Genomic DNA, 71,359 nt, shown 5'->3' on the forward strand with positions numbered 1-71,359 from the left:
AGTATTTCATAAACTCACCACGGGACTGAATTTCAGGAGACACTCCAGATTTATTTATATTTGACCCCTTTTACAAAGCCTGGTGAACATCAGCCTCAGTCCCAATTCCTCCATAGCAGGTACCTACAAGGAGAACATTTGGGTTTACATCTCAAATTCTTGTACAGTTTTGCTTTGTGTGTAAATCCGTGTGTGTGTGGCACTGAGCAGTGAGAACGGGTAAGTGCCTGCCTGGCCTTCCCCTGGCCACAGGCAGGCGATGGAGGGGCTGATGCCCAGGAAGTACACTGGGGTCCATAAAAATCCATCTGGGCCTCCAGCGCTTTGTCCCTGCCCTCTTACTTCACTCCTTCCACGGCAAAAGGATTTTGGGTACTGAGAATTTGCTTTTCTAAGATTTCATACCAAAGGGCGGAATTATTTACCTCAGGATTTGCAGACACAAGCCTCTGCCCCCAGAGACCCAAGTCATGTAGGAGTCTGACCTTGGGCTAGCAGTAACACCACGGACACTTCACACAGTTAGAATCATAGAATCATTTAGGTTGGAAAAGACCCTTGGGATCATCGAGTCCAACCGTCCACTCTACAAAGTTCTCCCCTACACCATATCCCCTAACGCCACATCTGAACAAGTCTTAAACACATTCAGGGATGGTGACTCCACCACCTCCCTGGGCGGCCTATTCCAGTGTCTGACCACTCTTTCTGTGAAGAATTTTTTCCTAATGTCCAGCCTAAACCTACCCTGCTGCAGCTTGAACCCACTCCCTCTTGTTCTATCACTAATTACCTGTGAGAAGAGACCAGCAACAACCTCTCTACAGTGTCCTTTCAAGTAGTTGTAGAGAGTCATGAGGTCTCCCCTCAGCCTCCTCTTCCTCAAACTAAACAGTCCCAGCTCCTTCAATCGCTCCTCATAAGATTTATTCTCCAGGCCCTTCACCAGCTTCATTGCCCTCCTCTGCACTCGCTCCAGCACCTCAATATCTCTCTTGTATTGAGGTGCCCAGAACTGGACACAATACTCAAGGTGTGGCCTCACCAGTGCTGAGTACAGGGGGACAATCACCTCCCTCCTTCTGCTGGTCACACTATTTCTAATACAAGCCAGGATGCCATTGGCCCCCTTGGCCACCTGGGCACACTGCTGGCTCATGTTCAGCCGCTTGTCAATTAGAACCCCCAGGTCCTTTTCTGCCAGGCAGCTCTCCAGCCACACTTCCCCAAGCCTGTAGCGATGCATGGGGCTGTTGTGGCCCAAGTGCAGGACCCGGCACTTGGCCTTGTTGAAGCTCATTCTGTTAGCATTGGCCCATCGGTCCAATCTATCCAAGTCTCTCTGTAGAGCCTCCCTACCCTCATGCAGATCAACACTCCTGCTTAGCTTCGTGTCATCTGCAAACTTGCTGATGATACACTCTATGTCCTTATCAAGATCATCAATAAAGATGTTAAACAGAAATGGTCCCAAGACCGAGCCCTGAGGGACGCCACTTGTGACCGGCCGCCAGCTGGATTTAACTCCACTGACCATCACTCTTTGGGACCGCCCATCCAGCCAGTGCTTGATCCAGCAGATCGTATGCTCATCCAGGCCATGAGCCGCCAGTTTTTCCATGAGAATTCTATGGGGGACAGTGTCAAATGCAAAAGTTCTTTCCGAAGAACACCAAACACGCATTTTTCCCCCAGAACCGGCATGCGCTTCCCCAAGCGTGGGTCCGAAGCGGGCCGTGGCTGCCGGCCGCCCTCGGTCTGAGGCGTTCAGCCGTTGTTCCCCTCAGCGCGGCGCCATGACGAGCCGCGGACTACACTTCCCAGCATGCTCCGCGCGGGAGCACCCTCCCGCGGCGGCTCACCGGCGGCGGGTCGAGGCTGTCCCCGCCCCCCTGCAGGGAGCTTTTCTGATTGGCGGACGCGTTCCGAATGCCGCTTCCTCATTCGCGAGCCGGGTCGGACGTTGAAATTTGAAATCCTGTGGCGGTGGTGGAGGGGGCGCTGCCCGGTGGTGGCTGCAGCGGCGGTGGGGAGCTTCGGCCTGCCGGGTCCCGAGCATCGCCTCAGCCGAGCGCTCTGCGGGCTGGCACCCGGGCCCTGCTGGCAGGTAGGGGTCCTTTGGGGGGTGCCGGGGAGGGGGCAGCTCTGATCGTCTATGGAGCTGCGGGCAGCACCGTTCGCTGAGTTTGTGGGGGGGGACTCGGTGACCCCCTCTGTGAGCTCGGAGGTGGTGTAGGGCTGAGGTGGGGACACGACAGGCTTGGGGACTCCCTCTGTGAGTTTGGAGGTGGTGTGGGGCGGGGGGGGTGGGTGGGTCGGACAGGCTCAGCGACCCTGTCTGGGAGCTTGGGGGTTGTGTGGGGCTGGGGGGGGTACAGGACAGGCTCGGAGACTCGTTCTATGAGCTTGGGGGTGATGTGGCGCTGGGGGGAACAGGATAGACACCCCCCCCGTGAGCTTGGCGATGGTGTGGGGCTGGGGGGGGGAGGGGGGGCACAGGACGGGCTCAGGGTCCCCCCTCTCTGAGCTTCGGGTTGGTGTGGGGTTGGGGGAGGGGACGACGACAGGACAGGCTCGGGGGCCCCTTCTGTGAGCTTGGGGGTGTTGTGAGGCTGTGGGAGGAAGGAGAGAACGACACAGGCCCGGGGACCCCCTCTGCGAGCTTGGGGGTGGTGTGGGGCTGGGGGTGTGCACAGGCCCGGGGACCCCCTCTGTGAGTTTGGGGGTGGTGAAGGGCTGTGGACACACAGGACAGGCTCGGGGGCCCCCTTTGTGGATAGTGTGGGGCTGGGGGGGTACAGGACAGGCTTGGGGACCCCCTCTGTGAACGTGGGGCTGGAGGCAGCTTCTGTCGAGTGGAATCAGGGGCACTTTCGTGAGCTTGGGACCAAGACTTGGGGGGAACTTCTGTGAGTTTGGGGATGAAGCCGAGCCAGGAGCCTGGGGATTCCTCCATGAATTCGGGGGTGAGGTGTGGCTCAGGAGGATCTTGGAAGCATCTTTATGCGTTTTGCGGGTGATATGGGGCTAATGGGGACTCGGAGTTGCCTGTGAGTATGGGCGGGACGCACGTACGTGGGCACTTCTGTCTGGGGGCTGTATGGGGCTGAGGGGGGCTCTGGCAGCCTGGGCTGTCCGGGGTTGTTGAGCGCACCCCGCTGCCTTTCGAGGTGGGCAATGCGGGGCCCTTGTGGCTTAGGGTGACTCAGGGGTGTTGGGGGCACCCCGCTGAATTGGCGGCGGGGAGCTGGGGATTTTTGTTTGGGTGTGGTGGCTTTTGGCTTTTTTTTTTTTTTAATTAAAGTATGGCTAGGTGCAATGATAGGCAGGGACGGTGCTTTCCCGCAAAGCCTGCGAAGCCTTCCCCGGCCCGGAGGAGCCCCCCCGGTCGCCGCCTCCCACGTCCGCCGCCGAAGGCCAAGGCCATCTTTTGTTCCCCTGCGACGAGCTGCGGGCCCCGAGCGCCCGCTCCGGGGGTTAACGAGACCGGCTGGGCTGGGGATCGGAGTCTGCTGCCTCCCGGGCTTGGTTTTGGCTAAAACTGCTGCGAATTCTCCTTCCTCAAATGGTCTGCTGGAAGTCGGGTGACTTCTGTAGTCAGGGGAAGGTCGTGATTGTGAAGGAGTCGGTTAACCAGAAGAGTGTTTATTTGTTCTGAATTGGGATGTTTGTGCTAAATATATATATATATCTGTCACCTGTGTCAGTTTGTATAGAAACATTCACAGCAAATCCTAAGTTACTCTGTCCATCAACAAGTGCTCTGCATCTTAGCTGCTGGAGGAGTTCAGAAGGATAACTTAAGTAAAAAAATTCCATCTTTGCCCTGCGTGTTCAATTGCTTTTTTTAGACGTTTGAGACTACATTGGTGTTATGGATGTTGTGCCCCAGTGATTATTAAACAACAGGCAGTTGCTGTGAAGCTCTCAGTTTACAAATTATAGGTACCTGAGGTTTAATTATCTGATGTTATTGAATTTATGTTCAGAATGACAGACTGCTGCTTGTGCTTGGATAAATATTCTAAAACTAAGAGCAGTTTCACTTTTATGAACTTTGATTGACTATAGTGGGAAAATTGCAGCCCTTCACAATACTTGCATGCCTTGGACACTGACCTCTTTAATGAAAAAGAAAGCCTCTCTTCCCCTCTATCTTTAATACAGCTACTAGCTAATGAACTTGTGAAATAGCACTTAGATAAACTCTTGGTCGCAGATATTTTAAATAAATGCTGAATTAGTTTCAATGATTTAATCCTAGAAAGGGATTTGATTTTTTTTTTTAGATTTAATATATAAAATGCTGGATAAATGTGATATATGTATATGGTGTAAATTTATTGGGTATTTTAATGATCTGAATCTGCTTTAGCAATGGTGCACGAGTAGCTCAATGACAAACCCAAGAAAGTCTCCAAATGAACCTCTCCTGCTTATGGGGCTTGTTTTACAAGGTGTTGCCAACTTTTTCATGTCTCAGGCTTTGTTTCTAAAGTAATTGCAATAAACCACTATAGTCTGTAAAGATTCACTTGATCTGTTGTCTCAATTTTAGTTTGGAATGAAAGAAGGCAATGAAGTTCACTTCAAGCTGTATAACTTGTTTAATGTAAAAATACTTTATGTATAAAATAACTTGGGCTAAAGTATGAATATGATGAAGAATAAAGAAGAAATAGCTAATGTAGGCATGCTTTCCTTACCATGCTTCTGTAGCCATTGTTTGTGTTCCATTGCTGGTTAAAAGTGCTGTTGTTGGGTCACAGACAAAGCAGCTGGATTCGGTGGAGAATATGAAATGTGTGCAGAGGCTTAAATACAGAATATGTAAGGGCAATGAGATTGAAAACATGACTTAAAATTTTCAGTGTGGGTGTTCTTGTTACCTCTTTTTGACAATGAAGACAGTCATTTGGAGTCGTCCTCAGCTGATTTTTCTGGATTAATCTTGACTGCATGATGGAGGATGGAGAAACTATCTAAAGGTTAGCTGTCTGGTCAAATCAAGCATTTGAGATCATTTGGAATGGTTATCCATTGCAGAAAGCCAACAGTCTTGTCCACTTGATGATACTAATTGTCTTGCATAGGTGGTACAAGATAACACATCAGTTCTTATGTAAGAAATCGCTTTTAGTGGTTTGACAGTTAACTATGTTTCCCAGGCATCATCCTTCATGGACAGTGGTTATGCCTAGATCTTGCTTAACATGCCTTCTGTGCTCTGGTGCTTTTTTGGGGTTTGTCTGTTTCTGTTTTAAAGAAATATCATACCATCACTGGGTATTAATATTAAATAATTCTTTAAGAACAGCAGAGGCTCCAGTGGGAATAAAAGGTAGATGGAGTTCAAGTACCTACAGTGTTCTGTCTTGCCTGGATATTTGAAATGTGTTCTCTCTCCATTTCTAACTTGCTTTCATCCTTAATCTTAGATGTGATACAAGCTTTAGTTTCAAGTTCTTCATACTTGAAATACTAGTAAGATTAGATCAGCCTATATTGTCTACTAAAGCTTGTGCATGTCCAATGTAAGAACAATATTTAAGAAATACTTCTTTAACTTCAATTTTTTCAGATTTGCATATCAATAATGTCTATGCTGCCAAGGATTTTTAAGTACTATGTGTCTTACAAAAGCAGCACGTGCTCAGACAGTGTGCAAAAAAGCTAAATGATTTTATCCAGGACTCTGATCCCAAACACACCCTAACCAACCAAATTTGGTTTTGCTGTTTGCTGATTACAATGCAGTAATGAGACCATGTGAAGAAAATAGAGAAATGATTGTCATCAGCTCCTTGCAAAAGCTGTAATTTTGCTTAGCTAGATGCCATATTACAAGACACATGACTATATGTCACTACTGGCTTTAAGGGGTTAGTAATGAAGAAGCTTGCAAATAACAGAGCTACCTTTAAAGAAAGGGCAGTTTAATTAGTAAGGTTATAATGTTAACTGTGGAAAGGATAATATCAACAACTAACTTCCTAGACCCCTAACAAAAGCCAAGGGGCCGTGCAGTGCTGCATTTAGATGCTCTCAGAGTCTTTTGAGATCCGACTAATCACATGAAGATTTTCAGTATTTGTAAAACATCTTTTGAAGCTGCTAATCTTTGCTAGCCAGTGCCAGGCTTCCAACTTCTTCCATTATCTGAAAGTGCATCTGGTGGACCACACCCTCTCATTCATGCCGCAATGTTGTATGTGTTGATGTTCTAGAATGAGTCTGCAGATTTTAAACGCAGAAAATGGAGAAAATGGAGGAAATGTCAATGATGATCTAACAGCGGAAGACTGTGGCTTTTTCTTCGCACCACCGGAACCTACAGGGAGACCTTCCATTCTACGCCTGTCCCAGAAAGAAAACTTGCCACCAAAAAGTGTGGCGAAAGCTATGAAGGTAAACTTTTGCTTTTATCTTGATTATATTCTTTTGCCTTCTATGATCTCTGCTACTGAATGCATATGCTATTTGGAGCTTGAAAATATTGTGGTGTTCATATTCTTCCTTTCCCCCCTGCCCCTTTCTTAAAGGTAACCTTTCAAACTCCTCTGAGAGATCCTCAGACTCGAAAAATCTTAAGTCCTACTATGACAGACAAACTTGAGACCACTTTCACTCTTGATGATTCCAGTGCAGCCTTGGCGGATGATCTTTTATCTGCACTCGTCAATGTTGAGTAAGTAATGTATTCAGTGCTAATAGTATTAGCAATATGGGACATACTCAAGTTGATTTTTTTCCCCCCATTATAAACCTGTATAGTTAAAATGTAATTTTGTATTTTATAACAAGACCTAAACTGCACAAAAGGACCAAAATTAATGCGTACTTTGATATACAAACTCTTTTTCAAAGATGAAAGTTTCTTAAAAGTAATGACATTTATCTTGGTTGTAATGTCGAATACTGAACTCTAACTTCTCAGTAACTGATTTCATAGAAATAATTTATATAGATAAATAGTTTGAGAGAAGAGACTCGTTAGGCAGAGAATACAAAACTGTTTCCTACAGTAAGGTTTTGATGTGAGACTACAACTATTCTGAAGCTAATCCTTAAAGCTAAGCCTTAAAATTTCTCTTGTATGTTAACTAAGGTTTTATCTCTTCAGATTTTCTCCTTAAGATACATCTTCTGAAGGGTTAGCTTGAATTGACACCTTGAGTCAATGAGCATTAAGATTAAAGAAAAACTAGCAGCACGAAATGAATATAACATCAATTCCAAGTACGAACAAGTTTGTGCACCTTTAAAGTCTAGCAGCCTTGGTCTCCAAAGTAGCTCATGGTGGCTGTCTGGAGTGTTCCAATTTGGGGTTTTGCAACTCTCCTTTACTAGAAAGGTTGTTATAACAGTTTAATAAAACAGTGTTATGACAATGTGATTTAGTAGGTCTCAATGCATGTATTTTGTTAATGACTTTTTTTAGCTCCCTTTTAAACTTGTATAAACATCTGACATCTATAATTCCCAGTGGCAAGAAGTCTCAGATCTTAGCTTTGTCTTCTGCAAGGAAATGCATCTTTTTGCTTGTTTTTTAACTACCCGGTACTTTCATTTGACCCCTATTCTTGTTTTTGGGAAGGGGAGAAGGGAGGAAGATGGGAATTCTTAAATGTTCTTTAAATGTAATGGTTTGCTTCAGTTGTTAACTTGCATGTATACTCTAGCTTAGAAAAGTACTCAGCTACCCACCGCAATTTTTAAATCGCTTAATTGCATTTATGCCCCAAACTTATTGCTCACGTGAATAACTGAAGATTTAGTACATGTAAGGTTCAAGTGAGTTAAAAGGGCTATCACCAAAATGGTTTTAGTTGGTGAATAATTATGTATCAAGATGTTGCGTTTACTGTACATATCCTTTCTAGTTTTAAAATGTAAGTATCTGTAGCAAATAAACTAAAGGACTGGGTGTTGCTGAAGGGTGTCACTTTCGACTAGTCTCAAGTAATTCAAGTCTCAAGCAGGTGTCTTGCTCTTGGCTGGCATTTATTAGGTTAAACACTGGAGGAGAAAGGGAGGGGCCTGAGTAGTTGAACAAGCCTGGGGCTGAACTATTGCAGGGGAGAGGCACTCAGACCGGGTGAGAAGGACTTCCTGAACTCTTATCTCCCGCTTTTGCTTTCGGGTTTATCAAAGTGGTGTTTTTCGTGAGTGGCTTTTAATCATGTTCTGTTCTACGGCAGATATGGATGGCACAGAGAAATAAATAACTCTATGAACAGACAAAACAATGGGAGGAAATCCTGTTTCAGGAAGTAATGGTTTAACTCTCTGTGGTCTGAGGCTAAGCCTCAAAAGTTGAGTAGAGTTTGGGGAAATAAAGTGGAGAGCAATAACTTGTAGAATACTCAGCAGTAGTGAGTACACAAACTTTTTCTTTATCCTGTTTCATCTGCTAGAGAATCTTACCTTTCTCTTACTGGAGAAGTATTTTCTTATATAGCACTTTGCTCTTCAGATTTGCTGTTGTACAGAGTTTAGAGTGCCTGAAGTCCAGGTTCTGTTTTGATATGTAGGCCCTCATAGATGAAATGTTGGTGCATACTTTCAGGGGAAAAAAATATCTGCCAGAATGACCAGGCAAAGTAACAACTAGAATGGGAGAACCTGAATCATGACTGAGTTTGGTCCTAAACTTGTGAGTCTGTCATGACTCATGGATGAATCTACATGAAGAGGTACTACTAGTTATGCCTGTGTTTGAGCTACTTTCTGTTAATAACTCCCAGGTGATGTATATTTCACTGTCTAGTGAAATAGAAATGTCCACATGCTGTAGTGAGTAAAGCAGTCTCCAGTGATGACTGGCATAAGGTAAAATAGCTGTGTAGAACAGATAGCTTAAGAATACTGACTAGCTTCAAGGACTAATCTCGCTATAGTTCATGTGTACCAGTGCTCATAACTTTTGATTGTTTAGATGGCAACTGAATTCTTGCCATGATGATATTCTTTTGCTGTCAGCTGCTTTATGTCAAAAAAATCAGATTACTCTGAGCGTGGAAAGCTACTTGTGCAAGTATCTTTCTAAAAATGATTTCAAATGATGTCTAAAAAATAGCTATAGCATGTGTCATCTTTTTTTAAATGCAGCACATGTCAACAAAAGACTGAAGCTGAAGCAAACAATACAGTGATAAATACACTAATGCCAGAGAAAGTCAGCGCGGCTCCTTACCCAGATGATGAGATGCCAGTGAAGAGTCGAGGTTCCTACAATCTTGATTTTGATAACTTAAATGACATCAATCCTTTTCAGAGTTCAGTGCAGTTGCAGCATTCACCTGGAAATCTGCATCAGTCTCCTGTAAGAGTATCTATCAGCCCTGAGAAAACCTCTGAAAAAAGTAATAATTCTCTTCTGTTGGATGATACAGCTCCCTTTGCTTCAAGCACAGCAAGTCCAGAGCGTTCAAGTGAAGAAGGGAAGACTCTTGTCTCTGGAAAAGAATCTGTATTGAGAGAGCTGGAGTCTACCAAATCCAAGCTGTCCCCTAAGCAAGCAATTGGTGATCCTGTGCAGGATGTGAAGTCTGTTTCCACAGACATAAGCCAAATCAATAATTCAGTGAGATTAGCAGAAGCACCTACACCTCCTGTATGCTTATCTGGCAACTTAGGTCCCAGTAGTTCTGATGTAACTAATTCTTCTAAAACTGGAGAATCGAAGCTTCAGAATATTTTGGTAGCAGAAGAAGCCTCTGCAGAAGAGTCAAAGCCTGCAGAAGACCTGTCTGTCTCCAAAGTGGAACTTGCAGAAAAGCCTGGTGTCACCAAGACTGGACCAGTAAAACTGGAATTTGACTTTGATAATGCCACTGCTAGAAAGCCACCTCCTAAGAAGCTAGGTAAAAGACCTGGAATTAAACCGCCTTCCAAAAAAATTCCAATTACCAAAACAAAAACAGAGAATACTGAAGCGCAAAATAAAAGTAATGTGGAAGATGAAATCCCTGTTCCCAAAGCATCTTATAAGGTTGACTGGGACAAACTTGATGATCCAAACTTTAACCCGTTTGGAGGAGGCTCTAAAATTTCCAGCTCACTCAAGTGTTCTAAACCTAGCCCTCAGAAAGCTCAGCTGCAAGAGGAGCAGGGTAGTACATCATCAAGAAGTGAGCTTCTTCCAGTGGAGCAGGATAACAGACCAACTACCTGTGAAACTCTTGGGAAAAGAGAACCCGAAAATTTGTAAGTAAATCTAGCTGAATGCAGAAGCACCTTGAACTCACGTGAAGAAAAGATAGTTATATGGTGTCTGTAGCTGATTCCTATCTCCTTGACTTCTTCCCTCTGAGGTTGTCTCAGCCTGTTGCACAATGTAACCTTTAACATAATATGTTGCAACAGCAAATATCTCATCCGGGATCATCTCATCCTGAGATGGCTAGCTCTGGGCAAAAGGTGTTCTTAAATCTGAAGGAATGGAAGGCAATAGGCTTATATGGGAGGAACATTAGTACCTTGGTCAAGTGGCTCTTCCCCACTCCTTCAAGATTAGAATAAAATGTGGAGAATTAAGTGACTTCTGCTGTTTTTCAAAAAACAGGTAAGTAGGCAGTAGCATTGCACATCATGCAGTGCATGAAGGGACTAGGCAATTCTGTTCTCTGCTGAGTGTCCTGCCTGAATTCTGAGGTGCTGTTTCTTCCTTTCATGTTCTTGGTATCTAAATGCTATCTCCAATAAAAAGGCTTGTCACCAAAGTTGCATTTTTTTTTTTGGCACTGCATAAAACTTTTTATTTGAGAATGGGAGATGTTGTGTTGTCTTTCCTAGAAAGTCTAGCTGCTAAAATATCAGCATTACTGTAGACAGCTAGGTGCTTACCAGAACTAGACTGGCACAAGATGCTCATTTGACAGAAATGTTTGCTCTCTTGCTCCCTGTGTAACATGATCAGCTGCTGTTTACCAACTTGAAAAGTTAGTGCTGTCAGCAGTGACTGAAGTATAGAACTTCTCTAAAAGTTCTGCAGCTTATACCAATAATCACTACATTACTTTGGGAAGAGTAGCAGGCTCCTTGTTATTCTGTTCACAATTAAACAAAAAGCCTATCTTTAATTAAAAAATAATGGGCTCAACAAATGGAAATCAGAGAACAGTGTTAAGTGAATAGGAATAAGTGATACTGATGTGACTTTCTGCTTCCCAGATAGCACTGCTTCTTATGGAGGGAGAGCTTTCTGTCACTTATGTTGTCACCAGGCAAGATAGTGAATTTACATCCCCACCCTCAAAGCTTCCTGTACTACAGCAGTAGAAACTCTAAACCTTACTTTAAGTGCTTCAGTATATCTAGTAAATAGAATACAGAACTGTCTGTATGACTTGGATTTTGATTTTTTTTTTTCTTTAGGGAAATCAGCAAACAGAGTGTGGTAGAAGACAAGCCAATAGCTCAAGAAGACAAGCTAGAAGTTAAAGCAGAAGCTGAACTTCCAGGAGAGATACCTATGGTAAGGTATAGGAAAGATGACCAGTTCTTACCAAATTGTTCCATGAAAGAGTTCTTTGACTTAACCTTATCAAACATGTGTTTGACAAGGTTATTTTGTCCAGGAACTAGTGTTTTGATGCATCTTCATCAGCTCTAAATGAATATCAACTGTGCAGACTTGTTTTTTGAAAGTAACATCAGAGACAACCAAATTGGTGCCTTGGTATTTAGTATCTTTTTTGATCAGCAGTCACATAGAAGGACAAACATAAGGGTGTGGACTCTAAAAAAGTGACTCCTGTATAATATGAGCTGTACTGAGTGTTGGTAGTTCAGTTTCTATGCCTGTGAACTCTTGGGTTTTATGCTGGCTGCCCAGATAGTTTGCGACAAACCAATTTCATCGTTATTGTGACTTTCATTGCATTTAAATCATTATTTTAACAGTAAAAAGGATTGTGTTTTTCTCATCAGGAGAAGCAAATGAGCCCATCTGAAATGTCTCCAGCTAATGTCCCCCCTCAAGATAATTTGGTTTCCGCTGACAGTGGAAAAAAGTCAATGTCTGCAGAAGAAATTAAACCTAGTTCCCACAGAACTGAAATAACAGCAGATGAGCAGACGACTAGCACTGAACCTGATGAGCTCTTCAGACCATCATCAGAAGGTAAGGGCATTTCTTTAGAACAGACTGGAACGGTATTGATATAATAACCTCTGTGTAGGTATTTCTCTACTTCATTTTTGTCATTGATTCTGTTGGGTTTTTTTGTCTCACTTTGCTTTTCTGAAAGGACTGTAAAACCTACAACCCTATCAGGGGTGGGAAATTACCTAAGCTTATTTCTAACTTTCTCTGGATTAAGCTAAATTCAAAAATCTGGCTATTAGTGTTCAGCTGCCTGGAAGGATGAAATTTAGGCTGGTACAGAAACAATTAAGAGTTTCAGTGGCAGCTTTCTCTGCTGGAAAAAATGGTCCCTTAAAATCACTTCTGGTATTAAGCACTTTAAATTGAGAGCACTAGAGCTATGCAACTGCCTGTATTTGGGTCCTGTAGATTACTACAGGCCTTAGTGCTACTTGAATGCTGATTTCATATTGCAGTGTGGATGGTCTTTCTTCACTTGCATGCCTGTCTTGAAAGCTTGCTTTATATAGTAAACTTACATAGCTGTGACTTAACCACCTGGAAGGGTTATTCCTTGTAGGAGCACTGTGTGGAAGGATGAGCAAATGACTGCAGTGCAGTCTATCACTTCTCTTAATACTTGAGTGGAATCACAGCATTGAGAAATGTCTATAACTTCATTGTCCATATCTGAGTTGTGTGCTAATTTTAATGGTGAGATTGCCAATCTTGTTCTTTTATGGGGCATTGTATAAAAGAGTAGAATATCTGAGTGTGCTTGCCACTTTAACCATAGAACAACAGATGTTCTTCAACTGTGTGTTAAATTCTACATGTTCTTACAGGTATTTGGGGACAAATGGAAGCTGTAAGTTTGTTTAGCTTAGAAATCTTAGCCTGTTTTATTTTATTTTCAGGTCCAGATAGAAAGACAATATTTTTACTAAGTGAAAAACTAGAGCTTGTGGCACGGGAGCAGGGATTTATTTGCATATACCTATTTGTTTCTGCCTGCGGGTGCTTGACTGTAAGGCAATATAAGAATATTGTGTCTTGATTGTATCATTTCTTTCTTTTCCAGTTCTAGGAATGGGTATAGAAATAGACTATCTAGAACAGTTTGGGACTTCATCAGTAAGTATGACATTGAAATGTTTTGTTTGCCTCCCTGGCAGAGGGGAGAGGAAAGGAAAACAAAAAACTGTCAAGCCTTAAATGTTTTCATGAGATATTTTGAACTTGCCCACAGAAATACAGGTTCTATTCCAGAGGAATGTGTTTACAAGGCTGGGCAATGGGTGGTGGTGGAAGGAATAGTTATAAGCAATTCTGCTAAGGATCTTATGGTCTTATGCTTTCAGTTTGTGAAGGTGATATTTTTCTTTAATAGTGGTGAAACTGAGATGGATGATGTTTCAGCTCTCTGCTTGCCAAACTGCAAGAACATAATGCTTTGAAAGCTCAGGATCATTGTTTTGAAAATATTTTTTTTCTAAGCTCTTTTGTTTTACAGGCAGTTTCAGGAAATCTGTCTTTAAATTGGGCATGTCATGTTTCAGTTAGTTCGGTGTAGTTACTCTTTCTCCTACTTTGGTGTGGAGCAGGGGTGGCTCTGGATACATTGTGAATACACTGAACTGAAATTGTTTTTTGATTGTGCTGTGTTTGTCCTTATTGTTGTATGAGCAAAGACAGAATGACATGCAGTGCTCATTCACCTTTAAAAAACTATCTTTCCCTTCCAGTGTCTTCTGCTGGTTTTGAATAGTTCATTATATTTGCCCTTTTGGTTCTGTCTGTGAGCAGATTGAGTTTGCTTGATATTACATAAGGATTTAAGTGTGTGGGCACTGAATTTTCTTACGCAATTTTTCTCCTGAGAACAATGCTCTGGCCACTGAAGAATAGGCTCACCCTCTCTCCAGAGGATTATTTATGTGTGCGTGTGGGATGTGTGTGTTGCGCTATGAAGTGGCATATCTGCCATTTTATGCCTCTTTCCCCTCAGTTCAAAGAGTCTGCCTTGAGGAAACAGTCGCTGTATTTGAAGTTTGACCCTCTGTTGAGAGACAGTCCGAGAAAACCAATTTCTGGTGCTATTGAAACAAATACGAATATCATGACAACTCCACTTCAGTGTGGGTAGGTATTGACTTGGTCTAGGCTGTAATACATAGCTGTACAAAGAAAGGCAGTGCTTGAATATAATGGTGTATGTCTGTTCGCTTTTAGTCCTGTTGCTGATTTAAGTAAACTGCTTGAGGAAGCTGAAAAGCCTGCAGTGAGTCTTCAAAATGAAGAAAAACCAAAAGGACTAGATCTTCTGGGGACATTTACAACTTCTGTAAGGGTGTCTGGAATGGTAACAGGTTTCATGTTGATATTTTGGGGAAGGGATTGGCTAGGTTCTGGACTTAAGACTTATGCAGCTATTCTAAGGATTGCAGAATGCTTAATGCTAATTTAAACTGTTATCTTAAAAAAAAAAAGGTTGGATACGCATTTATATCAGAATTGAACTTTTTGACGGACGTAATTTTCTTAAGTATTAATTTTTTTTGTGGAAGCTGGGGGCATTGCACATGATCTAGGAGAACTTGAGTTTTTTTAAGAATGCTTTAATCAAGCAATCATTTTCATGCAGTCGAAGCCACAAAATTAAGACAAGCTTGTATTTTTAATTGCACTGCTGGGATGAAAAGCACTTCTTTGATTTAAACTTGATGCTGTATGGTTTAAGGCTTATACTTTAAAAAGCCTTTTAAGAACAGATCTGCACGCAGCAGTTCATCCTGAAACGGTGCCTCTCTTACTGGTGGGGAACAGTGTGGTGTCATCTGCTTTGTTTCATAGCTATATGAAATATAGCAGTTTCTGTTATACCTTACAGATAACTACATAGTAGAGATCTACAAAGTAAGAAAGTTATTTTACTTAAACACCCAAAATACCTCCATAACTTTGTTACCATATGTTGACTTACTATCAAATACCCTGCATACAGCAATTTATAGGCATGAAAACCGGAATCTGTTGAAACTCTACTTTTTTTTTTTCTTCCTCACAGGAAACAGATCCCCTAACTGTAGACTCCCTGCCTACTGATGTTCCTCCACTCCCTCTTGCTGCTTCCACAAACACTGCAGTGGATGCTATTATAGATGTGCTAAAATATAGCCAAAATGACATGGATGCAGCTGTTGAGCTGGTTAAAAGAGAGGTACGGTCCAAAGCAGAACTCTGCATAGTCTTGAAAGTCCCTTGTGTCTAGCTTATCTGGTACAAATCTCTCTACTTGGTAATTCTTTCCAGCTTACTTGACATAGGCATCTTGTTCTGAACAAGAACTTGATAGGAGCAGTAGGTATAGAACTCTTCAGAGCGAATATCTAAGGAAATATGGTAAACTTCACTATTAGTCCGTCAGCTTCTGCCTTAGAAGTGGTCAGTATTAAAAAGCATTCATTATCAGATGGAATGGTTAGGCTTAATATCAGTGATCTGAATACTCTTTATTAAAGTAAGCAGGAAATACCTGTTCTTTCCAATGGGAGGGTTATGCTTCTTCTGATACGATTACTTCCTTAAAACAATACAAAACTGTAATGCCAATTCAGCGCAGTGATCAATTTTTGTTGTGAGGTGGGGAGGCACAATAGTATGTCCAGCTTATAAAATAAAAGTGAGATCTAGAGCTCGCTGGAGGAGAACAACATTAGTGGAGGAGGGAAGAAGTAGTCAGTGGGATTTCAAGCATATTCTGTAGCTATATCACTACAGAAATTGCTTTTGAACTCCCTTCTTAATGATGCAAGAAGAGTTAGGTATCCACTCACTTAAAAATATTTGAGTATTTGATTCATTATGGCTTCTGGGTTATGTAACCTTATATATACTAAATAATGTAAGAGGGAATACCTTAACATAAATGTCCTTAAAGCTAATGAAGTCACTTCAAAATTAGCTTCAGAAGAAAATGGAACATTCAAAATTCCTTGCTAGCTATACTGCAGGTAGTGACAAAAAGGATACCAAATGGAGATGACCTGTGATTATTTGCTGCTTAAGTTATTCTCTCCCTTTAAAGTACAAAGATACTAGCTTTTCTACAAGTAACTTTTCCTTTCTGTCACTTAGGAGGATGGTTTTATGCAGCATGTTGTCTAGTATAGGAAAACAAGTGCAGCTTTGACAGGGGACAGCTTTTAGTGGATTGATCTAAAATGAAGACTGTATATAATAACAGGGAGTAAAGCTTGTAATATCTTAAAATTAATGCTCTGATCTCTAGTTTCAAAAAACTATTTTGAACATGCAAACCTAGTTGTAGCAAGACAGGTGTGACTGGATGGCTCCAGCTGTGTCACTTAAACAAATAAAAATTCTTGGAATTACTGTATTAACCTGAAAGGAAGACAGACTAAATTTTAAGATTGCTTTTTGGTGAAGCAACTCAAGGAGCTGGGGGGGAACCCAACCTATTTACCTTCAGGGCAAATACTGTACTTCATGAAGCATGCTTTTTTGGGTCTGCTTGACCCATTTCTGTTGAGGTTGCAAACAAAAGTTTCTAACAGATTTCCATCTTCCTGCACTTTTGCTCTTGTAACACATGTTCTGGCCTAACTATTGTTAATTCTTTCTCTTTATATTTCGGTACATTCTTTTTTCACTTGTGCCCCACTTCCTGTCATCTGAAATATTACAATACATCTAAAATAAGTTTACTCTAAAATAAATACTGAAAATCAGTGTACTACAGTATATTGTGCAACTTTGAGAGGGAAATCAGCTGTAATGAGCTGCTCTCACCTTCTCTTTTTTGAAAATCCAGGTTGTTTTATGTATTTTGGGCCTCTGTTGTCATTGAAGGTCTCCCATGCTGCAGTCAACTATCAGTGTTATAGTTCTTGAAAGAAACTATCTATCAATGACAAAAACTAAGTAGAAAACTAAGTTTATGGAATTTGCACCAAGTATTTAGCAAAGAGCGCTTATACTGCTTTATGCTGTTACCGTGAGCTCTGGTTTAATTCAGCTGATGTGAAATAGGTATGGTTATTCTTAAAAGAACTGAAGTATCTTTAAATTTGGAAACACGGTAGGGGGAGGATTGAGTATGGAATATAAATTATTCCAAACAGCAATTTGATCTTGGCTAGAATAGGCTTCTGGTATTTGCTCTTTTCTATATTGAGATTAGGAGATTTTTGTTGCTTTTTTTGTCTGCCTCGTAAATAAAAAGGGAAATATATGTCCCTTCAGAGAATATTAATTCTTGAGAGAACATAACTGGCACAGGAATAATGATCTACATATATGATGAGTAAGAGTAGCCAAGAGATTGACTGAGTTGACTCTGATTTTGCCATTTGAAGAGATAGTAATAACATTGAGTGGGAATTGTGTATGTGGAATCTATTTATCAATCTGCACCTTATTTTACTCAAATTTGTAATGTAACACTTAATTTTGATTCTGTTAAGCAGTTATAACTTATTTTTCTCCATATCAAGTTATAAGTATACCTTAGCTGCCCTTCAGACTGTTCTGAGTATCAAATCTTGTATCTCTTCCTGTGCAAGAAATAAAGGTTTGTTTTCCCTCAAAGGTTGAGGAGAAACAGTTGGAGACTCAGGAATGGAAAAAGAAGTATGATAAGCTTCATATGGAATACAAGGAAATGGGGTATGAATCTGTCCTGACTTTTATTTCTGCTTATTTATTCCAGCTTCTTTTTCTAACTTAATTTCAACATTTTCTTCATGGTTTTTTTTTTTTTAGAAAAATAGTTGCTGAGTTTGAAAGTACAATAACACAAATGATGGGTAAGTTCCATATTTACACTTTGAGTAGCTTGGGGGTGAGCGGGGCGTGCTTAGCCTAAGGTTACTAACTGAAGTTAGTACTCTTTCACTTCTGCTATCATTAATATTTCAAGTGCTTCCAGAGTGAGCGTAAGGTTTCAGACAAGGTAGAATGACACTTTTATGAATATGCATAAAGACATGATATCACTTGGTAGATAATGATGACTTCCTCAGTCAGACATGAACACATCTAACTTTTTCTTATTCTTCAGTGGAGTGTGAGCTATTGGTTTATAAAAACTGGCAGATTCAGTTGTCTGCACCTCGTGTTTAACTGTTTACTATCTGACCTCATTTAAGTGATAAGATGTCCATATAAGTTCTTGCTGGACAGATCTGGCCCTTGCTTTGGTCAAATTTGTGGCTTCAAGGCTAGGAAGACATCACATGAAACTTGTTTGTATAGGTACGTTCTCCTAGTTCAAAGCTGAATAGCCACATCTATGCCTTACTTAATATTCAGTCTCCTTAAAGAGCTACATTTATGTCAGCTTTTTTGTGCTTTATGTTTATGGGAAACATAACTCAGGTGTGCTAACAAAAACTTGTCCTGAAAGAATTTGCTATGCTGGTCTGGCTTGTTATCCCAGTCTCCTTCAGATCTTCTAGCTATTGTGTATATTTAATGAAAACAAATATTTTCTGATTCTTTGCTTCTGTCACAACATTTGAGGCTCCTGTTAAACTCAAGGGTACTATTGTGACTACGTTGCAGGAGAAACAATGCTTTAGGCAAGCACTTCATAGTTGGTCTTTCATGGCCTTAGGGTTGGTGTGAGGTAGTATGTAGCAAATAAAGAGAATATGACTGCTTCCTTAAAAGCAAAGCTATGGTGTCCTTTCAGAGGAGAGACTACATTATGAAGCCCTTTGAAACCATTTGGTTTTTTTTCCTTAAGGGGAAGAAGTGAAGATGTGGGGGTTTTCTGTCCATACTATGGAACTAGTTTTATGCTAGTGCAGTAACTATCATGAGTCTAACCCTGTTAACTCCACTTTCTTTAGAGGATGCTCAGAAGCAGAAGGAACTTTCAAAGAAAGAAATGCAGAAAATGGTGGAAGAGAAGCAACAAGCTATTTCAGACTTGAACTCTATGGAGAAATCTTTTTCTGAACTCTTCAAACGATTTGAAAAACAGAAAGAAGTGCTAGAAGGTTACCGCAAAGTAAGATGCTATAATGTGAATAATATTCTTCCAAGATATATGAGACAGTGCAGAGGAAATGATGAATTTCTAGAGCAGACATTAATTAGCTAGTGTAGGCATTACCTGTAAAACCAGGTGCTAAGTTGCTGTTTGTTTAAAGATTTAAAAAAAATACTGGTTTGTTATATTTAGTGGCTGGCTTAAAGTATGATAATGATCTCTGTTAGAAGCCAAAGTTTCTCCAAACAGAAGAATGAGCTGTTTCTTGCTGCATGCATATCACTTTTCTGTTAATTGTAGAGACAGTGTCATGTAGCAACTGCTGCATAAGGGCAACTTTTTTCCCCTTCATTATGTTGAATGGATGCTGAAGAGGATTTGTTATTCCAAGTCAAAATGATAATAGTTTATTGGGCATTATTTAGCTTAAAAAACCCCTCCAACTTGGTAAAGTTAGGCCTTTGTTCTGCAGCATTTTTAGAGACTGGAGGAATGAAGCTAATGAGGAGCACAAGCTATGGTTTCTTAATGCACAAAGTGCATAAAAACTAATTCAGTTGATGTTTAGAAAAAGTGCCTTCAGATTTTTTTCCTTCAGTTATCCTTTAATGTCTGTTTAATCAAAGTTAGAATTCTCCTGTTAGGTTTCATAGCAGTCTAGGTTTGAGAAACAGGAATAATGTCTGTGTTGTACCTTAAGCTTCTGCTTTACTAACACATCAAGCTTCCTTCATCTTGTGTCCCTTCTGTCTCTACACCCTAAATTTGGAAGCCCTTTCACTAGCACAGAGTTAAAACATCACTTGGAAACAGTTGCTAAATTCAAGACCTGGAATTAGTAGGGAGTCTTAACACTTGTTTGTTTCAAACAGTTCCAACTTACTTATAATAGCTAATACAATAAGGTGTCATACTGTCTGTGCCTACCAAGGTAACTTTTTTGCTGTTAATGTTGGATTCATTTACGTTGGGGTCCAAAGCCTGAATCTTTCCATGGATTCTCTGAAGTAGCTGGACTTCTAGTTATTCTTAGGACAATTGCAAGCTAAGACAAAGCTGATTTTTAAAAAAAAAAACAAAACAAGAAAAAATCCCTCCCCCCAAAAAAAACCTGCTTAGTGACCTTTCCCCTTTAGCAAAGTTTGTTACCAAATAAACAGTATATTGGGAGGGAAATAGGATGAATAAATCTTGGGTTGCAAAGTTAAGAGAGTTGAAAGGGAGATCTTTAGTCCCTATGTAGGTCTATGGGCTTTCACAGTTGTTCCTCTTACTCTGGTGAGGAAATACTGCCATTTTGGTGTAGTCAAATAGCCCATTTGTGAAGTGAGAGACTCTTCCATCTACTACCACATAAAAAGCTAACTAAGCTGCTTGTTTTTGGGACAGAATGAAGAAGCTCTGAAAAAATGTGCTGAAGAATACCTGGCTAGAATTAAAAAAGAGGAGCAGAGATATCAGGCGCTAAAAGCACATGCTGAAGAAAAGCTGCGTCAGTAAGTACCGTGTCAAGAAGCCAAATACTGGGAGTGAAATAAATAGTTTTCACAGTTGCTGCAAAATGTGGTTGACTAATACCAAAACCTGGCTTAAAACACTTTTTTTTGTTTGGGGATTAATCCAAAGTACAAGCATCTGGTGCAATTCTGTGAACAGTTTTGCTGTGCTGCCTGAAAGGAATGTAAACACCGTCTTGCTTATATTTCAGAGCAAATGAGGAAATTGCTCAGGTACGAAGCAAAGCTAAATCGGAGACTGCAGCACTGCAAGCCAGTCTCCGCAAAGAACAAATGAGGATCCAGTCTTTAGAGAGGACCCTTGAACAAAAGGTTAGTCAAAATGCCATGGGTGAGTCTCTTCAAGCTATTGTCTTGTACAAGGTGGTTCTCGACCTGGTCTCAGCGCTAGAAATAGCCATGCGAACTGTGCTGGTTTTGATGGCTGCTGTCCTGGTAGGCTTTGGGGAAATAAGCATTGAAACTTATGGCATAACTGTATTATGTTGAGACTCAACTGTTTGTTTAGACAGTTTGGAGCAAAAGGTTTGTTCCCACAGTGAAGTGATCAATCCAGGCTACTGTGTCAGGAGGTTATCTAAACTACTGAAGGAGACAGTGATTTAGAACTCTAACATGACCCAGAGCAGAATCTGGGAAAGAATCTTGAATTAATTTTCTGGTTTATCTTGTTCATAAACATGATTTGTAAGCTATTAGCACTTGTACAGAATCTCTTGTATTGACTGAACTTTCAATATTGTTCAGACTGTTAATCCTTGTATTTTGTATTGTTTCATATTGCATAGATAAAGTCTTAGAATGTCTTGTAAAGGCACACTTGGTCTCCTGTGTTAGAACCCTTCAAAGGAAAAAGCGTTTTGAGGGTTAAAAGTGATATTGCTGGAAATGTGTGCTATTAGTTTTACTGCAGTATGGCTGTATCTTTGCCAGCATTGAAGACTCAAAAATAGATAATGCTGATGCATTCCTGTTAGGGGAAAAGTCCTGTGTTTGTGTTAGTCTTCAGGCTTATGGCTAAGGTTTGCATAGCTGAGGAAACAGTAGCCTGTTACTGGAGAGATAAGCCACTTAACACAGAACTAGTTTTGTTCCTGTTATAAATACATAACACTTTATGTTACTTCCTATTAAAATGGCTTGACCAGGTAAGGAATAATACAAACTGAGAATTATTGCCATGTGTCAGTAAAAGTATGGAGGCGGCATCTTACAGAGTTGTCATCTTATGAAGATTAAAATCTAAACTGTCACTATCTTGATTTTCAGTGTATCTAATAAAAAGACTTTGAGTCTGATAAGTCCTATTTCCCTAGATCGGTTGATCTCCATGTATAACAGTATAACCTGGAAGAAGTATGGACAGTATAGTGGATTCTGTCTCACTTCCTGAGGCTCTTAACCTTAGATGTGACCTTCTACAGAGTTGACTGTCCTTGAGAGCAAATTTGCTCTCAAGTAAGAGTAAATGGACACTTTATTCCATGTCTTGGCAAAAGTGACTTGTTGTGACTCAGATCCCTATGTGGATATAGCACAGCTTAGGCATACCTGAAACTCACTTTTTTTTTCCTGTCTTCAACAGACTAAAGAAAATGATGAACTGACGAAAATCTGTGATGACTTGATCTTGAAGATGGAAAAAATTTGATAGCTTAACTGTTTTGTAAATATGTCTAGTTTGACTTCCTGTCTTGTGTGTTCACTTTTTTAATTGTGTATGTGCGGAGAAAAATAAAACTCAAGTTGCACTTGTCTTGCCTATTATTGGCTGTATCTTCTGTAGAAAATTTCAATAAACTGAAGTTTGGTTGCCACTTCCAGTAGGTAGCAGTGTCTTGCATCATACTTTCACATGTCACTCAAAGGAAAAACTTTTAGTCGTCTCGCCCTCAGTCTTTTCCCTGTGTAAGAACACCAGGGTTCTGTACTCATGACCTGGCTTTGCTAGTGAGGGTCAGGATGGGTCATTGTTGCTATTGTGCTCTTCCTGCTCTCTCATTTAATCAAAACATTCCCGAGTTACAAGATTGCAATAAAACTTGACCTTTCACAAATGCTATAAAGTATTTAATGATGTAAAAAAAAAAAAAAAAAGTGGAACTTCAGTTGTGGTTTGGTTGTGTGGTGTTTTGTTGGGTTTTTTTTTAAGGGGAGCTGGATTGATTCTACTTTTATCAACAAGCCCAGCAGAGTACTGAATAGCAGGACAGACTGCTTGCTACTCTGTCTCCATTATTATTTTTTTTTAATGTTGCTAGACTGTCGGATGCTACTGACTTTCCCGTTGCCTGCAATGGAAAGCCTTGAGAGGTATAGGCTGCAGGTCACGGGTTATGATGGAGTCAGCTTTAATGAGGGCAACAGCAAACATCTCAGATAAGGTGCTATTATCTAACAGACATTAACAGGATTGTCTCATTGCAAGCTACAGCTTTTCACTTCTAATATTAATGGGAGGTCATTCCCTCACTTGCCTGACTAGTAGCTGGGCCTTCCTCTCAGCAGGGCTGTTGCTACTGGGGATGCTCTTAGCTGTACTTGGAGCCCTTCCCTTATATGTAAAGGTAGTCTCCCAGGGCAGGTAGAGAAAGGAGTAGCAGGGTTTAGGAGTCTGGAGTCTACTCCTCAGTTATGTAGCTCAGTATTGTTGTATGTGTATTGGCAACTGTATGTAGCAGCAACCATCCTATAGAGCAGAGCAGGTCTATGGTAATTAGCATGCTACAAGCTTATGATATGTGGGGTTTTCTTTCATTCCTGCACTGGGAGTGTCAGTATGACATCGGTAGCAAAAATATTGAGTTGTGCTGCTGTATTTTTTTTTTTAAGTTATAGCTTAGGAAATTTCCAGAATAACAGAAAAAATTAGTAACTGAACAGAGTGTACCAAAACAAAATTAACTCCCTGCCTCAACTTCAGATAGCAGGGATTTCTCAAGGCTGTGTCTTGGGATGTTCCTTTGTATACAGACTGAACTATACGGATGAGAAATCTTGTATTTGGTCTAATTTGTGAACTGTCTTGGCCGTGTGTGTCAATTATGGGAGCTGATTTCTATTAAAGTCCTCAAAGAGTACTGAGGTTGCAGGCTGATGTTAGCCTACAATTAGATATGGTTCAGTGTAAAACCACAAAGGTTAGGCCTGCGCTTTCCACCCTGATCACCTCTGGGCTGTGATGAGCTGGACAAACCCGTCTAAGGGAAAGGATGTCGACTGGATGAAACTGCTGTTTTGCAGTGGATCAGTGTGCTGTGCAGGTTCACTATGTACATCTTGCACAAAAAGAGGGGTAGAAAAGGGCAGAGCGCTTCAGCAGAACCCCTGGGTAGATTAATGCAAAGCTGAACGTGCATTACTCACTCACTTTATAAACTTGCGTTAGTAGGGATAAGCCTGCAGTGCTAAATCTTTCCACAAGATGCAGCTGCTGCTCTTTGAAATACTGGCTGTGCTAGACTGGGCTGCGCTTCAGTGTGTTGCAGTGGCGGAGATTGTCCCTCTTTGCTGTAGTTGTGCCTAATGCTAATAAGACAATTTTTTTCATAGATTCCTCTTGGAAAGGACAAAGAGCTGCAAAGCGACGTATGCCAGCAGACTGCATGTAAATAGTGACAATGCTAGTTTTTGTGCTATAGGTGCCAAAGTGTACTTTGCCCTGTGTGCGCCTTTAGACAACTGCTGCAATAAGGGAGCACTGGGATCTTCCTCGCCTTCCTTTATTCCTCCAGGGTGAAATGGCTTTCTCTAATTCCCTCTGGTTTTTTACTGTTTATGCAGAATATCTCTGGGTGAATATTTGCTGGGTGAAGGGAAGAGAGCTGCTAGGTGGAGAAGGGGGGAGATTTTCAACCTATTTTGTTCTGGTGCTTGAATATAGCAGCCTTACAGACACACCGTCCCCAGTCTGCTGATGGGGGTGGATACAGAAGTCGTCATCCAGTAGAGACCAGCACACCAGATACAGGTGCTATGGTAGTGTTGGTACCTGACAATTCTCATTGAACCTGGTATCACACGTTATCAAGAATTACTCCTTGTGTGGCCAGTTATTGCCTGTTGATATTAGATATTGGAAATTGCGCTTCAGCGTAGTGATGAAAGACAGCAGCACACTGTACGTCTGCTGTAATCTGACCGCTGCCTGGGAAACCTGCCTCAGGGCTCTCCTGTTTGCTGCTTGCGTCAGTACTTACAAGAAAAGTGACAGTATGTGAAAACCAGTGCTTGAGTGGAGATTGCTATAAACGCCTGGGCACTGAAGAGGATGAGTGAGCAGTTTTCGAATGCGTGAGTCCCCAAGGCTTGACTTCACAGCATTGCTGAGCTTTCAGCTTGGGTTACTATGTTGTGCTTGCCAAAGGCTGGGGGGCCGGGGGCCTCTGCATTTTTAAACTGCTCAGAAGGGATGGCTTATTTTTCTCTGCATGTGCAATCTGTACCTCCAATTTAACATTCATACCATCTGTAAGAATTTAGCATTTTGTAATTCCTAGCTGAAAAGCATCATTTAAATCTTACCTTCCTTATTTTAAATTATTGTTCTTGTTATTATCCCTCTAATGCTGGACAGTCCCTATTCACCTTTACAGCGTACAATCTAGATGGCCAGATGCGCATTAATGAACTTGTGTGAGCTGTTGTATGCAAAATACAGCTGTGTTTCAGATTGGTTAAAGTACTCTCACTGAGATAAGAATCAAGCTAGTTGGTTTGGTATCTTATTGCCACTTACTTACTGAGCCCCATCTGATGCAAATTGGTCTCTGCAAGCAGATAATAGGAAGGAGAACTGATACTGCTTGGTGCCTTTGCTTGCTTGCTTGATTTTATTTATTATTTATATGAACAATTGCTAGGTGCAGTACAAACAGAAGATGACAGTTCTTGCTCTAGACAGCTGTTCCAGTTCAAGTATATGGGAGGATGCATTTTATTTCAGAGCCTATCGGGGTGGATCAAATGTACTGAACCTGCTCGCATGATCTAACAGCATTGGTGTGTTTAGATCAAGAGCTTCCACCGGTCTGTGCTTTTAACGCCTTTTCATGGCATTTCTTGGGATCTCCAGAAAGTCTTCAGGATACACATCTGCCCTCGGACTCTTCTCGACCGTACTACCACGCAGGCAGTCTCTGCCATATACCTGCACTGATGTTGGTCAGTCTCTCTTGTAATGGGAATTTTTCTTCTCTTGGGCTTCCAAAGCAAACATAACTGTGTAGCCTTGCCTACATGGTCCAAAGTCACTTTCTTTCCAGCCATTTCCACTCCTGTTCCACCAAAACCAGTTTTTAACAGAATGTTCATCACGGTCCAAGCACAGATTTTAGTCTCTTGCATAGTTAAAGACCTCGGTTCAGAAGCCACGGCTTAAACCCTGCTGGATGCAGGGAGTGTCTCCAGATTGATCCTAGAGTCAGTGGGTTGGATTCTGGCCAACTTTCTAGTCCTTTTGCACTACTCTGACAGCAGAAAGTAGTTAAAGAAATGTCATAGTTTGACATGAGGGAATTTGAACAGTCATCTCAGTGTGAAACTGGAACCAGGCAAGGGCTGAAGCAAACTGTGACTTCAGCTGGACATCTAAATGTACAGCTTCACTTCTAAGGTTACAATTTATACCTCTAAAGCAGGTATAGTGAATTTTTTCCCCCCTCCCTGTTGTGAAAATTTAAGTCGTACAGAAGAAAACCAGAGAAATAATGGACAACCTCCTATTTTTCCTCAGTTTGGAGGACACATTTATTACCTGAACCAGCAAACAATGGAGCATTTTAAAGCAGAAAGGGCAAATTAATACTATTTTTCCATTAGAAAACAAACTTATAAGGTGTTTAACTTCAGCATGCTGTCTTTGGCTGTATGACGGGCTCTCCATCTTTTCAGAAGTCATTAGATGATGACATGACTAATCTTTTTATGGTTTTGAAAGACCCCTGTGGTTTTGACTCTGTCAAATGGATCAGTCACAGCATCTACTTTCTTACATATTTCCTTTCCTTTCCTTTCCAGTATGCCTTAATGCAGACAAACTAAATCCTCTGCAGGAGTGAAGGGGAAGGAAGTTGCTTGTGAGTTTTGTCTTATTTTTAATGATAGTGCCAGGAAAATTGACTGCAGTTTACACCAGTATTTGTTTTTCAGTGCTTGCTGCCATGTTTGTGCCCGTGATGTCTTCTTCCCTGCATCTGCTGCCTGAAAGTCTCTAGTAGTTTGCAGACTCAGAACCTGTGTCAGACCCTGATTTTTCTCTCTGGTGGGAGAATTTCCCAGTGGTGAAGTTCTGCTGTCCTTAAGAGGGTGATGGTGTAACTTTATCCAGCTATATGGAGTCTCACCTGGCTTTTGGTGTGCGAGAGGACAGTCCCTTGGCTAGTGTCACCTGCCAGAGCGCTACAAGAGTTGATGGAGCTGGGGACCAGCTTGTCTGACTACATTTGTATGATAGGTCTCAGTGGCCCAGAAGCAGCTGTGACTGTTTAATGGGGCTAACACGTGTTACGGGTTGCAGCAGAGCACCAAGTGTGCTCACATGTGTCGTGTGGCTTGTTAGGCTTGAGGAAAGAGTCACTGGGGACACAAACCTGTGGTGAATCTTCTTCCCTGCATCTCTTCAATTCTCGTGGTGCAAGACTAGGGGGAAGGCATTCAGACCCTTCCAATACTCGTTTCTCTGTTGTCTTAGTCCCAAACCTGGTGTCTAAGTCCTTTCGTACAATGCCAGGGTCGACTTCAGACTCTTCTGGAGGAAATATGGTGGGATGGTATGGACCTATCTAATGAATCATTTAAACTTTTTCTTCTCTTTCTGTTCTCCAAGCTTGCTGAGTAATATTGTACCCTGGAGCCCAGTTAACTGCTTTAGTTTTCGCTTTTTCATTTCTTTTAATGTCTTAAAAATAAGATTGCTTTCTATTGTCTGATTTAACTTGATCCTCAAAGAAATAGTTTCCCTGCAGTGCCATGTAATTTTTTTTATTTTTTTTTTTAGTTTTTCTAAATCAAGACCCTACATCGCTCCTTCCCAGCGCAAGTGAATGTGCTTCTCAAATTCAATCAACCCATTTCCTTTTGTACAAGTTCTTCAAGCCGGTTCTCTATTATTCACCCTGGGGGATGCACCAGCCAAAAAGAGAACAAAGCTAACGGAAAGGTGATGCTGGCTTTGGGGACCAAGCAGCACGTATTAATCAGTGTGAAAGGGCTGTGTGTCCCAGAAGGCAAGAGGGTGCCAGTTGGGCCCCAGTGGTGCGAGAATACAAATGTTTTACCTTAATTTCTTGTCTGGGATTTGTCCCCAGTTTAAGCGGACAGGTACCATTAGGGAAAATAAAACCACCACCATTGGATGTTAGATCCAGGAACTGAACATTTTTTGGGAAGTTAGTTACGCAACATTTCATCACGCAGAAAGTTCCGCCGTTTGTCTGTCTGTTGGCATTTAAAACAACATCCCCTGCCTTTCTTTCCATTAGCAAACCCAACAGGACTGCATTTGGGATGCAAGCAACAAGCGTTACCCTGGCTTGCACCAAGGAGTTGTGTGGGAGCCCGTGCCCGACAGCTGATAATTTTATTTATAATTGTGGCGCCATGATTCGCTGTTCTGTTTGAAAGCACCGTCGGTATGACAAGGGAGAGCTATGTTTGGGTTGGAAGAGAGGTAAATGCTGGTCTAAAAATAGATGCTCAGCCTAGCTCCTAAACTGTGCTCCGCAAAGCTGGGGAGGCAGGGGTGCGACAGCTGCTTTGTTTTCCCAATCACGGTATCATCTGCTGCTACCCTGGTTTTATTGCTGCTATTCACCATGGCCCCCACAGCCTCAATGCAGAAAGTCATCGGATATAATCCATAATATCCATCAATCCTGTTGTTTACTGGATCTTGCAGTAAAGATGGGGTTTAGTCCATTGCAGGGTAAAGTGGTCTAGGTGATGGGAGCTGAATTTGAGTGCTGGGCTCTGAGTGGTAGCGTGCTCTTGGAGAAACCACTAGGGTGCTCTGCGCCTCTGTTTCCACAGAGGTGGCTAGAGATGAACAATGTGCAACCTGCTCTAAGGTGACCCTGCTCTGGCAGGGGGGTTGGACTAGATGATCTCCAGAGGTCCCTTCCAACCCTATAGTTCTATGATTCTATGAATGTCTGCTTCTTTTGCACAACATACTTGGAGATTTCCAGTTCCAAAAGCTGTGTTACTAATATTTTCCATCTGATGGGCAGCCTGGAGCTAGCACTTCAGATTTTAGCTGCCCAGATCTCGTGATAGGAAAGCCGTTGTTCTGATAAATGAACAAATTAACAATGAAGCATCACATCTGGTTGAAAAATCTCTGCTGTGGTTTCTATGGAGACTTCTGTAAATAAATAAAATGCTTTCCAAAACAGTGTTTTGATCAGCAGTTGTTTCCAAACAATGGAACTTATATCTGGGTCCCAAATCTGAAATCTCCAGCCGAGATCTAGTCCTGATGGAATCCAGGATATCAGGGCTGGAGGATTTGCTGTGGGTTTAACTCTTTAATGTAGATGATGTATTCTTCCAAATAGAAACCCGATTTAAACTGATCTGTCACTTTTTGCACTACCCATGACAAGCGATGTAGGAGCTGTCTCTGTTCATAGCGCAACGGTACCTCTAAACCAGGCAGCTCAGTAAACATCACCCGTTTATAATGAGAAAAATGTGCTGCTTCTAAATAAAAACAGAAACAGTCCCATGTTTTGTGTAAAATAAGGGCTTTAAAGTAGTCTGCAAGTGGTGGCCGCTGTTAAGGCCCTGAGTGGTCAGTGCTTGGGGCAAGACAGAGGCACCTTGTGGGCATCTCCGAGGACTGGCCATTGCAGAGCCCACAGCCGCTGGTGAGTTATTGCGCACCATTTATTTAGCTGGCACCGACAAACCCATTGCTCAAACCCGTGACATTCCAATACTTGGAGTGACTCAACAAGAGCACTGGGTGTTATTAACCTCTTTCTGATGCCCAAGGTCCTTCCGGAGACAATTATGCAAGGCGGAGCCTGGAGTCAGTTTGTCTGCCAGGGATCTGTTATTCGTTCCTCCCCTCATCTTTTACCATAAAGCCCATCTGAGGACCCCTGGGAAAGGGTTTGTGCTTTCGGCTTAGATAACGCCGGAGCGCAGAGGCCGAAGGAGGATGCTGGTGGTGACACCAGCTGGTGATGTGGGACGAGGTGACTGAGAAATGTGTGTCATTGATCAATAGCTGGACCAGCTGTGAATGTACCATGAAATGTCCTTCACGTGGACAGAGAATATTGTACCCATCCACACTGCACGAAAAATATTAGGAAGTATCTCTGTATACTTGGGAGTAAACGTTGGTTGTGTTTGGCTGGCTCCTGAAAGGGAGAGTCCCATCTGGAAGGAAATGAGTCTCCCAGTGCTGTTTGGAGTTAGCGGTACCTAATCTTCGTTTCCCGGATTAGGTCTAATCTGAGCATCCATGCTAACCTGAGCAGGAAAAGAACTGCAATTGGAAATGTTGGCAGCGTATTTGTCTTTTTCTGTTTACGTGTGTCTATTTATAGGTACATGTGTGTCCATATGTATATGCACATCTCTATAAGTTTTGCTCCTTGCTTTCTGATCAAAGCTTCCTAGGACATCGGCAGCAGACGATGTGTGCATATGTGTGTTGGGGAGCACAGCTAAGGGTTGTTTTTAATATCCATCTATTCATTTTTATCCCAGCTCTAGCTGGGCAAGCTGCCGCTTGTTATGGCAAGTGTTATGCAGAGCTGGAGCTGGTGGTTCGTGGTACCCTTGTTGGGGGATCTATGAGGATGGGCCTGGCTGCAGAGAATCGACTATTCCCCCCTTGCACAAGAAGCTTAACTCACTCAAAATAGAGATCTTCGAAGCCATATGTGAGAAATAGGTGTGCCACCTTTTATTGCTTGATAATTAGAGTCAGGATCTAACTGTCTTGTGGGTTTATACGGGTGGCCGAGCTTCTTGACCCTAGAGGTGATACCCAAGTCTTCGTGTGCTGAAAGCCACCAGCCTTGAGCCATGTGCTGTGGAGAAGAGGAGAGTAGTTCACAGGCAGGCGATGATAACTTTATCTCAGAGGTCCCATTGCAAACCTGTCGTGCAGCCTGGTCACAGCTACCCATGCCCTGCACCACTGGGGATGTGGAGTGCCCCTTGCAGACCCCCTGGGGCTTACCGGCTTGGAGAAGTCCTGCCGTAGCTAAACAAGAGTCCCCATCCACTGACAGGAAAGCGCTTTGCGTGGCTGCCAGGTGTTTTTCAGCTGATTAATGTGGACGGACCGGGAGCAAAGCAGGTACATTGCTGTAGACAAGGAATTAGGCTACCTGCACTGCCTGTCCAAGTGTGAAACTGCTGAGCACTTAATTACTCACTTTGCTCACAGTGATATTCAGTTTCTCAGCATTGTAAGGAATATTATTTATGGGAACTTTATCCTCCCGGCAACCAACAAAGTAATTACTTCAGACTGCGTCTTTCAGTTGGATTTTGCTGTGGTTTCTGGCTGTGAAATCGAGAGGATGTTAAAGAAATGGACAAAAGGGATTTGCATTGGGGATTCTTGCAAGTAAAATAAACTCCAGCTTGGGTTTTAGTTTGATTAACAATGACTAAAATATAAAGGAAAGGGCTGTAACCCAAAAATTGCAGGAGAAATTAACTGGGTGGGCCAATTTGAGTTTCAGGTCTTCTGGTACGGCTCAGGTGGGGTTGTGTTGCTGTGTTAGCAGTGAGCCTGTCTCCAAGTCTATACAAGCATGCAAAGAGGGGTCTGAGCCATGAATTCATGGTAGATGATGGTGATAGACCCCAGAGCTCCGGGAAGGCTGCTGCTGTCTGTTGGACACAGGGCAAAATGAGCCAGCACGATTTTCAGCCTGTGGTTTGCAAAAGGCTCCATGAGAGGTAAGTACATGCTGCAAGTGGGTTTGGATTCTCCAGTTACTAGTTCACACCTGCTTTGGTGTGCTGGTGGAGGTCTGCAAATAAGAAAAGGTGAAGCCAAGATTGCTTCTTCCTCCTCCCTTTGAACAATCAAGACAAGACAGACCGAACTGCAAGGGAGTGTACCCACACCACTGCAGCAAGGTGCGGGAAGGTGTTAGGTTTTCGCCTTGACTGTGAAACTATATGCTCTCAACTTGCTTTATTCCCACAGCAAAATTTACAGGGCTGGGTTAGCACCAACAGGAACCAGCATCACCTCAGTAATAGTGATAAATAGATCCAAGGCACGTTTCAGCACCACCCTCCTGCATGGGAAGCTGGAAATCTCCTGGTGCTATAAGGTCAGATCCTCAAAGGGGTATAGACATGTTATTCTCATGGATTTCGATGGGAATGATGCACCTACTTACGACAAAGACCTGAGCTCTATTCCTCCTTTACACGCTGTGCTTTGCCTGTGGGCAGATGGCAGAGTTGAGACGAACCCCTGCCACTAAGCTGCACTCTGCTGCAATTTCTGCCTGCTGAAATATGTTTTCATATAAATTATGATTCTAAAGGTGTCTTCAAAAATATTTATCTGAAGCAAGCTGGTGTCACTCCAGTGGAATCAAATGTTTCCTCTGGCCAAGAGCTAACCTGCCTCCCAGCTCTTTCCCCTAACACTAAATGCACTTCTCCAGGGCGGGAGGCTGGTGTCACAGCAAATTGCCTTTCCTTTCCTTTTCATCTCCCTCATCACAGCTCTGCACACGGATCAATAGACCACTTCCAACTCTTAGCTTTCTTTTTAGGCCAGTGGAGAGATGATCTCTCCTTTACAAAGAGAACTTGGAAGGCGACACAAAAAATCCTCCTGGATTAGAGACGCTGATGGGTCACAGCAGGAGCGGAGAATGAATGGAAGGAAGGAATTGGTAGGTTTTAAGGACTGTGACTGTTAAAGACTGGCAGCTTGGGGCCATGTTAAAAGTCTGCAGAACACACCCAGGACTTTTCACTCCAAATGCTCTTACCTGACTGAGGGTCTGACACGTGAGCCAGGAGCTCCATGGAGTGAAATCTCAATTCTTTCCCTTCATCCCGTTCCAAGTCACATCCATCCTGACAAAAGCAACAAAGAGCCAACACCTCCTCACACAGAAATAAATGGAATTAAGAAACCCGCCTTGCTAGAATAAGATAACAGCATCTTTATGAACCACAGGATGGGTCCATAGAGCCATGTGCGTCCTGGGGCACGTACTTTGCAGAGACACCGCAAATGCCAGGGTATCTTTGTGTCCAAGAGTGGAGGAAGATGAATTGCAGCAGTAAGGGTCCAAGGCTCTGTGTGGGCTCCAGCCCGTGTCCCCATGTCCCTGTGGCTGCCCAAAGCGCATGGTGTGTCCACGGGCAAAGGCAGTTTCTGGCAGGTGGCTCCCAGCCTGGGCAGCCTGTGTCTGCCGTGCCTGCTCTCCACAGGGAACAGACCCAAGTCCTGATGCAGCTGGAGGTAAGTAAAGGTGGGTCTAGCAAGGAAGGCAGATGGCTCAGCGCCTGCCTTCTGTTACAGGTGGGAATTCGCACATTTGCCAAGTCCAAGAAATTCTTGCAAATGACCTGAATTTTACTTAGACTTGGAATTTTCAAGCTTCCTAAATGAGTTCTAAGAGGCTCTCTCAGACCAAAACTTGCTGAGTGAGAGGGAGAAGTGAAACAGGGATTTTATTTCCTCCCTAATCTCCTTTTTGCAGCCACTGGTGAGGAAACAAGAAGCTTTTTTTTTTAGCTCCTTTTTTTGCAGTCACACTTTTCTGCTTGGAGAGAGGGTGGGATTTCTTCTTATGCTTACTGTGACTCAGGACTGTGCACACCAGCAAGTGACTGACTCTGCATAACAAATTGGAGGCAACCTGAAAAAAACGGATAAGCTGCAGTTTCTTGGGAGTTCAAAAAACATAAGCTCCAAAACCTGTTTGTCTGTATATTGACTATTATTTCCAATTGCCAAGGAACCGCATGTACGCTTCTGCTTCTTCAAAAGCACATTGTGTGTCCTGTTGACAGGAGGCGCTTTGGCTTCTAAATACTGCCAAATAGCCGTGTCAAACAGGGAGAGATTTTCCTCTCCCTTTCGCTTCTCCTTCTCTCCTCTCTCTCTGTCCTTCTCCCCTCTTCTCCCTCTCCCTCTCCCTCCTGTCCTCTCTGCCCCTCTCTCCCTCTGATGTGCAGCGAGAGGCTGCTCTGTGCAACAGGATGAGTTTCAGCCTGTGCATTCAGCAGTGCTGTTTGTGTTTCTGGCTTTTTAAGGGCTGAAGAAGCCAGTGCAATGGTGGTGACCTTAACAAGGTGACAAGGCCCTCAGTGCCACGCATGAGCAACGGTTGCCTGCAAAATGGCACGAGAAGGTGGCAGCCCTGATGCAGAAACACCAAAGGTCAGGAGATCAATGCATGCACCTGAAGGCAGGCATCGTTGACGGGAGCCTTAATCTTTAATTAATAGAAAATGCTTAATTAATATGAAATCCTTAATGGATATAATTGGGCTTAAATACAAACTTGTTTTGAGTCATGATTAGAAGCAACAAACGTTACTGAGAAAGGCAAGGAGCTAAAGTTGTTATTTTGGCTCAGGAAGTGTAATATGAAAGGCAAAGGTAGATAGCTTTTCCCCCCTGGATTTTGTGCCTCTGGTTGTAACATTCTGGTTCAGGAATGTCTATTAATATTAAATGATACACTTGGGTGATTTTCGTAGGTGGAAACCAGAACTGATTTCAAAGGACTCCAAAGGAGGCCCTTCATAAAGGAAACAAATAATTACACATTGTTTTTTATTTTGTTATGTTTTTACCTTATTTGCGTCCAAGAAACTTTAAATAGGCTTTCTTTGTTTGTCCACACTGGAGCAGTATAACCAGGGAGTTTGGCAGAGTCCCAGATCCTGGCAGCAGCTGCCAATAAAAGCTCACTGAGCAAGTACAAAAAATAAAATCACACAGTATCATTTTTAACTTTGATTAAGTTGTACTGAATTGCTCCAAGGGAGGTAATGGCGAGCTCTGAAGGCTTAGGACCAGCACGGGATGTGAAGGATGTTTATCTTGCAAGTGTTTGCTTTGTGCTGTATATGTAGTTCCCACTGCTGGGGAAACACTTTGTCAAAAGCCCACTATTAAAAGAGTTTGGGGAATAAACATTGCAACAACAGGAACAAATAAAAACCTTTATACCGTAATGTGCATAGCAAGCCACTGTCAAATAGCAAAGCTGAATATGCTTTAAAATGCTCCCTGCCATCCAACGATGGCGCTGCCTTAGATTTGCCAGCAAGTGGCTGAGCAACGCTGGGGACTGTTGTCCTCGGCCTGACGTGCCGTAGCTGATGTGCCACAGGGAGCAAATGGGCAAAGGGCACGGTCTCACTCTTGCTTTAGGATGACCACGGTAATGCCACTGCTCCTCTCTGTGTGATGGTATTTAGTGTGGGATGCTAGGGAGATTGGCACCTGCTATTTTGGCCTTGTGTGCTGTGAAATGTGGGGGGTTGGGAGGTCTCCTGCAGCGGGCACATCTGAGAAGGGGAGGAGGTAGCCAGCTGAGCGAGGGGAGCCACCACCAGCTCCTTGGGTGGTTATCTGTGGGTACCTGTGGAGCAACGCCTGGGGCATTTGGCTATTTGTGTCAGCCAGGCTCATGTTTCATGTTTGGCATGGTGGAGAGTTAACGTGGGTCCATGTTCATGAAGCCGATGGATTCAACCCATTCATGGAGATGTCCCCTATCCTTGCTTGATGCCCTGGGGGCTGCTGGCTGTGCACTGAGCAAGTACAAAAAATAAAATGCCCACAAACTTTGGGGCTCCGTGCTTGCCTAGCAACTTAGGGGTCAAAACATTTCTCACTCTCGCCAGAGCGGGGCTCAAAATTGAAAACATCCAGCAACTGCTCCCACACAAAAGGTACCAGGATGGAAAGCCATTGCTTGCCCTCACTGTCCTTTGGCAGTGCTTTGAGAACCCTGCAAACATTGGGGCTTATGCCTCTTCCCCACACTGGTCCTGGGTTCGGGTCCTGCGCTGTTGCAGTAGCTTAGGACTGGTCTCTTGCTTAGTACGTCCTTTGCTGGTTCCTAACTGTCTCCGTGACACCCCTTTGGGAGTTATCTCCAAGTATATGTTCAGAGAGCTGTCACCCTTCAGGTGCTTCACATTTATGTTTTCTTTAGCATGCAGGCTCTTCCCTCTGTGCTCAGCATGCCAGGACATCAGGTCAGCCTGTCCTGCTCTGCCTCCTTCCATGGGGAATGCAGCACAGCTTCAGAACCACGGTTCAGGATCCCCTCTCCCTTGACTTATCCTTGTTCTGGAGTAAAAACATCTTCATGTGGAGAGGAGAGGACTGGAGGGGAAAATCCTCTAAATCCCATCTAATTCCACGCAGCTTTGAGACCTGCTTGGACATCTGCCATTACACTGGAGAGCCCCAAAGCCTCAGACACCAAAACTGCTTTATTCTTGCCTGACTTCTGGCCAAGAAGGACTAGCTGGGGACACAAAGTAAGCCTCTTTGCCCCTGCGCTGCTGTCCAGAATTTAGGTACTTTTTTCTTTTCTACATCACGGCACAGCCCTGTGATAGATGATTTCCCCTTTCGTCTCTCCATCCTGATTCCCAGCCTCCCTTTGTTTGAAGCTGTGTACTTGTTCAGCTCGCGTGGTTGCCGATCTCATCCTCTCCCTGGACATTTCTGCTGGCCTTGCTGTTCAGAGGTTTAGCTTTTCTGCCCTCAGTAATTCCTCCTGAAGATCTTGGGTCCCACAAAGAGCTCTCTCTCAAGCCAGGAAACGTTTGTGCTTCCCAGCTCGTATGCAGATGCCAAAGTTCTCAGCTGTGAAGCAGAACTCCCTACTCTGTCCTCCATTCCTTGGTTTCAAGTGAAAAAAAACAAGCCAGCCACCAAACCCCAAACAATTGTATTTCTTTTCATTCTTCCAGTTGCTGCAGTCTCAGTGTTCATCAACTGACTCCTCAGCCTTTGCATTCCTTTGGACGTCATTCTCCAATGCCCCACTCAATTCACATGCTTTTCATCACAGTGAGACAGTAAAATTGGTTGTGTTTTTGTTTTCTCCACTTTAACCCATTGTCGGGCCGTTATGTACACTGTGTTTGGTTCCACATTGGTCTGAACATTATTTTTTTTTTCTCTAGAAATCAATCACTCCCAGGAGTCCCGGCACTGGTTTGCTTCATTTCCATGTGGTTTGCCTACTAACACACTGCTCCAGAGCATCTCTGGGCCGACTTCCATCATCACGTCTCATAGACATGGGGGCTGATGTAACTTATGTGCTTTGCAGTGGAGATTTTTCTTTTTAAATCCAAAGAAAGAGAGTAAAATCTGCAGTGAAGACGTGAATTTTAACTGGGGTTATATTTTGCCTTTCTGCATCTGTCCTGAGCAGAGTAGGATCACACCCTGTGGGGCTGCAGATCAGTCCTTGCACCAGGAGCTTCCATGAGAGTGGTGAACTCCCTGCTGACAGCAAGGTAGTGATTCCATCCCCAAACATGGACATCTTGTGCTGGTGAGATGAACTGGGGTGTCTGCAAAGTCCTGAACAACCTGCTCCAGCTGACCCAGCTTGAGCAGTGGTTCAGACAAGAGGGTCTCTTCCAGAGGTCCCTTCCCACCACAGCTGCACTGGGACTCTGTGATCCGCAGAGGTTAAGGACTGTCCCAGGGGTGCCAGTGGGTTAGGACTAAGCCTTGCCCAAGTTTGAGGAGTCCAGCTGTGAGGAGATGGGCTCCCACTGCAGTGTGGAGACAGGGGGTCAGTGGGAAGGATGCTGCTTGGGGCAGAACTCACACGCCACAGCTCATCACTCATATAAACCTGTGTTATTCCAAATATGGAACGGCTGTACTTATCCCTCTGTTTCTGGACTGACTCCAACCTGATTTTACCTTAATTTTCTGTCTTAGGCTACCTAAAACGATGCGACCCTGTTTTGTGGTCTTTTCTAGCTGTGGAGATGGAAAGCTCATTTCTTTTCCCTCTGTCTATACCCATTTCCTTGGCACTTCATCCCTTGACCTCTCTTTTGACCCAACTTAAAAAGCAGGTCTACAAAATTTTGTCACTGTTGCTATATTCTGCTACAGCCTCTGTGTTCATTTCCTCCTTATTCTCTGGATTAGGAGCAATATTTTCACTCTGATGGTGCAGCATTTACTGTCATCATGTTCAGGACAGAAAAGGAGGGATCTCTGTGAGGCCGCGCCATGTTCCTCAGGTTTGGGGTGGTTTATAACCCAGAGGTGGCATGGCACAGAGCGAGGTGGCCAGCTCTGATCTGGCCCTGTGGCTGAGCAGGTTGGTCTCCAGGGCTCTGCAATGATACAGTCAGCCTGTGACTGTAGGCAATACTGGCAAAGGACTCGGAGCCAAATCTTTATAAGGAGAACTACTTGCCAATGTGCTGGTTGTAGCTACAACTCAAAGCATGGACACACTGGATTCCTGCTCCTTTCTCTGAGCTTTTCCCTTGGGAAACCTGTGCTCCTCCTGTCATTCCTGGGCAGACAGCTGCTGTTTGCAGGATCTGACCATCCATTTGCTACCCAAGGCTGCTGCAGCAGTCGTTTGGTGACACCCTTTTGCTTTTCCAGTAATATCCCTGTTCTGCTAGATCATCTTTCCTGTTTATCTCCAAACCCTATGGCTTGCAGGGCTGGAAGGGGGTTGTTTCAGGGTAAGACCCCTCCTCACAGACCGTTTGCAGGAGGGTCATGTCTCCATGCTTCTCCCCTTTGCCTATTTACAACATTGTCATGGCAGAGAGGAAGCTGTTGCCACACTTGGTGACCTCTGATTTTGTCTGTGCTGCAGTGGGGTGTGCCTGGGGCGCCCACAGCTGCACACTGAGCAGCTCTCCTTCTCCTTTCTTCCCTACTGCTCACTGGGTTTTGCTCCCAGACTTCAGATCTGTCATGTTGATGCATGGACTTGGTCCTCTCACTCCTGCCAGGTCAACGACAACACATCTAGTCAGGCAGCCCACAGGACCAGACTCTGTTGAGGTGTGTTTCTGTGTCAATTATGGCATCTACTAAGCCACCAAAAAGCACAGAGCCAGATCTTCATGTGTCGTAGCTAATGGAATTTCTCTGAAGATGCAGAGGCTTCTCGGTTACTGTAAGCACACGCTGTGAATGCAGCTGGCAGATCTGGTCGAGGAGATTCATTATGTGTCTGGGTGCCCAGAAAACAAGAGGAGCCACCCAGGAGAAAGCAGGGAGCACCCAGTGTGCACACATGTGGAGTGAGAGCCACCAGCAAGGTGGGTGCATGGCTCCAGGATAGCCTACGACGACTCCTGTCTATTGAACCTGGCCAGAAGAGCAGAGGAACTGGGGCTAGTAGTTTATGGCTCAGCAGACTCCCATTATTCCTATGCCCAAGCAGCAGCTTCTTTTAAACCTTCACCTAGGGCTTGTTTAGACAACACGGGGCACGAATGTCTGGCCAGCCTGATCTGTCTGTGGGCAGCATGGCTGGAGATCTGCCAACCGAAGGGTGAAGGAGGCACCTGACATGAAAAATTTATCACGAGGCTTTGAATGTGAAATTCTTCTCATGTGAGAGCACCAAGGAGAGGAGACGCGTTTGCTCTTATTGGTTTTCTTTATGAAAACCCACAGGTTTTCTTTGGCTGCTTCTGTAGCACGTTTGAAAACAGAAGAAACCATTTCTTAGGGAGCAGCCAATGTTGGGCAATGAGCCCTTCAACTCCCAATGTGTTTCCATTGACTTTCACATATTTTTGTCATATTTCTTTTGGCCTGTGCTAAAATTTAGGCACTTGCTTCTATACCTCTTTGGTAAAGGTTTAAATGGAACTAAAATCCCAGGGTGCTTTGCAGTGTAGACTTGGGCCTGGATAAATTTTTTACCATCTTTAGCTCTGCTGACTTTTTTTCATGTGCTGCATAGTGCCATTGGTTAAAAGCTCTGCTTTGGCAGTAAATGGGAGCCTGTTTGTATTTATTGTGTTTCCTCTTGCAGAAGTGCCAGTAGTCATGAGAAAACCTTCACCAGCAAAGGTTTGTGTGACTGGTATTTCTATATGTTGGTGTTCAGCTTTTTTTGGGTATATTTGGCTTTCGGTAGTGGTAGATAGGATTTATATGTGTTCAAACAGCATCTTTCCTGTGACCCCTCCACAGTATCTGTGGTAAATTGATAGCAGTGTGGAAATCTCAGAGGGACACCCTGATTTTCATCGCAGAGATCATCATCACAGGGGACAGACATAAAAGCGGGTAGAAATTTAACTGACTTTCCTTTAAAGAGGTATAATATCCTGCAGTACAATACATTGCCCTTGGGTGTTTGTGTTGATAAACATTGTAAACAGCCCCTGGTCAGCTCTGTGGCTTTGAGGAATCCAAAACTGCCAACCCATGGACATTTAAAACTGCAGCCTATGGAAAATGTGCCCTCCTCACATGCATGCATTTCCCATTGCTGCAACCGGGATGCAACCCATGTCTGCTGCATGTGCCTCGGTCCCTCTCTCAGCCTCTCCCCACATGGAGTGCTGGGGACACTGGTGGAGGTTTTGCTCCAGCAGAGATTGCCCATGTATTTAAACCTTTAGTGTGGCTCAGGAAATTTCCAGATGCACCTAAAAAACTCCTAGACTCTAAAGAAATAATCAATTTGTGGTTCTTACCGTATATTTCTTTGAGGCTTTCTGCCCCACAGTGGTGTGTTGAAGCTTTTGCTGTTCATCACAAGCTGTGTACTTGACTGCAGGGGTTGCAGCTTGAGGAGCAGAGCCCCACGTCAATGTGCACGTTAAACTAGTGAGAGCTGGAATCCGTGCGCGGCTGTGAACTGAACATAAATCTGCAAGACTGAAGGGCTGGCGTGTTAACCCACCTTGCCACCCCCTTTTATACCAGTGACTGGCAAAGCTTGAAAGGATGTTTATACTGGAGCCAGCTCTCATTATGTGAATTGAACTTCTCCTCCCCGCTTCGCCCTGAATCTGGCATCAAAACACTTCAGCAGAACAAATATAACAACTGTATAAAACCTACTATTTACTTTTGACCCACTTATTTGCTACTTTACAGCGTGCTTGCCCAGTTAAATCATCAGCCGCTTGCTCAGGGAGCTCAGCCCGCGCTTGGCTGGTGGAGTGCTTGGGGTACGTCCCTGTTGCGAACAGGTCCCGAGCTGCTGGGGCTGGGGGAAGTGGTGGGCTGAGTGCAGGAGGGAGCCCGTTCTCCAGCCCTGCCTGTGGCAGGGTGAGCTCTTGAAGCCATGGTTGGAGGTGAGGTCCTTCTGCTTAATTTTTTTAGCAGCTGAAGCTTTTTCTTTTGTGAGATGTTAGGAACCAGACGCTTTTCAGCCCATGTTGAAGCTGAAGTGTGGAGAGGACTGCTAACCTCCAGCTGGCATCAAGTGATATGTACATCTTCTCACAGCAGTGTAGGGACTGCTGGAGCTGGGGCTTACTGCTAAAGACCCCTCCTGGTGCTAAAAACCGCTGTGGGCTTGTGTCCTCACCCAGAATTAGACACATTCTCCCTCCTTTGGCACCTCTCTTAGAGGGTCCTTCCACACTCACAGAGGATGAGGCAGGGTTTAATCTTGCTGGATGTAGCTTTTTTTAAGTGGGGTATGTCCTTAACATGATTTGATTGTCTTGCCCCTTGCCCGATGACTGGGGAGTGAAAGGCATCTCCAGAGGGGGACTCATCCCACTCAGCATCCTTGTTTAGGATGGGATGAATCACAACCCCAGAAGGGCTGAGGGGAAACTCAAAGCTGGTTTTTGCAGTCCTATGCTCCAAGACAGGGCTGACACCCATAATCTTCTGAACATCCCCGCAAATAGCTCTTGGAGGAGGTTAGACTGGGGGTGGGGAAACAAGAGCCATCCCAGCATGCCTCTTGACCTCCAACCTTTCCCTTCTCGTGTTGCCATGGCGTTGTGCCCCATGTACCTGCACCAGTGTCACTGAGGACCACTGACCTGGGGACTCTCCAGTCCCACATGGATTCTTCAGCCATCCATAAGGTTTCTGACAAAGAAACAAAGCCAGACTCTGCATATACCTGCATATCACAAAACTGAAGAGCAAGTTTTCCTATGCATGCATATCTAATGTAAAGAAAATATGTATGTTCATACTCTGACACCAGCAGTGCTTTAACTTCCCACCCTGACTCTCTACAAGGGAGAAGGCCTGCAGAGATGCTACTTAGCTGATTCAAGTGCACAAGCCTGTTCATACCCCAGTGTTACTACAGCTCCTCCTTAAAGAAGAAGATTAGCACTCCATTTAACAGCTCTTTATACGACAACACACCATAAATTAAATTCAGTACAGAAGGAAGTATGTGCGCGCTTGGACCTAGTCTCTGAGCCATTCTATTAGGAGTGGAGCAGTATCACAAATTAAGATGCTATAAGGGCTCTGGGCTTTGCCACAATTAAATGATCTTCAGGTTTGAGCTGTGACCCAAGACAGAAGCCCCTGGAGCTTTCCACTCTCTCTTGAACAAAGCCCCGGAAAGAAATGAGAATAGGCTATAACAGGGAAATCTGCCAAACTGCTTACTTTCCAGGCAAATCTTTCGGGGTGGATGAAGGTATGAAGTGTCTGGGACAAATACAGAAAGCCATGAAGAAAAGGCCACGTGCAGGTGGGGGAAGGAGGGTTTGAAACAGTCTCTTGCTGGTGGCGTTCTGGAGAAGTTGGAGGGAGTAGCTCTGGATGCTTCTCTTGTGCCAGTGAGACCAGCATCTGGCCTTGGGGCTGAGACCTCAAGCTACCAAAGGCTGAAGAGGACCCGAATAAGGTGCTTTTGGGACCTACAGAGGGTTTAATGGAAAGACAGTAGAAAAAGAGGAAACCGTGTCATTTATTAAAATGATTTCCTAAGGACTGTCACAGCTTCTCTCTCACTGGAAATATCTCAAGCTCAAGAAATGGTCAGTCAATGCAAATTCTGATATTATGCGCTGACAGATGAGACCTGGGTGGCTTGACTGGTCTCCTGTGGGGTACGCCCTCACTTTTTGGAGAATGGTGAATGTAGCAAATAAAGGGGGGAAAAAGCTACTGGCAGGAGGGTGGCCTGACCAGAGAAGGCAGACTGGACACTTACACTACACTAAATAAGCAAAGCCTGGGGATAATTCATGTGAAATAGTGGCCTGAGTGAGGAGTGCTGATATGACTTGTGGAACTCATTGCTGCAAGACACCATGAGGGCTGGAAGCTCAGCCTGAGAAAGCAAATGAGCAGAGCTTGGGAAGAGGTGGGGAAGATCCAGAATCTGGTTTCTCACCCCTCCTTCTGCCCTCAAAAGAGTCCTGTAAGAGACATTTACCTTCATAATTGTGGCTGTAGATCATCCCCTCCTCAGACAGGCTCCCATCACAGAGAGATCTTTGATTGTGGTTCACTCATGGTCTTCAGCGGTAGCAGATGCAAGACGAGCCTCTGGGCCATGTGTAAGACTGTGGGTGTGAGGGAACATTTAAGTTCTTTTAGTCTGCCTTCATTATGCTGCCTAAAAATAAAAGAAAAAGATAAAAGTGTTTAAATGCCATTGTGAAGTCCTCCTGGGCGGGGGAAACTGGAATGGGAAAACTGGTAACCCCTTGACTCCTCTGCGCAGGGAGGAGTGGTGACAAAACAGCACACACACACACATATATATTTATCTATCTCTCTCTATCTCTCTCTCTATCTCTATCTCTATCTCTATCTATCTCTATCATCTCTATCTCTATCTATCTCTCTACCTGATATGTAGGTCTCGTAGTTACAGACACTTCATAGGTCTGTGCTTGCTCAAGAATGTGGTCACTGCACACAGGCATTGAAATGCCAATTACTTATCACTGCAGCATTGTTGAGACAAGGAGAAATGGGAAGAGGAGCCTGTTTCTGCCTCTTATTAAAAAGTCACACTGTCAAATACAGGGCCCTGTCCTGGCCTCTGTTGCTCTGAATGGCTCCTCCACTAAAAGGGAGGTAGTCCGGATTATGCTGTGATATAGAGGTTGGGATCTGTCCTGTTATCTGCCTTTATATTTTAATCTAGATATCAAATCCATTGAAAGAATGGTTGATCTTTAAAATAATAGTTGCTCTCATGAATTGTTCCATGTGTCGTTCAAATTGGGCTATAGAATTCATAATTAAAAGGAATGTGCAGATTTTAGTCCATCTCACATTCAGCTGCAATTAGCATCCCCATTTATATGCTGATTTATTCCCATACAGTCCCTTGTTACTCAGAGAGAGAGAGGGAGAGACAGAGTGAACAAGATCAAAGACACATGGTCCTGGCATTTCAGCGTCTCCTGGGAAATCTCTGCTCCTTCCTGACAGGAACTTTTGCTTTGCCGTTGTGTCTCTGGGACCCTGTTGTTGCTACTCCTGGGTACCCGAGACTGCGGTGTCCTTCTACATATAGCAGCTTTCCCCAAAGTGTTCAAAGTAATTCCTCAGGAGTGGAAGAGGGTTCCATCCAAACTACCTATTGGGAAAGCAGTTCCTGGCCCATTTTGTTTTGTTGTGTCCCAGCATCTTGTGGGAGGCCACGGACACCCGTGGGACAATGGACTGTGTCTTGGCTCCATCTCGGTATGGATGTAGCCACAAGGTACAATCTGTGCTCCAGACAGCTTTGTCTAATGAGTGTCTAAATAGCTCAGCTGCTGCCAGTACAGCAGATCCTGCTTTCTGTGGAGGAGAGGAAGGAAGAGGAGACGAGGGAGAAATTTATCTGTTCCCTTGGGCTCGCTGGTCCATGGCTCCTGTAACGGCAAAGCAAAGCATTTGTTGCAAAAACAGTCAGGAGAAATTAGGATATTTTTTTCCTTTTTTTGTGCGCACCCAGCTCTTCCTCCCGCCTTGCTGTGTGTGTCACGATGCAGATGTACGCAGCTGCTGTGATGTCCTCAGTGGTGGCGGGTAGTACCAGGGCCGTACAGGACTGTCCTTTCCTGTACAAACCTCAGTGCTTTGGATAACCCATTTTTCAGGATATGATGTTCCCAGACCATTTTGGGGAAGGCAGCACACTACCCCACGCTCATTTCTAGGGTACGGGGTCCCCTATCCAGCTGAGTCCTTCAAAGGCCATCCTAGTGAGTTTAAAGTGATGGGTCATGAGGAAGGGTTTTTCCCTAGACCAGAAGACAAAGGGAAGTAGATTTTGTTTATTTTGTTTAAATTTTGCTCTCCTCTGTGAACATGGGGCATGCTCTGCTCGCCAGCATTATCTCAGACCTTTATCTTACAAATTCCTTCCTATTGCAGAGAGCTGCAAGATGCTATGCCCTGGGTTTCTCCCGCTCTCTTCCTGTGGCATGTTAAAGTGATTTCACATGGTTTTCTGCTGCAGGTTATAAGTTTCCCCCGTAAGTGGCCCTTAGAAGCACCGCACAGCACCACTGCGTGTCAAGGTGCATGGAGGGACTGTGCCGTGGGCCCTTATCCTGAACAGGGTGGATGTTTTTAGGACACAGAAGGCAGTGACCCTCTTCGTTGGCCTTTGGAAAAGCAGCAACGACCCTGCTGTTGGCTGGGAAATCGTAAGCAGAGGCCACAGGCTCTGGTCCTGGCTCTGTCACCAGCTGCTTTTATAACTCTGCCCAGGTTGTTTCCCCCATTTTACATCATGGAAGCAGTATACAAGGCTCATATACCCCCTGGCTTAAGATCTTTCTTCTCCAAATACGTACAGTGCTACCTGAGAACAAGATAACAGCAGACAACACGTTTAGCTACAAATCACAGCCTTTTTGCCTCTAAGTGTACAAAGCCAACTTCACTTCTTTTAGTACAATACACCAGCTGTATATGACTGCATATTAGCTTTTCTAGCCCCAGAGGTGCTGCTCAGTCTGCCACTTTCTCTTTTCCACCCTAACACGTGTAAATTATTTTTGTCTCTTTTTTTTTTTTTCCTCCCTTGAGCTGCGGAAGGAGGAGGTACGTTCCCGCAGGCAGAAGCGGATTGCACACGTCGGAGCAGGCTGTAGATGGTGCTGCTGGCCCAGGAAAGCAAAGCCGGGCTCTTTATCTGTCGATTATAAAAGCTCCCGTAAAGGCAGCGTTAAACGAGCCCGTCAGAGGGACTGGGAAAAGCAGGGCGGCTCAGAGCTGTGGGAGCACCTCGACGGGTAAATCCTGAGCTCCGGTGCGAAACGCTGATGAGGCAAAACTGGGATGCAGAGAGACGGCGTCGAGTGATCGAGGACCACCGTGGGATTCATGGGGACAAAGTGTTCCCCTTCGGCTGTCCTCTGCAGACCCATGCCTGCCTACGATGAAGCAGGATAGTGCTTTGTCTAGGCGGGTACTTCTTGGGCAAAGGCTAGAGGCTCTGGCACGAGATGTAACAAGCCACAAGAGATCAGGAATAACTGAACCTCAGAGAAATTTCTTCCTAATCCCCATTCACTGGTTTAAACCCTGAGGATTTTTACTTCTTCCAAACCTCTTATTTTTTGTTTGTTTAATATTGGCTCTTGTGACCAGCTAATCGTGTTAGCCATAAATGCAAGCAATTCTCTTTTGGATTCCCACTAGTTTTGTTGATTATGGGAAGAACATCACAAGCAATCGAATTATCATGGCATAATGAATTACTGCTTCTCCACTGATCTGTGGCCACTGGCCATTTGTGAGATCTTAGCCCTTTGCAACTGCACAGTGGAGCTCAGCAGCAGTTTTTACTGAGGTTTAACCTGCATTTGCAGAGGGATAGGATCTCCCCCAGCACCAGACAGCTGTTTCAACATCATCCAACGTGCTAGGGAACAAACCATGATCTGCTTATACCCAGAGTCTTGGTAATGCCTTGTAGCAGTGCGTTTCACAGGTCAATTGGACAGTATTTAAAGTATTTCCTGATGCTGGTAACATGTTGACAGCTGGCCAGGTGCCTCCGGCTTTCCTGTAACCTTCTAGCTCTTGCGAGAGAGAGCCAAGATGACCACATGGAGTCTGGGACTTGACTGCTGTGACCTGCCAGGAGGCTTTCTGCCCCAAAACGCTCGCCTAGCACTGCACACTCTCACTCCTTTCTGTGTGGAGATGCTTATGGAGCAGCTTTCTGAGCCCTTCATCTGTCCTGCGCGCAATGCCGGTATTTGTGCCACTACAGCAACTGTTTGGGATGGTTCATATTGGACATTTTTTTATCACATGGCTCAAGGAACGCTAGGTAATGCTGAAACTTCAAGGCTGAGTCTTTATTTAAGGGCTGGAAGGACGCCATAAATCCTGAATAAACACCTTCATCAGTCCCTTCAAGTAAATCAAGAAAGCCAGCCCTCCTCAGCTCCATTTCAGGCTTGCAAAGACTTTTTCTTTGCCTTCCCTCTCTCAAAGGAAGTTTATATCAGAATACTGCTGAAATACAAGATTCCTCATCTGCCTCCCTCCCCAAAAACAGAGGCACAAAAGAGGCATTAAAGACACTGAACATGCAAATAATCGAATGTTTTCATACGCAGAAGAACGGTTGCTTTTAGTAACTCATCCTAGAACACGACAGCATTAGAGGTTTTGGAACGAGGGCCTCCCAACAGCATCAATAAAGGGAAAAGGTCCAAAAAGTAAGCTAAACAGTGCTGCTGCCTGAATATAGCCTTTCATTCAGCCATCCCCACACCGTTTCAGGCTCATTTTGGATTTTTTTTTGATAAATGATGGAATTTGTATTTTTTGGCTCCAGTTCAAGAGTTTATATTTTCATTCTATAATTTCCTTAAACATTTAATTTCCTACATTAGTTGACGGTCTCTTGCATCTGCCGGAAAATTAGTTCTGGTGCTTCTGTGCCTGTGCTGGGAATTTATTTTTTTATTTTCATTTTTGAAGCTGCAGAGAGAGCGAACCCACCTGCGGGTAGATGCTGTTGTATACAGACTCGGAGCTCGGCAGATGTTATAGGAAGACATGACAGATAAAAAGGTACATGAGTCAAAAGGTTCTGCTTTTAAAGTTATTGGAGGATGTTCTGTCCTGTTTAGCTGTAACACTGTGGCTACCTCCAACATATCTGAACTCAGAGGTGACAAATACACGGGAAACAGAGTTTTCTTACAAAATGCTGTCATTAACCTGTGGAAGTTGCTGCTGTGAGGTATTGGTGCCACCTTCAACCACTGGGCAGCATTTCTGCAAGGTCTCCCCATTCCTCCTCCGTCTCTGTTGCTCTTGCTTCTCAGCGCTGCCTCTGCAAACGAGGTGTTCCTTGTCTCAGGCTGACCCTCCCTACGATGGTGGAGCCAGCACATCTGAAAAGTGTCAATCCCAAAAAATAATATGAGGAAATATTTTTTCTAGTGTCATTTATGACTCCAGGGAAAGAATTCATTTAACATGGAGCATGAAAGATGACACTCAGCATCACTGGAAGAGGGGCTATGGTAAGGTCTGGGAGCAGAAGCAGGAAACAACTGTGTAGATAACAAACTGTTTCAGGAGAGAGTGAAAAAGATGAGAAGTAAATTTATGCTGGAAAAGTGTAGTTAGGGAGCAGATCACGAGAGTGATTTTACCTGATCTGTCAACCAGTGTGGTACCCTTCTCTGCGTGGCTGGGTAACAAAAGGGACCCACACCTAAAGCTGGGGCCAGCAGTCAGCAAGGCAGGGTTGCCCAGGCTGCCGTTGTCCTCGTCTGTAAGTGTGCTTCAACATTTTTTTCTGGAGTTTGTGAGAGGACTTTGCACCTGTAAATCCTGATTCCTACAGTCCTGATGAATCACTTACTTTGAGAAGCATCGTTTGACTTTCTGGTGTCTTCACTCACTCCCTGTGTCTCAAGCAAACTGAGACAAGAGTTTTTTGGAGCCAAAACCCCTGAACCCAATGCTACAAATACATATTTTTGTGCTCCCGCAGGAGTGGAAAGTAATAAATTCTGTTGATCACCAGCATATTACTCCCCACGTGGAGTGACTCCTCATCAGTTCTTACTGCGCAGCTGCAGGGTGAATCTGCAGTGATGCAAAATGACAGGATCTGTCCCAACTTATCTAAGTTGTGCATCATTTAAAGGTTACTGAAAGGTTGAGAATTCATGATTTCCCTGATGCTTGGCTGGAAAGAAAGCCACGTGCTTCAGCCTTTTGCAGTGCAGAGGACTGAGTGTTCTTGGCACTACTGCAAGGAAAAAGAGGTGAAGTCCTGGCCTGACATGGGATCGGACATCTGAATGGGCAGCCCTCACAGCAGTGGGACCAGTTGAACCTACCCTGTCAGCAAGTCAGGTGCTTTCCGGCCAGGTTACAGCATTTCTAGGATTTAGGTCTGGTCAGGCGAGTCTGCTCTTATGAACAGTCCTGGTTCTTGCAAAAATGTGAGCCTGCCACCATGGTGTCCAAGGAAATCTGATCTGGATTGAACTAGCATAGCATTATAGGAAATAAATGCCCCCTCCCAATTAATATCAGCTGATATTTGATACAACAGACTTCTTTCCCCATCTTTTCCTAAGTAAAAGCTTCCACTGATTGGACCCGAGAGTGTGTCATATCTTGGTGGAAATGATCTGATGGAAAGCATAAAAAATTCTCCTTGTTTATTAAGCCCACAACATGGACAGTGTGTTTGTGGCCATGGAGACTGTGTATCAAAAATCTTCCTGCCCCTTGAAAATACTGTGAAGCGCAAGACTTGTTTGTAAGCAGAAGAAGTGCCTGCTGCAAGAGATGCACGGAGGGCTGTGGGCTCCAGGAAGGAGCTGCATTTGCTGGGTGAAGACCTGCCTTTGGAACAAAACAATCCCCTTCTGCAAGAACTCTGTCCGACGCAACATTTCCAGCCCTTGGCTAGGTGCATCCTTGCAGCCTGTGGCATATTGACTTATGAGTTATGGTGGAAATCAAGCCTTCCGTTACATCAGAAGGTAAGGCCACAGTAAACGAATGGTTGTGATCCTAACTCATCAGGCTGTGATTGCTCGGCCTGCCAGGAAACCCACAGGAATGCAAGACTTATTTATTTCTAGCCAAGCCCCAGGGACAGCCCCCACCCCACCAGGACCTCTGCAAGGGGTTTGGACCAGCCCTGGGGCTGAGATGGCAGTGAGAAGCCCACCTTTGTCCCTGGCTGCCCATAAGACTTTGTCCCCAGCAAGGGGTCTGAGAGGAAGTAATGGACACGCCAGTCTGCATGGTCTGCCCAAAATGGGGCTCATGCCTGGAGGAATTTCTCATGCACAGCTCTAGGATGCAGATCGTATGGCTCTGTCCTTATTCTGTCAAAAGCTCTACTCATTTTCATGTTTTTTTTGATCTGAGCAAGGGCTTCATGGTCCTTTCCTGTTGATGGCTGGATTTCGTCTCCCTCCTTTCTGCACAGTGTGCTGGTTGTCTCCTCCATCCCCCTCTTGTTCCTGAGGCTGGGATATTAGAAGAGCTGTGTGTGGTCCTGGCCACCTCCTGATCCATGCTTGCTCCAGGAGAAATTAAGGTTTCAAAGGTAAAAAGGGTGTGTGTGTGGAGTGAGGCTTATTTTTCTTGATACCAAAAATGTCTGGAGGAATGAAGTTTGGCAAGGAAATTCCTGCACAAGCCACAGGTCACCTGAATTCCCAGAAAGGCAATGGTTGGAGAGCGCAAACCAATACGTGAGAAAGTATCAGACGGGGAAAATGAACAATAGCAGTTCTTAGGTCAGACATGTATGAAAAAGTAAAACTCAGAGTCAGTTCTGCCATCCTTTTCTGCCAGGTGATGTGAAATCTGGTTCTGAGGCTGGCCAACAGAAAAAGGCACAAGGGCCCTGTGCTGCAGGGATTTTTCATTACAGCTCTTGTGTTGAGAATGAAGTTTTTTCCCCTTTCCTCCAAAGGTGACTTTCTTCCTGACAGCATGGCTTGCTGCTGTGCTCCCTGACCCTCCTCTTCCCTGGAAAACTCTGCGAGGCAGGAATGGGACAAATGGTCACAAAAGGAGGACAGATTTAGTGAGAGTGCTTAAGCGACAAGATTAAGCTAGAAGCTTGGTCTCTTACAGGTGGTGATGGATGCAAGAGAGGGACAGATCCACCCCCCAGAACGGATCCAGGCCAAGGACATGCTGGTATGGACAGGTGTTCCCAGCGTTGGCCACCACAGCCCGCCTCTCCTCCCCATCTGCGTCATGGAGAAGACAGCAGGGGTGCAGCTCTGCTATGCAGTTTGAGGTGGGGATGTCTCTGGAGTGCTAACAGACCAATACACTGTTGCAGCTGGCTGAGAATTGTCTGTCTTTTATGCTAAGAAATAAACAAAGCCAACAAGACTGAAATGAAACATTTGGGCTCAGCTGTGTGTGTTCAACATTTATGTATGCTCAGCTCACATAGGATGGAGATCTGACGGTACGTTCTCTTAGACAGACCAAGTCATTGACTAGAACTACATATCCTGTGATGAACTACTACCTTCTGCGTTGTTGCATTTCTGTGTTGTGCTGTGGGACCTGGTGATGTGTTTCGGGTGGGAAGTCTCAGATGTTCTCAGGCTGGTCTATAAAGGAACCCGGGACCACAAGGCACTTGCATGGCAACCTCTCAGCAGCTCAGCCAGGTGCAAGTTCAAGTCTGAAACACGTCAAAATGACGTAAAAAATATTGCTTCCCAGAACACTTCATTCTATGAAAATGCTTTGATATTTCAACATTTTGTCCCAAGTCATAATGGAAACAAATACTAAAATATTGGAAATTCCTGTGGGATGAAATTCCTGTGAAGTTCGTTTTTGCACTTAGTGAAAGTAAACACAAAAATGCCTTGTGGGTGGTTTTTTGTTTTTGCTCCCTTAATTAAAGTTTCCTGAGTTTTCCACGGTGTCGGGATGGTTTAAAGAGCCTATTCCCTTCAAGAGCCATTGCACGCAAATAGGCCTTGAGATTTCCCCATGGGGGGGAGGGACATGTGCCTGGAAATCCAGATTATTAGTGAGCGTAGTCCAAGGGTGGGGAACAAAACCTCCTCCTTGCATGGTTATGGGCACCTCTTTGCAGAGCGCTGATTGTTGCTCTGGTTTGCTTGCTGCTTTGCATCAATGGGATACTGTCAGGAAGAAACAAAGATATGCATTTTTAATTCATTTTCCTCCTGGCATATATAAAATGTGCTGCTTTGTTGGAAACCTCTTGGGTTTATTTTTAATAGCAGTGTGGGACGTCAGGAAACATTCTGATTTCAGGCCTTGCACAGTGGCAGAATTCACATTTCCATGAGGTTTGAGGGAAGGCTTCCTTTGGCCAGCAAGGTGCTTGCCAGCCCTAGTGTTCATCTGCGGGCCTCCTCCTTCTCCTCCCCGAGCCCCAGCTCAAGTGACGATGGCTGGTAAGTTTATTGCTACCTCATTTGGCAAGAGTTTAACACCAGACTGGGGCTTTACAAAGCAACCGGCATTTTTGGCAGGCTTAGCCCGTCTGCCTCCTGAGATTCCTAGTCTGAGGTCCAAACTTTAATTTTTGTTCTGCTTCAGTGTTCACAATATTAGTGAGTTGTGATGTCACCTGCTTCCCCAGAATCCACCTTTCCTACCAGCCAAGGACCCTTAAACTCTCTAGCACTCAGCAGCCAGATCGTTAATCCCTTTACTCTGTACAGTAATTTGCAAAGCATATAACAGGAGCATGTCGTTGGCCATGTCGTAACTGGCAGTGCGTGGGTCTCTGGCAGCTGGACCCTGGCTGTTTCTGGCCAGACCTTTTTTACATACATAAGATGCTCTGATCTGCTCATTATGTCTTTACTGAACCACCACATAGGTAGGGTGGGTCTTTGGCATTGTGTCTCCACCACTTAATATGTCGCTCGAAGTTCTGCATCTTTGCTGTGTTTGGATATTGCAGGTGGTTCTCTGGACAGGGTAAGTTTGGGGATGTCTGTGCTATCAGGGTGGACCAATGCCACAGGGGTCCCCTGCTTTTGCCACTCTTCCAGCTTTAGAGCTCCCCAGCATCAGTGAGTGTTTCCCAGCATGGAGCTGAGGGAGCAATTTCAGATGGTCGGCACTCTTATCTTCAGCACAGACTACTCTCAAGCATTTCCAGCATGTTAGAAACCTTCTTATTGTGTTTGTCCTTGGAAAGAAAAATATGACGTATAAGAACAAAGTCCCAGGTTCATAATAGCTGCAGGGTATAAGCACAATATTTACAATGTGGTGAGCATGGGGAGACACAGAGGGAAATGAACTTAAGGCTCTTTGTATGTTTGGTGGGGCCGTGGCCCCACTCCAGCACAGGTCCAGAGAGGTGGCATTCCCAAGTGACTTTGAATCCACTCGCGGACACAGATTCTCTTGAAAATTGCTGTGCTTCCTGTGTATCTAATTTGGGATTAGTGGGTCCATACTGCGGTAATTCGAGCAAGTGGGTTTGGGTGTACGGCCCTCTGAAGGAACTGGGGTTGCTCCAGAAGGCACAGCTGCTTTTGAGCCTTCCTCTGAAGACTGATAGGGGACTGCTGCTCCTCAGGTGGCTATTGCTGCCTGGGGTGGCTTTGCAAAGACAAGTTATTTAGGGGAAAAGTGATGTGTCTGAGACAGGGAGACAAGACAGAGTCTCTTTTGCGGGGGCAAATGCCTTCTGCAAGCCAGAGCACCTGCCAGCAGCGCAGCCTGGAGGGATGGGTGGCTCACAGTGATGCCTGCCATTCAGGTCTCCACAGCATCCTCCCTTTTCAGCACATTGCAGTCTGCTTCCCTGGGCTACTCGGAGCAGTGTCCCCTCAGGATCATCGGATCAGCAGGTGACGAAGCCGTTTTGTTGCAGAGAAGCCATTTGTCTTGTCTTTGCAGAAGAGCAAGCAAACACAGTTCTCATGAATGCCATTGTGCACAGGGCAGGTGCTGGTTTGGGAAGTGCACATCACGCAGGACTGTCGCTGAAGGACCAGTGTAAGTTTGACAACTGACACGATGCCTCAGCGCTTTTATTAGCCAGAGCAGCAAATTCAGCATAAACGCCCCTCTCCCCATTGCCACTTCAGCTTCCTACAATAATCCTTCCCGTCTACCCCAGTGGTGAGCTTATACCCACCTGTTTCAGGGCCTTCAGTTCTAGGGAGGAGTTAACTGTAGGAAATGTCAGGCAGCAAAACATATTAAATTGTGTGGGATTATTTCACTGCATGGCAAAATAACTTGAGGCGCAGACTTACCAAACCTTTGGATTTCTTTCACCCTTGATCTCCATTAAAATTCAATGTGTGGTATTATTTTAGTACAACACGTGCTACTAACCCACAGTAGCAATGCTCTGTCCATGTTATGGTACAAAAATACCTTAATGCTAGATTAAGCACAAAATAATTAAAACTTTTCCCCAGGATAATTAAACTTTGAAATCCCATGTGCATGGGGAGATTTCATCCCTAGCTCGGGTGTTGTAGGGCCAGGAGGACAGATCTGATAAATGAGTGACCCTGGGCAAACTTGTGTCCGCTGACAGGACCTTCACACGCACCCTGAACTCATTGCTGCCATGGTCCAGCCAGTGACAGAAGCGGCTGTGCCAAGTCCCTTTCAACTCATTTTACTTTTTTCCACGTTTTTCTATTCAGCGTCCAAGAACGAGTTGCTCTTTTGTGCAAAAAGAGGTGTCTAACATGATACCCTAGTCTTGATTGACTTCTGGAGAGAAAATGCTAACAGCGATAATATTGGTGCTAACTGGTTCTCTAAACTCTAATGGTTTAGAGAAGGGACGTGTTGCAGAGAGGATGACTGTAGATTAATAGAAATCACATAGATGTACTATTGGAGATATTTGCTTTCATGATTTCCTTGAGACTGCTAGAACTCAGGTTTCAATGCACTTGCCAGACGCAGAAATAGTGAATAGTTTAAGCATCAGAACAACACACACATTACACGAGTGAGAGGAATGAAGAGGTGGCTTTTAAGCTGGGTGGAAGTTGCGAGGTATTGGTATGCTGAGCATGAAAAACTCGTCAGCAAAGTCAAAGAGTCCAGGAGTGGGAGACAGCTGATATGGCCAACATAGCCTTAGGAACATACTTCAAAAGGTGAATGCGTGGGACGCTGCCAGGACGGTGAGAGAAAACAAGTTGTAGCAGCTATCGCTGTCTGCGAGATTTTCCTAAGGGGACCAGACGGTTGGGAGGCGAATGGTGAGTCCCCAAAGTCTTGCTCGCACAAGCCTTTCCCGGGAGGACAGGCCCTCTGCTCCCCTAGATCTCACGGACACGAGGTGTGCGTGTCAGGGGCTTGTGATCAAATGCGTTGCGCTGAAAATGTGTTTTTCTCCCCTGTGTATGGACATGCCCAGCTGAACGGTGTTTGGAGCTATATAAACTGACTAAAATAAATGGGAGTGAAGAAAGCAAAGCTGACACTGATGACTGTGAAGGAAACCGTTTTTTTCTTTTTAAAAAAAAATAAAAAAAAGTCTTTTAACATATCTGTTCCTCCCTCGGGCATTGAGGAATTTGCTCCCTGCTTCGTTAGCTTCCCCGCTGTGCTCTGGTGCATGAGTCAGAGCAGACCTGTCCCACCACGTATGCTTTGCCCTACTCCCACCTGCGGGACTGAGCAGTCCATGGGGTGATGGAAACGACTCCCGGAGAGACTGTCCCACGCGGGGAGCTCCTGCCGGGCTGGAAAGTTCTCCATCGTTCCCTGTGTTAGATTTGGCTTTGAGAAGCCACCCACTGCCTCTTAAAGGCTGCACTAACTACGTACGTGCATCCTCCAGCTGGAGTCACTTCCCGGGTTCACAAATCCCCCTGTGAGAAACCTCCACGTGAATCCACACCTGGAGCACGCCTGCCTGTGCAGTCAGCCTGCGTCCCCGCTTCTCCCTCACCTTCCTCTGCTGGTGGGCTGTAAACCACCGGTACCCATCCTGTAAGAGCTGGAGTCAAGTTATTATTTTTTTCACGGTGCAAGGCGCTGTGCAAATGCAGAACACGTAGAAAAACGAGCAGAGGTCAGCTGGTGCTGAGCTGGGTGAATCAGTAACCGTGCACATTTTTCTTTGTGGTTTGTGTTTCTTTTTATCACAGAGAAGGTGGGTTTTGTTCCTGAAGCAGGGGGAGACTGTCCATAGTACTGTTGGGTATTTGCTTAACTACCTTCCTGTGAGTATAAATCTTCCCTCTTTCTTTCTCTCTACGGGGGTAAAACATTCAGCAAATCCCCTTTTTCAAACCAGGGATCAGGTATATCAGCAGGCACAAAATGAATTTTGCATTGAGTTTGGATCTCCTCCTCTGCAGGGGTCTCTGGGTCTGCTAAACTTTCACACTTGATAGACGAAATCTGCTTGTGATTAAAGGAGAAAATGAAAAGCAGACGGCTGAGGTGAAAGGTGCAGATTGCTCCATTTTACTGCCCTGGATGCGAAGGGGTTTGGTATGCAGGCCACCGTAGAGAAGCTCAAAAATTTCTGACCTATTTCAGAGACTGAAGGGAGCAGCACATCTTCCAGAGTGCTGATGAAAGGCCATATTCAAATCATCTAGCCACAGGATGCGGCTTTACCATCATAGCAGCTTCTCTGTATAGGGAGTTGAGGCAGAAAAACTGCATAATAAGTGCCCTGAATTGCCCATGGCTCGCTGAATATCAGCCACCGTGATAGACAGGCACCTACTGGGGCACTGGGGGCTAAGCCCCATCTGTACACCCTTCAAACTGCTTTCACAAGTGGAAGTACCAAAAGAAGAGTGAAATGGAAGAACCAATAAATTAGCGAGTGATGCCTGCCCAGGGTCCTGTCACTTCTTCCAGAGGAGGTACCTGAGACTCTGGTGGGAAGGCATGGCATCGTGCTGACATTAGCAGTACCGTCAGAAGCCTGGAGGACAAAATTGGCTGATGTAATTTTTAACCTCAGGCCCAGGGTGATGGAATGGGAGGAGCAGACACCGGAGAGGTACTTTGGTACCCGACGAATTGAGTGAAGTGGCAACATTTGTAAACAGAGGCAGAGCGCTGGTTCCAGCCTCTACTTACTCCTCCCCAAACCCTTCCCCTCCTGATTCACTTCTCCCAGCTTGGCAGTGTGCTGAGATCGAGCTGGGACTTGCGCTCTGCCTGTGCTCAGCGAGTGCTGCCCCGCGCTGCAGACTTCAAACAAAGAGCCGAGCAAACCCACTCCATCCCACCAGCGCAGCCTGGCAGCCCCGTGGCCCTCGTCCCTGTTTCAAGTCTTTATCGCATTCCTGAAGGAGCATCTTTGGCTTGGGGGATGAGGCATAGGCCAAAATACAAGGGGGAAGAGGGGAAGTTTGGATTAGACAAGTGAAGTGAACCTTTGCCTTGGCTTTTGTGCTAGGCATCTATCACCAGAATAGAGGAATAATGTTTTTGCATGAGTTAGAAATCGTTACTAAACCTCCTTGGAATGGCACTGAAGAGCACTCATGCAGCACAGTCACTGCTCTTGTCTCCATCAAAATAGGCGAACTCTTGTGGTGACGTGGGACATCTGTCTAACTCTCTTTTCAGCCTCAGGAGATTTAAGCATATTAAACCACTCCGTTTTTACAGGCTCTCTGAAGTTCACAGCCCGACAGATCCTACTATGAGGATCAGACAGACACTCCGTTCACGTCAGTAGATTAAGTGGTGAGAAATTATTAAAAGGATTAGGTGCTGGTCCAAACGCATGTCTGCTGGAGCAGCCAAAATACTGCCATTGGTTCATAAACTTCCTTTTGTATTGTCTACGATTTCATAATTTGGGGATTCAGAGTTCATAGGGGAGTTAAACTAGTGAAGCAGCAAAAGGGTAGATTTCTGTAACAGACCCTTGCAAGAAAATAAAATTAGGAATGTTATCACAATGTCACTTGTTGTCACTATCCATGGAGCCAAATCCTGTTACGGACTGAGAAGGGTCAGGCCAGGACTTTGACAGGTAATTCCAAGAGGGACAGGTGAATGGAGCAGCACCCCCTCTTCCCTACTCCTTCCTTCAGCTGTTTTTATGGATGGCTAAACTGATATCATCCATCATTTTCTAAGGCCCTGAAATATTTGCGGAAAGGGTATGCTGGCAGAGTTGGGAAAAGTCCCAGGCCTCACAGAAGAGGCTTCAGCTCTTTTTGTACCTGCCTTTCCTCCCTTTAGCCAGCAGTCTCCCCCTTCAGGTTCTGGGATATATTTGCTCAGGACTTTGACCCTAGGCTAGCAACATTCTTCTGAAGCCTTTTATTTCTGAGCCTGCCTGTATTTCTTCTTATGCGATACAAAACCAAGGGTGCAATTTATTGGTTGCTCAGAGCCCCGTCCAGCGTGACCTTGAATGTTTCCAGGATGGGGCACCTACCAACTCTCTGGGCACCCTGTGCCAGTGTTTCACTGCCCTCATTGTAAAAAATTTCTTTCTTATATCTAGTCTAAATCTACTCTCTTTTAGTTTATAACCATTACCGCTTGTCCTATTGCAACAGGCCCTGCTAAAAATTTTGTCCTCATCTTTCTTATAAGTCCCCTTTAAGTTTACTGAAAGGCCACAATAAGCCTTCCCCCCCGGCCCCGATCCTGAGCCTTCTCTTCTCCAGGCTGAACAACTCCAACTCCTTCAGCCTTTCCTCACAGCGGAGGTGCTCCAGCCCTCTGATCATCTTTGTGGCCCTCCTCTGGACTCACTCCAACAGGTCCATGTCTTTCCTTTGCTGAGGGCTCCAGAGCTGGACACAGTAACTCCAGGCAGGGTCTCACCAGAGCGTAGTAGAGGGGCAGAATCACCGCCCTCAACCTGCTGGCCATGCTTCTTTTGATGCAGCCCAGCACATTGCTGGCTCATGTTGAGCTTCTTATCAACCAACATGCCCAAGTCCTTCTCAGCAAGGCTGCTGTCTTGTGGCAGCAGAAGGTGGTACATGGCTCCAGAGATTGTTTTCAGCTCTTATCTATGATTCTGTACTAAGTTTTTCCCTAATTTCAGCTGGGTGCAAAATTTTTCTCTACTTCTGGTCCCAGTGATTCTGTTATTCTCTCTTGACATAACATAGGCTAAGACAATTTCTTTTCAGAGGAAGGTGAAATATCTCCGTATGTTAAACTGTAATCCTGAATTCCTTTGGGATGACCATAATGATATAAGTACAGCTGTGATTTTTTATCCTCTCTGCCTAACACATAGATGTCACACTGTACTCTTTGTTTGGAGTTCATTCATGCCATGCCCATGCATCACTTGCTCCTAACAAACTTGTGGATTTTGGGTTTGGATTCACAATGTTCAAGGAGATCTGCTGCCTTTGCAGCCTAATGTAGTTTTCTTCGTCAGCCCTTTGACTCCCTCTGGATTTATTTTATGGGTATAAATAAAACTTATTCTGCAGTTCCTTTAAGTGCGCTAAATATAAGTGGGGAGAAAAAGCAACACATAGAAGCACAGAGAGTGGAAGGAAAAACCTTTTGTTTAATGTCAGGACTCCTGTGTGTTTTTATACCAAAGCTCTCTTTGTCCGAACTTATGACAATTTCTTAGTTTTAACCTGTCTGGTGCAAACTTGTTTTCTAGCTTGTGAGGTGCTTTGATGAGTCTGTGAGCGATCTGATGTCTATCATCTCAATTATTTGTATTATTGCTATTTATTGTAGCTACCCAAGTGCCATTTTAACTGTCTGCTGGGATAATGCAATATTCTTGCAGCGTGAGATCAGGACAGCTATGCAAAGCTGGAGGAAAAAAGCTCCTACCTCTCAGGAAAAAGCAGCAGGTTTAATCCTAATCCTGCTGGGGTCCACTTATTACTAATTTCAAATGATCTGGTGTCCATGCAGGCCTTCCTTCAGGTCTATAGGACCTTCCTACAAATCCACATTTGTTCTACAAGTGGGTCTACAAATGTTCGTTAGCCAGTACCAAGCCATATTAAATCCTTGGGTGTCCAGGGACAGATTTTGCAAGACAATAATTGCTTGAAAATTCCCAAGTAATGGCAATTGGGATTTCCTCTTTATCCTGAAAAATAAACTGTTTAATTAAAAGGAAGAATGGAATTAAAATAATAAGGTGAAAAGACTCTCCAGTAGGTCATGCAGGCTGTAATTTGTTGCTTGGCTCAGCCTGGTTCAATGAACTCTCCTGCCCTCAGTGGCTCAATTAGCTCCGAGTATCTAGAGCGGTTTTGCAGCGTTTCCTAGCTAGTGTAGTGGAAAGGTTTAATATGATAACTAGAAATATGTGAGGCTTTCTTTTTTGATTTTTCTACACAGACTCAGGGAGAGGCTATAAGGGGAAGAAGACAAACTCGGTAATTTTGATTTCTCTCTTGGAATGATGCTGTTTAAAAATTTGCTTAATCTTATCAGGCAGCCGGAGCATCTGCTGTCTCTGTTTGTGTTCCCTTACACAATTACAGGAAACAGAGGGAGCGGTGGAAATTCTGAGATGATCCTACCAGAAACAGTCACTGTCTGAGCCGGCTGTCAAAGACCACCCTGCAGTTCCTCTCTGCCTGGCTTCTGGTTTTCACCTCCAAATCCAGGTGGGATTCGAAGGTGATCTTTACCCTCTATAGGTCCATGGAGAAGATTTTGGCTTTCTTAGATTTCAGTGGGGGGCTTCTGAACCCATTGGCAGGAGTACCACCTCGGTGCTCCCCTCACATCCAGGACCCTCTCACAAAATATAACAACTCTGAGTTTCTCTGAAGTGTATCTGCATCAAAGTCTGAGTGCGATTATAAAAAGCAAAAAAAAGAAATCCTCAGATATTTCTACCCACATGTCAGTGTCGTTCATACTGGACTGAGGACCTGGCAGCAGAGACGAGAAACCATGCCTGCATCCAGCAGAGTGCCCAAGCCTGCAGTGCCTCAATAGCCTTTAAGGTCCAAAATCAAGGTCCTTATGTGTCTGAAAGGTTGAGATGTGATAGTCTAGCTGTCAAAAGAAAAGTCAAGTTTGTAGGGAAAAGAGAAGACTTTTAATTAGATTATCTAGACAGAAATATATCGACAACTAGTTGGACACATAGATCCCTCTTGAGGGCTGATCTGAAGAAGGACTTAAATTCCCTCAAAATGTGTCAGGTCAACTGTATGAGAAAGGCTGTGTGCGCTGCAAACTGATGTTTAATTCCAGCTTTACTAGTTGCTACCTTTCTAAAGTTTGCCCATCACTGGCTGCCACAGCTAACACACGGGCAAACTAACATGTTGTCTTGATCACCGGGGAGGCGCGTGTGCTCGCAGTCCCCGTCGGACAGCGAGGAATTAAAGCAGTCAGAGACCTCAGTGAAAGCACGCTGTGGGACATGAAGAATAACAGTATTCATTGCTTTGAAGGAACCTGGCAGGATGGGCAGTTCCCCTCGTATTTTGGCACTCCTGCTTCTGATCTGGGGACCCTGAAGAACTGAGGGGAAAAGAAAGAAGAAGAGAGAAAAAAACCCCAAACTCCTCTATTATTCAGACTTTAAAAAACCTCCATCAAAGGGCTGGTTTGCGTTTTGGACAAGTCTCAATGTAGGTTGTCATTAGTGACTGACTAGCTATATTTGAATAGATGCAAGTGACAACCCAGAGCCTTTTCCCAGCCTTTTTTTCACGCTGGTATGTTGGAAAAAAAAAGGTTCATTGCAGTCTAAAATACGTCTGCAGATGGTGTGCGCTCCTTGGCTCCAGTTAGGGCTCAAAGTGAAACACCACAAAATGCCTATTGTTACTAATGCTTTCTGCCCTGCTATGGTAAGAAGCCCTGTTTGCTCTCAGCAGATTTGGATCCTAGTTCCTGTCCCTAATGTTTTCATATGAACTTTCTTGGATGGCACACCAAACTTTCTGAGGTTTGTCAGTTTCTGATTATAGGCTGGTTCTTGGGAACGGGGAAAAGGCCATAGTACTAATTCTTGTCCTGCCCCAAATGTAGGCTGCATCCCAGGACCCCTGAGGTCAGCAGATCAGCAGCAGTGGATGTTAGAGGGAGTATGAAACCACAACAACTCCGCTGAAGCCCTTGGAAGGTGGGTAAAGTTCACTGCTGTTACACTTCCAGTAAGTCAGGAATATGGATCTTGATCCACAGAAGCATTTAGGTCCCTGATTCCCAGTGGTTTCCCAGCTATGGTGCAGGTTAGGAGCTGAGTCCCTAAATAACTGGTGGCTGTGAGCCCAGTGCCTTGGTGTGTTCAGATCTATCTAATGTGAGTTGTGTTATTGCTGTATACTGATGTCCTGGCTGGCCTGAAATAGAGACAGAGACATTTAGGCTGGGATTTAGGTGGCCAGGTGTTGAAGTTTACAATGTGGGTGCCTACATTAGAGCTGCAGGTGGTAGAAACAGTACAGACAATACAGTTTCAATACAGAGTGGGACATCATGAAATCTCCTGAGAAAGTCTCTTTCTCTTCACCAACTGCAAGGGAAACTGGAGTGACACTCATGTTATTGATGTCTAAATTTAGGGAGGACCTGTCCCATCCAGAATGGGAGGCAATCCCTTCTTCGAAGAGGTCATTATTCTGTATGGTCAAGACAGCTTGGGCTGGGAAGTGGAAAGCAGAGGCAGCAAATTTTAGTTTAGACCAGCCAGCAGAGCCAGGATTTGGTACCAACCGTGTCGATTCTCAGGTTTGCTATCCACTCCCCTGCTGCTGATCCCAGTGGTGAATCTCTACTGATTCACACGTAGGACAATCTGGTCTTCTTTAAGCTGAGGTCTTTAGAAGTGAGACATCCAAAGTCATTAGCCGCTTCCGAAATCTTGGCCTATCTGGTTTTCTCTCTGATCCTCTTCCCCTTTCTCCTCTCACTCTCTGGCTCAGTTGTTTTGATTATATAAAATGCAAACTTTTCTCTCTTGCAGCCTTTGCCCAAGACTCTAGTAGGACACTTTTTCTTAACTTCCAGCATCTTTGGAGCAGATCAACAAGTTTTAGAAACCTAATTCTCCAGTGACAGTAAATTGGAACATTTCACCTGAGCTCAATAATGTTTTAGACCAGCTGAGGCTGCAGCCTTTTATCTTCTGTGATGCGTGTTGGACAAAGATGGGAAAGCATGAAAACGTTTGCTGAATTTTGTTGTTTGTATCATAGGAAGCTTTTTGTTCATTTCTGAGTTATTCTGGAGAAAAAAACGCAAACCATTGGTCTTTGCATATTCGGTTCAGATGCTGTCAGAGCAGATGGTGAGAGGGTATTTTTGCATCAGCTTCTCCATGTGCAATTATGTAGTTTAGCGCAACAGACCTTGATCCCAGCCCAGGCCTGCGGCCGTTCCTGCAGTACACATGCTAGATGATAGCACATTTTCTTTTCTCACGTCAAATGCTGGGTGTGTTTCCATCCCTTAGATAAACTTTATAGTGTTTCTATTTCCCTTTTCCCCATGGTACTGATTATCCCAGAAATAGATAGGAGCTGCAAAGCTCTGTTCTGGATCTGAACTATTCCTGTGTTGCATTTGGCATTGTGACTGGATCCATTTTTGGGGCTGTGATAATTTTGTGTTTGCCCTTGTGCCAACTCTTCTGTTGTTAAGTTTTATTATTTTTTTTCCCCTTCATGAACTGGATTGATTTTTTTTTGTCAAGTGCTTCTTGTTTGAAACGGCCTCTCCTCTCCTCTCCTCTCCTCTCCTCTCCTCTCCTCTCCTCTCCTCTCCTCTCCTCTCCTCTCCTCTCCTCTCCTCTCCTCTCCTCTCCTCTCCTCTCCTCTCCTCTCCTCTCCTCTCCTCTCCTCTCCTCTCCTCTCCTCTCCTCTCCTCTCCTGTTTCCACTTCTGCATCCTCTTGACTCTCTCATTTTTTAACTTCTGATGGATCGTTTGCCCTGGGCTCACAACAGGGGCTGCCTGAGCTGAGCCTCCTGCAGTTCTAACAGAGCAGAAGCGGTGCACGATGTTCTTTAGGGAAAAAAGAAGACAAAGGCAGCCTTTGAAGACAACTTAAGCTTAAGCTTAGCCCTGCCTGAAGAGAAGCTTAAACCCTGGGTGAGATGCTCACCTGTTGATCACACAGAGATTTCAGCACGCTGCAGTTATTCTGGAAGGGTGTGAAACTTGCCTAGGAGGATGTATGCTGATACATAGGAGGTTCTTGTTGATGTATGTTGATACAAAAAGCTTTGGAGTCCTTCTGGGAAGAGCAACGTTTCCATGTTGGGTCTTCTACCCAGATGAGTGTGAGATACGTCTCCAAAGCTGTAGACCAAGCTGTAGATGATTGCCGACTTTGGTCTGTGTGAACGCTGAGCAGAAAGACTTTGTGTGTGGTATGTAAAGCGGGCGAGAACATCAATAAATGGATGTTCCTTGTTAAAAGAAAACCAGACGAGGGAAATATATACATGAGGATACATATAGCTCTATTTATTATGCATAGTCTGTAGCATACCACATGGAAGCTGGATGTGTAAGTATCACACTGATCCTTATGAACTCTTTAATGGGACATTGGGGTCATACAGCCAAAAGGAGACCACTGGTAACACCAGAGAGGTTGGGATGAAGCATGCTTAACTGGTTTCATGGGTAAGGCAGAAACTGAAAGAGAGGGCTGGAAAGTTTCTTAGTGATGTTTGGACATATGGAAAATGGATGAACCACAGCACAAAAGGGGAGAGCACTGGGATAAAAGAGAGGAAATTTCTAGATCAGTTCTTTGTGCCTTTATGTTCATGCCTTTGGGGTTAGCTAATGCCTGTGGAGATGATGGCATAAGTGTTTCACCTTCTTTTTGTTGTTTGTTTCAAGAAAGATGTGTCTGTGGTTGGTACAGAGTCATAAAGCAGACAAGACTCATCCAAAGTGAGTGCCCAGTGGCCAGAATGGGCTAGAAATGGAGTGATTGCAAAGGGGCAACACAGCACAGAGTGTCGCCAGAGTCCTGGATTTCAGAGATTTAGTGTCCCTTCCCTGCACAGCATGCAGCCATTGCCAGAGCACCATGCTGCCTGCCTCGGTCTCCAGGATTCAGCCTAACAGTTCTGCAGACTTCTTATGGCATTGTTTTCCCCAGTTTGGCACTTCCCAGGTGTCATGGTTTAACCCAAGCCAGCAGTTAAGACCATGCAGCCATTCACTCACTCCCCAGTTGTGATGGGGGAGAGAATCAGAAGGGTAAAAGTGAGGAAAAACTCGTGTGTTGAGATAAAGACAGTTTAATAAGTAAAGCAAAACTGCGCACACAAGCAAAGCAAGGAATTTATTTGCTGCTTCCCATCAGCAGACAGGTCTTCAGCCATCTCCAGGAAAGCAGGGCTCCATCATGTGGAGCATAACTCTGAACACCTCCTCTTTCCTTCTTCTTCCCCCAGTTTTATACACTGAGCATGACGTCACATGGTATGGAATATCCCTTTGGTCAGTCGCAGTCAGCTGTCCCGGCTGTGTCCCCTCCCAACTTCTTGTGCACCCCCAGCCTGCTCGCTGGTGGGGTGGTGTGAGGAGCAGAAAAGGCCTTGACTCTGTGTGAGCCCTGTTTAGCAATAATGAAAACATCCCTGCATTATCAATGCTGTTTCCAGCACAAATCCAAAACTTAGCCCCATACTAGTTACTGTGAAGAAAATTAACTCCACCCGAGCTAAAATCAGCACACCAGGGCTTAAAGCCAACTAGGCAAAAACATAATGTTCCAGGATGCAAAACTATGTGTCGTGGCACATGGGATGGGGAGCTGGGTCTTTTCGCTCCTCTCTGATTGCTGCACTAAAAGGATGTCAGGGGGGAAAGAGCTTCTACCTGAGGTAGGAAGACTGACCCCTCTGAACAGCTACTACCACCACAAATACATGACATGAAGCCTGTGGAACTGGCCATGCTGCTCCAGCTGTTCCTTTTGAGATGTTTTCCTTCTCTAGAACATAAGACAAAAAGGAAGGCAACCTTTTGCCATATTCCCAAATGATCTACTAGAGTTCAGGAAATTGGATCAAAAGGTGAGCAGAGCTGAGCTGTGTCTGTCTCTGCTTTGTCAGCATAAAGGTCCTGCGACCATAGCCTGCAAGCATGTGGTGTGGTGCAGGGAACCCCCGTGGGACTGTAGGGCAATGACATTAATAGGGGTTAAGAAGTAATGGACTGCTTCTTCAGCATGGTGGTCCAGGGATAATTTATAGAGTATCTTGCCGCCTATGAGCCCATACTGACTTTCCTGTGGATGATTTTACACACATGATATTTTCCAGTTGCTCCTTGGGTACCTGGAAAGCCATGTCTCTCCTTCTGCCCTTCCTAGATGACGGTAACTTCAGTCTCCAAGGCAACTGCTACTTTGGAGGCTCCATCAGTTTGAACTTGGGGCACCTTCGGCCAAGGAAGGCAGGATTTTGTCCATGATTTGCAAAGCTCTTTCAGGTCCTTGAGATGCAATTTTTTATTTTGAGTCTATTGTGAAATCTTGAGGGTCGTGACTCAAGAAATAATTGGCCGTATGGAAATAAGGATGAGTTAGTTCAGTAGACGACAGGACTATCAAGCATTGTAACCATAACACTTTAAACACTAGATAAACAACAGCTATGGGAAGGACATAAACTCTTATGTTTCAGGGCATAACTATTGTGGGTCAGGAAGTAATTCTCCTTTCAGGTCATTTATTCTGTAACTGGTGGCTGCAACTGGAGATGGACACCGTCAGAATCAATAACCCATGGCAGTGACACCTCTGATTGGTTTTTACTTCCAAGTTTTGCAGTGAATTCATTGGGATAAACAAACCTTTGTTTTCCTTTTGCAAATTCGACCACCTCCCAACTTCTTGTATTCCCGTACTTTATATTCTTCTTGGCACTAATTGCGTGCGTTCAGTCAGCATGTTTCTGCTTTCCACGACCGTAAGCCATGACTTGGGGGCACAGTCACATTTACATCCCTTTGCAGATGGCCTGTTTCTAGCACTGTCAGTCCTTGGGTTTTATTTTTTGCTGTCTTTATGCTGAGGGACAGACACTGCTCAGTGGTTCTTTGTGATTCTAATCTTTTTCATACAGTTTGAGGAGCAATGAACTTGAAAAACAAGATCCCTTTCTCCTGAGAGAGGAGGCACCTGAATTTAGGCTTGTCTTTACCACCCACTAAGGATGTGCGTGACAGTTTAGAGGGGGCTGAGAGCAGTGTATTTGTCGTTGCTGTAATGCCCTTTGTTGTTTCCATATAGCTCCCATTTCTGTAGGCACCATCTGTTTGTTGGGAATTTTTTTTTTTTTGCCCCGTCATTGCAGGCTTCAGGAAATGCCATCTTGCCAGGTGGCATCTCTATTTGCTACTGCTACAGCAACTCTAGAAGCAGGTGCAGTTTGTGGCATAATGTAGCTTTGTGCCAGCCCATTACAAGCCATGGCCCATTCAGGCACTTGGATGGGGTTATTGCTTTAGCTCAGCTCCATTCGAGACGTGGGCATTGCTTCTGAAGTGCCACTGGCAGCTGACTTCTCACTTTGATTTATGCTAACCTTAGGGCTGCTGGTAATTACATGCATGTTCTTGTATTCAGGAAGCTTATGCAGTCGCCAAGGAGCAGGGACTTCTTCATGCAACACCGGGAGGATCAATTGTTCATTTTGATGAGCATCTCAGACACTTTGGGGCATATGAAAAGGCCTGCCTGTGTGTTCCTTCTTGTGATGGCGGAAGGGCTGGTGGAAGGAGAATTGATAATAATAGTGCAGCTCTGTTGTCCAAGAGTTTCTGAACTAATTTGCTGGTATTTCATCAGCCAAAATAGTGTGTGGAGGGCAACGGGTTTGCATAGTGTGATTCTGTAGCTCATTAAATGAGTTGGATGACCAGCTGGGATTTGTTGTCTTCTTGGCATCCCTTACAAGTAGTGCAAGGGGTAGAGCAGTCAATACACATATTTTCCATGGCAATTCATCTACCTGCTTCAGCTGAACCCAAAGGGCCACATCAGACAAATGGTCAAAAACTCTTTTCATACTGGTCCTTTCTCTGTGAGTGCCCAAAAGATATCATTTTGCTGGTGTCTTACATGGGAAAACCTGTTCTGGTCTGGGCAGAGACCATTAACTTTTCTCTTCTAAGCTACCAAAGGTTTCATATTTTAGATAACAATTCTTCTAACAAGTTTGTAGACTCTCATCAACTTTTTCATTTTCCTGCACTGCTGGAAAAGACTGGATGCAGCCAGGTGACTAAAGAAGGGTTTTGCTGGCCTTAGCACATGGTGATGTTGTATTATAAGTCCTTGGGTAGCAATATCCTCTTTTCTGTTGCTGCTCAAAACAAATTTGTAAGGAAATATTAAGAATGTAGACCAAATTCAGAGATGAAGTGGGAGCTCCCTTTAGAATCATCTACAGATGCTCAGGGGAAAAGCATATGAAGAGCCTTTCATCTGGTGAAACTCAAACATCGAGGAAACATAAGTGAGAGAATCTTTGCTTTCTCTCTAATTCTACTTTCTACCTTTGCACATCCTTCCCACTATTTGTAAAGTACAGTGTAAGTCCAGTGCTGTGATGTAATTGACAATAGCTCTTAACAAGACCAGTTGTTCCTAATAGCACGTGGCCTGCTAAAGCTAGGAAACTTCAACGCTGGAATAGTGAGCCTTCCCACCTTCCCCTCACCATGAAGTGAAGCAGAAGTTGGTGTGTTTGCACCTCATCCTCACTTGCATGGACAGTCAAGGCATCTTATATCTGCTTTTCTCTTACCGCCCTGCTGCAAACATCAAAAATGCCAAAGTGGGTCCCTACCTTGAAGCAAAGCTGAGGTCTTCTCTAACATTCCCTCAGCCCATCCACACTCTCTTAGCCTCATTTGTCACATCCAATGTAGCATTTCCATACGCAAATGAATACCAGACTGCTGGCTCCTTTGCCCTGCCCCAAGTCACCAGGTGAGCGTGCAGAGCAGACTCCCAGAGGCTGCTCATGTTTCATGTGTGAGATTAATCCCCTGCAAAGAACACCTGGGCCGGACTCCTTAAAGCCATTAAACCTGGACGGCAGTACACTAATTTTCCCCAGAAACCATCTCTTCTGTCACTGTCAAGAACATCCTCCCAGTCCCTCACGGGTGCCAGCAAAGCTGTAAACATGGAATCTGTTACAGTCCTTTGGCATCTTTGTTTACAGCTGCTCTAAATACATTCACCCCAGCACCTTCCCCACATTGCCCCGGTGCACAAATACTCCTCCTAATGCAACTCATCAAGCCAGTAGAGATAATTTGCTAGATTTGTTTATTTTTTAAATTGCACAGAGTGGACCTGAGGGACAGAGATGAGCCTAGAAACACCGTCTTTGTAGAAAATTTGTGGTTTTTTTTTTTTTAAAAGTTGTTTTGTTTCTTCAAAATAAATCCCAAATTAATGGTACCTGCCAAGTCTTGTTCCTCTTTCTGGGCCTGATCTAAAGTGCCACGGAAGTGTTGAAATAATTGCCCTTGGCCCAAAAGGCTTTGGATTAGGTCTTTTATTAATTTTCATTTCTCCTCATTATTTAGGTTCATGTTAATACACAGACATGTTATTAAATAAGCTGTAAGCAGAGTTGGTAATGCCACTAATAAAGGTTCAATAATGATTTTAACCTATGTGAAAAGAAGGATTATGTGATCATTCCCTCTGCCCATCCATCTTCGTTTTTTTTAATCACTTGGCTAATTGAAAACCGGTTTTGAGAGAAGGGGGAAGATCTCTAATACAAAAAAGTTCCTGCAAGTTCTGTGAAACTTGATGGCTGAGTAGAGGATAGAAATGCATGAAAGTGTCCTGAAAATGTGGAGAAGAGGTCAAACTTCATCATGTCCAGTCTGCCTGTAAACACATGGCTCAGGACAAACCACAGTGTATTTTGCTGCTAATCCAGTGGGGAAGAGCAGGAGGCATGGGGGGAACGAGGGGGATTACAGGGGGGTTATGTTAGCAGCCAAGGACTGCATGTTGAGGAGAAACCACATTTCCTTAGTCTCGCTGTTCAAGGAACAGCTTGCTTAACGTGGGCAAAAGAATGTATTTTTCCCTTGCCTTATGCACAAAATCTCCTGAAACGTTTTGTCTCAAATTGACTTGAAACATTTAGCCTGCAGCAGATATCCGGAGCATAACATTTCAGCCCACATAGCTAAAGTCTGGCAAAATAGGAAGTGATTGAAAGTAGGGTCTGTTCCAAGACCATTCAGGAGGATACCAAGAGCTGAAGGGGACAAGCTCTGCTACTTGTTTTACCCATGCCTGACTGCTTCTGCAAAATATCATTGAATTGCTGGCTGTTATGGCCATCCTCCACTCCAGACAGATAGGTCTGAATTTGAGCAATAGAAGCTGTTTCCCAAAACAGAAGTTGTACCGAGGCTCTTCAGAAACTGAGCTGTACTGCCTGAGGTGTTTCACTGGAAGGAAAACCTAGGGTCAGGATATTGTTTTGGTTGAATTTTGTGTGTGTAAAAGCAAATGTTCCAGAAACATGAGAGAAGGAGAGAGGAGATGGTAGCAGCAAGCCTAGAGCTGCCACAAATCAGTTCTGCGTGTAACCCCAGCTGACCGCTAAGAGGGGGTTTTGAGTATAGAGTTGACCAGAAAAAGAGACCAAGAAGATAGGGAGAGGCTGCTCTTTACTCTTTGATTCCCACTATGCCCAGAGGAAAACGAGAACATGAACTTTCTTTGCAGATAAACAAGACTGCATCAAAAAGACTCAACTTAATTATCAACTTTCATAATGGAAATATTCCCCATGATCCTAAGTATCAGCACTGTACTTTGGCCAAATGATATTGCACTACATCTACATATATATGAAAGATACGTATACATTTAAACTAAAAGAAAGCCACTCTGGACTAAGTGTCACTTCACAGGTTTTTTGAGAGAATTCTACTTGAATTTATTTATTGTTTATACTTGATGTCATGTTGGGTGAGATACTTGTGATCAAAAGTAGATGCATGGAGCATAGGTATTTCCATCTGAGATGGACTTTACAGCTGCCTTTTTTATTTTTTGTATCCAGGGTATAACTCTTAATCTTAAAATAGACCTCTAAAGTAGGTCAGACAAGTGTCTCCTTAAAAATCATCTATTGAAGAGCGCGAGGGTGGCCAGCTCTACCTTGTAGGCATCTGAAATTAGGTAAAACAAATTCCTCCCCTACTGATCACCAGGTATGTGGAGCCCTAGTGCCCGTGCTGGAGTGGGTGGTCTGATCTGTCAGGCCCTGGGCTGGATGACAGGGCTGTTTGCAAGTGGTTTCCACGAGCTGTCTGTGTAGTGTCCTTTGCAGCCAAACTTTAGGTTTTTATGCCCTAGATGGTAGTGGGACACTCCAGCCCTGACTGTATGCTTGTTTTTCTGCAGGAGATGTGCATGATGTGTCTCACTTCTGCATTTTAGCAACCCAGCCACTGACCCTGGGCCCTGTTTTGCTGTCTGTGGGATGACTGGTGCCACTGGGTTTGAAGTGTTGTCCATTAACCCAGCTTTAGCAGGCTTGCAAAGGAAGGATGGTGGTGTGGTGAGAGCACCCCACTGCGTGGCAGGAGATCTGAGCTCTACTCTTCATTCTGCCACAAAAAAGTATCACTGTTGATCTTGGGTGCATTTCGTACACTCTTTGCTCCACCACAGTTTCCCCATCTGTAAAATGTGAATGATTTTTACCTACCTGGCTGAAAACTGAGGACCTCATAACTGGAACTCGAGGAACCTAGAGGGAAACTCTGGTCTGGATTTGCTCATGACCAAGCATCTACTAAGATATTTTCAGCCAGCGCCTGGCAGAGCAGGAATGTTCAAATTTCTGCTTAAATAAGCTCTTTCATCAGATG

At 44.4% G+C, this 71,359-nt stretch overlaps 1 protein-coding gene across 5 annotated transcripts; it reads left to right on the plus strand.

Annotated features, from left to right (window-relative positions):
* Positions 1-1,976: 1,976 nt before the first annotated feature.
* TACC3 (transforming acidic coiled-coil containing protein 3) lies at positions 1,977-22,449 on the plus strand. Of its 5 annotated transcripts, none has more exons than XM_074587365.1 (16): positions 1,977-2,107; positions 6,228-6,408; positions 6,543-6,688; positions 9,112-10,209; positions 11,380-11,479; positions 11,935-12,127; positions 13,173-13,225; positions 14,100-14,233; positions 14,324-14,453; positions 15,159-15,311; positions 17,703-17,779; positions 17,876-17,919; positions 18,967-19,127; positions 20,499-20,605; positions 20,818-20,938; positions 22,212-22,449. In XM_074587365.1, exons 2-16 carry the CDS (start codon positions 6,229-6,231, stop codon positions 22,275-22,277), a joined length of 2,763 nt encoding a protein of 920 aa, XP_074443466.1. In that variant the 5' UTR covers positions 1,977-2,107; position 6,228; the 3' UTR covers positions 22,278-22,449. The 5 variants fall into 5 exon arrangements, with proteins under 5 accessions (XP_074443466.1, XP_074443468.1, XP_074443467.1 ...); XM_074587367.1 differs by having other exon boundaries at positions 14,324-14,435; XM_074587366.1 differs by lacking the exon at positions 1,977-2,107 and adding an exon at positions 4,971-4,988.
* The last annotated feature ends 48,910 nt before the right edge of the window (positions 22,450-71,359 follow it).

The sequence above is a fragment of the Larus michahellis genome, chromosome 5, assembly GCF_964199755.1.
Source record: "Larus michahellis chromosome 5, bLarMic1.1, whole genome shotgun sequence".
NCBI lineage: Eukaryota > Metazoa > Chordata > Aves > Charadriiformes > Laridae > Larus > Larus michahellis.

Excerpts from the sequence above, each read along its gene's own strand:
- TACC3 (XM_074587365.1), top strand. The coding sequence starts at position 6,229 with ATGAGTCTGCAGATTTTAAACGCAGAAAATGGAGAAAATGGAGGAAAT. Across the intron at positions 6,689-9,111 it reads TCTGCACTCGTCAATGTTGA|CACATGTCAACAAAAGACTG; the intron begins GTAAGTAATGTA and ends TTTTAAATGCAG. Across the intron at positions 10,210-11,379 it reads AAAAGAGAACCCGAAAATTT|GGAAATCAGCAAACAGAGTG; the intron begins GTAAGTAAATCT and ends TTTTTTCTTTAG.